This window comes from Engystomops pustulosus, chromosome 5, assembly GCF_040894005.1.
Source record: "Engystomops pustulosus chromosome 5, aEngPut4.maternal, whole genome shotgun sequence".
Taxonomy (NCBI): domain Eukaryota; kingdom Metazoa; phylum Chordata; class Amphibia; order Anura; family Leptodactylidae; genus Engystomops; species Engystomops pustulosus.
Window position 1 is genome coordinate 91,879,296 of NC_092415.1, and position 72,089 is coordinate 91,951,384.

Consider the following 72,089-nt stretch of genomic DNA (forward strand, 5'->3'; position numbering starts at 1 on the left):
TTCTTGAAGTTGCGTTAACAAGCAGCATTTGAATTGAGTTTTGAAATGAAACTCAAAGGCAGGAATTGAGAATTGCTTTGGTCCAAATGTAGTTGCATTTCTCATGAAAAGGTAACAAACACAACATTTTTTGCATTGTTTACCATGAAAACACGTATTGCTTGTTCCCGATCATAAGTGTTTAACTCTAACTGCATCTGTGGATGGAAAAAACACCTCCTCTCTGTGCTTTTAGAAATGCAAAGGGCCGTTTGGGATTCGATTTTTATTTTTATGGGCCTGAGGTATGTGAAAATTGCTATTTATACTAACCTTAGTGCCTAGCTCTGGTCCAGGTCAGCGATTTTTTTTTTACCATAAATCAGATCACATTGACAGCGACTCCCTCTTCAGCTGGTGGCTGTGACCTGTATCGTCAGAGCTCTGTTGATGCAACATCTCCATTAAGCCTCTGCACACAACATAAAGCGCCAGTGACAGGACACACCCCCTTAAAAAGGCTTTCCAGGATTATGTTTTTTTTATACATATATGTAGAAAATACATAGAAGACAATATGTAGAAAATATATGGTTTAGAAAAATAACAGCACATATTCACCCTCTCAGATGCTCCCGTTTAGTGTGGAAGCACTTATTACCACCGCCCTTTGTTTGTTTACAGAGGCCGGTGGTAGATGGCAATGGTGAATGGGTTAATAAAGCACACACCTCTTCATTTAACCCCCTAAAATATATAGATTGTTTGGATTGTTAATCATGTAAAACAGAAAAAAAATATTCTAGTCCTGCAAATTCCTACTTCTTTCACATGAAGTTGCACAGAGCTGCTCCTCCATTTACCACGGTGCCCCTTCACCTGTAAAGTTCCGCCTCTGCAGGAGTCGGGGAAGGGAGGAGCATGGCGGTCCCACATTCGGATTACTGGTGGAGGCCCACCCAATAATCTGTCCCTATTTAATTATCCACTGTACTAAATCAATTATTGGATCACCATGGATATTACACTTTTGATTTTCTTAATGTTGAAGAACTAAATACATTTGGAGATAGTTTACTTTGTTTTCCCCTTAGTTTATGTGGTATGCACATACAGAAATATTGGAAGGCTGCTCAACAATGACACACAAAAATTCTCTTCTTCATGTCTCTATGGACTTCTGAGCATGAGCAGGATCTAGTGCAATACACCACTTTAGGGCAGGACACCTAAAGTAAGAAGTATACATTAGTTTACTAATGACAGATCTCCTGAGATGAGATAGCAGAGGTGTGCCTAAGAAATGACTAACTCTGTGAATAGTGCTGATTAGTGAATTCACATGCATGGGATTCACATGTCTAAAAGTTCATGTGTTGCAATTATGCAATTGCATAATTTTATGTTGAAAGTTTAATTTTTTTTATCTAACAATATGTGGTTTAAAGCAAATGAACAATCTCAACTGATGGAGACAACTACCAAAGAGGATGATTTGCTAAACCATAGTTTCTCGGCTAAGATTCATTGAAATCTACAAGTCAGATAATTGTATTCAGGTCACTACTGCAGTCAGTGTACACAAAAAGCATGTCATTGACTAATGTCAGCAATGACCGTATGGGTCACCGCTAAGACTTTAACAACAAGGAAAATAAGGCTAGTTTTATTTTATTATAGTTTTATCCTGCCTTTATTTTTCCAATTTATGTAGACTACCCTTTATGTTTCACAATTGATTGTCCAAACTGTAGAGGTACTGTTCTACAGATTTGCATTATTTTGCATAAGTTCAAGGGCCTTATTGATTAGTTTGTGCTGTCCAGTGCAAATTGTGGCTAGCTCACAGCTTCCATTGACTTCTATTAGACACAGTCAATGTGCAGTGAGCAGAGCTCCCCCCGCCTATGTCAGTTACAAGCAAAGGCAATTTTTTCACACGGTCTAATGCATGAGGACCTGTCACTCCCCACAAGACCCCCACCAAATATGTCCCCCATGCAACATCCCCCACCAGGGCCTAGCCTTTTCTTGGGGCCTAGAGACAGCCGGGGCCCGGAATACCTGAGTGGCTGGCGGTTGCGGCCTAGGCACGCTAGTGTCACGGTGCTTGGTATGGGGACCAGAGGGCTGTCCTATAGCCTGGCAGGTCTCCAGCAGGTGGTGTTGGCAAAAAATGATGAGGGAGAGACTGTTATAGTGGTTCTCCCTGGGGCAGCCCTTCGGGCTCTGGAGTATGAGTCCCTGTGTGGTGGATAGAGTGCCCGTGATGGTGACAGCCATAGTAGCAGGGACCAGACGGAGGCAGACATTGAACAAAAGTAATTTACAGTTCTTTATTGGAACCGACAGGAACAGTAGGTAACGTGCCTTGACAAAAGGTAGAATGCTGGGGCTGCAGTTGGAGATGGAACCACAGGAAGGGATCTTCAGCCTGGATGAAAGGGCAGGCTGGGAGGTAGCTGTGTCCTAGTAGGATGCTTCAGCTTGTTCTGGGTTGCTTCAGATATCACCCTTGAAGGTAGGATGATATCCCTTTTCTCTCACTAACTAACTCTACAGAGCTGCTCAGGCAGTGAGCTGAGCTCTGGTTGCACTCTGACCAACTGGTCTGATCTGGTCTGTCTTACTGCACTGACTGACTGACTCTAACTTGACTGGATTAACTCCAGTCCTCCTCTGATCTGTTTAGACTCCCTGGTCTGACTGAACTCTAGAACTTTCCTGACCAGGGGTTTTATTACTCCCACTGGTCAGGTGGTGGTTACTCCTCCAATTGCATCCCAGCTTACAGATACAAGATATGAACAACTGTGATTGGTCAACACAGATTACATCACATAAAGAATTAACTCCTGCCTTACCAGGCAGACTCTACCGCTGCAGTGTTCCCCTGTGTTATGTAGTGACCTGCTGTGGGGTTGATCAGACCCTACACAGGCTGCAAGCTACATGGTGGGGCGTATTCGCAACAACCCCTCTGCCTTGCATCGGCAGGGGAGTTGCACCATAATCCTCTCCCCAGCCCCTTTCTATATATGCAAAAATTATTTTCATTTATGTTTAGAAAGTTGTTCGTAACAGATCTGACCTCTTATCAAATAAGAGGTCAGATCCTCGTATCTCCTGCGCTGGCAGTCGGCTTTATTCATGAGGGGGTTGGCCGAAACTCCCCCACCATGCCCCTGGCATCGGGGACCTGTAAGAGAAGCTGACAGCATTACACATATTGCGCAATTGCTGCCGGCTCTGCATGATGCGATAGCGCCAAACTGACACGCTTCGGCCACGCTGTGCTTATTGATGGTGCCAGCTGTGGCGAACTGACAGTGGATACTGCCACGGCGTGCTTACTGACGGTGCCGGCCGTGGCGAACTGACAGCAGCTGCAGCCGCATCTGCTAACAGTTTGGCACGGCTGCATCGTGGAGAGCCGGCAGTGATTGCGCAATATATGCAATGATGTCGGCTTCTCTTACGCTGTCAGGGGGGAGTGTCAGCCGGCCCCCTCATGAATATATATATATAGCGACGCCCCCCCCCCCCCAACCGGGAATATATTGATTAATATACAGACCCCTGTAAAATAATATACTTATTTTTGACCGTCTGAATGGCCCATACTTGGTGAAGGCCCATTTAATGGCATTGGCCCCGCGTGTCCACCCTATAATCCAGCCTTGGAAATAGATTTGTATTGCAGTTTGTAAGGGCTTCAACAAGTGATATGATTTTCTGGGTGATGCCACCACTCTGGGCATGAAAGAAATATGATCTGGAAGGTGTCAAAGGAAATCTACCACCAGGATGAAGGATTGTAAACCAAGCACACTGACATACTGGTGTGTACCCCCTCTAGCAGGATCTGCTTCATTTAGCTTCTCATGCACTTGCTTTTGTAAAAAAAAGGCTTTACAGATTATGCAAATTAACCTGAGGGGCTCCGAGCTCCTTTGACATTTATGTCGCCCAGAGCCCCTTAGACGCTTTTGCATAATTTTGAATGCCTTTTTTGTAAAAAGAAGGTCATAAGAAGCTAATGCTATAGTGGATCTTGCCAGAGGGGGCACACACCTGCATGTAAATGCGCTTGGTTTACAATCCTTCATCCTGATAATTGCAACATACCAGTAGCAATTTATTAGCTGGATTTCTGCTGACAAGTTTTCTTTAAGTACATCATAGAGGAAGATCTAGCAGTCAATAATCTCTCACCAAGCTGTGGACTACCCAAAAGTAGCCTTTGAGTGCCTAGAGAAACACTTTTAAAACTATTTGCTGAAGACCCAGTGCCTAAACAGACCATACTGCTGATTTTTAACATCCTAGCCTGCAACATAACTGCATGCTGAGTTTTTCTATCTGGATGATGTATTTTTTTCAGTGAGTTTATAAATTATGAAAAGAAATGAATACACAGACAATGCATACGTATAGATTTTAAATAAGTCTGACATAATATCAAATAAAAAATCTTCACACTTCTTTCTGCCATTATACACTTATTCACAGGCTGCATGAAAAAGAAATCACTTTGGCATGCTGGGACATAGTAATCTATGCTCTTATAAGGGAGCGGTTGGGGTGTGTCAACATTTCTCCAAGCAAGAAATCTCTATAAACATACACTGCTGTGTTTTCTAGCTCTTAAGCCTAAAACTGTCTGCTCTTAAATTTGTGCAGTGTTTTTCCTTATAAGTTTCTTCATGGAAAAACAAAGATAAAAGAAAAAATGTGGATGTACAGTAGCTTTCCATAGAAGCATTTTTGTGATGATCGGGTGTTTTAAATTCTGTGTTTATTACAGAATTTAGCAATTAAATTAAAAAAGACCAGGGTGTATAGAGCCTCAATAACAGAACAGTAATTCAATAAAAATTAAAAGTCTGAAAAATAACAAACCTGTTAACTACAAACTGGAGGGACGGGTTTACTATAAGGGAGGAAAATAGGTAGATGAGAAGCCTAAACTTTATAAATCTATCTCATGGGGCAAGGGTCACAGAGATCAAGTTTCCCATTGTAGACAAGGAGGAAACTTCAGTTAAAGGAGTTGACCACTAATACCATGGTTAACCAGTGTAAGTACAATCCCATTATAGGCTCAACCATATTGTTCTTACACTGATAAACATTCCCCTTCTGTTACTATGATCTTAGGAGCTTTGGACCTGCTGGCAGCTGCTTTCAGGACTTCTGGTGACATCCTGTGTCTGGCAGCACTTGCATCAAGTCAGAGGGCAGAGCTCTAACCTGCAATCACTAATATATCCATTGGGATGTCCTTGGCTCACTCATCAAACCAGTGTCATCTTTATAGGCAGACACTGGTGTTCAGGGAGGAGACGTGGATATAGCAATGAGTGCAGGTTAGTGCTTGAACCCCTGACTGACCAAAAGTGTTGCAGGTCACCAACAGGTGCGCACTGGCCATTAAGCCCACCGGGGAAATCCCGGTGGGCCGACTGCTCTGGGGCTGGTGCGGGGCCAGACTAAAAAGAATAAACGCTGTACTCATCTTTACAATGCTCCCCCGAAGCTCCGCTAATTTATCCGGTCCGGCCATCAATGACAGCTCCGTGTGCCAGCCGCGCACAGAATGTGACGTCAACAAGCAGCTGACGTTACAGTCTGCGCACCCACCGAAGCACACAGAGCTGTCACTACCGGTCGGACTGGATAAGGTAGCGGAGCTTTGGGGGAGCGTTGTAAAGATGAGTACAGCGTTTATTATTTTTATGTGGTGGGCAGGGGGCAGGCTGTATACAGAGAGGTGGGACAGGCTAGCTGTATACTGAGGGGGAGGGCAGGCTGTATACCGGGAGAATCGGCTGGCTGTATACTGAGGGTGGGGGGGTGGCTGGCTGTATACTGAGGGGGGTGGCCTGCTGTATACTGAGGGGGGGCTGGCTGGCTGTATACTGAGGGGGGGTTGGCTGGCTGTATACTGAGGGGGGGAGCTGGCTGGCTGTATACTGAGGGGGGGCTGGCTGGCTGTATACTGAGGGGGAGCTGGCTGTATATGTGGGGGGCACATTGGATTTATACTGAGGGGGGCTTGCTGTATACAGAGCGGGGCAGGCTGGCTGTATACCAAGGGGGGACTGGCTGTATACTGAGGGGGGGGGGCTGGCTGACTGTATACTGAGGGGGAGCTGGCTGTATACTGTGGGAGGGGCAGGCTGGCTGTATACTGAGGGGGGCAGACTGGCTGTATAACAAGGGGGGCTGGCTGTATTCTGAGGAGGGGAGGCTGGCTGGCTGTATACTGAGGGGGGGGGGGGCTGGCTGGCTGTATGCTGGCTACCCTGTATTTTCAGGGAAACAGGGTAGTAGTTATGAGTATGAGTTATGAGGCAGTATGAGTCTCTTTCTCTGAGCTCTACATTGATATAGACCAGTGGTTCTCAACCTTTGTAATACTGTGACCCCGCAATACAGTTCCTCATGTTGCGGTGACCCCAAACCATGTGATTCTCTGCAAAAATGCAATAAAATTGTGGCCTTTGATGGCTTTAAGTGACCCCCGTGTTTTGGTCATTCGACTCCCGCTGGGGTCGCGACCCACAGGTTGAGAACCGCTGATATAGACCATCTATCAACAGATTGTGTGGAGTTTAGTCCACCCAAATCACATGGCCACGCCTACTTATTTTGACTCTGCCCACAGAATAGGGCCACTTTTAAAGTTTTATTCCAGGGCCACTTTAAATTCCCAGTACTCCCCTGGTCACAAAACATAAACAGTTCCCAAAAGTCACATGACACAAGGAAGAAGTTATTCAGTGTAAGTACAATATGGAGGACCCTTTCATCGCTGAGGGATTCAACATGCTCTTCCTACAACATGTGAGGATGTTAATTTGCAACCTGAAGAGGAGGAGACCTTTAGGGGGTATATGGTATAAGGAGACCTGTTATAACCGCTATCAACGGATATTGGATAGTCTTAACATATGTGGGACCTTATTCCCCTCCCTGCTTCATATTTCCAACACATCTCCCTTACTGTGAGGAAACAATGTTGTAACAGGGCCAGGATCCTGTACCAATGTGGTATTATCTTAAAGGCAGTGTCCTGTGCCCTATTTGCTAATAATAAATAAAAAAAGAGTTATAACACACAAAAACAAAGCAGGATGTATGCGAAACAAATGAAAACTTTATTGAATCAAAAACAATGCATAAAAACAATTAAAAAGCACTGCATGTGCTTAAAGTCCAGCAGCCATCCCTGAGCTCAATGCAACAAAATACATATTCTAGGAAATAAGACCTGTTGTGGCTAGAGCCACCAAAAACTATTATATGCTATCATATTCAAAGTGCAGAGTATACAATATAATGTAAACAGGGTGGTTTAGCCATAAGGATAACAGTAGATATAGTTACCTAAAGTGCATAGTGCAGTCAGGGAGGGAGCTGGAGGAAAGATGCCCCACGCGTATCGCCTGTCTATGCAGGCTTCCTCAGGGGTAAGTGTGGGTAATGCATGGATCTAGTATATATAGGGGGCCCCCTATATATACTAGATCCATGCATTGAAAAAGTTAACAATAACATGTACAATACACATACGATACTTACAAACAATTAGGGAAAACGGAAACAAAAAACTCTTGCTATTGAAATAGTAGTTCTTTGTCCTGAGGACAGGGCATAGACAGCGATCCAGTGTATTTTTGACCGCCACCCCTGTAATGTCACCGAAAGGGGGAGTTTTTCCATCCCCCTCCCATTAGTGAGGTCTTTCTAGGTCTGGGGTTTTATTAAAACCCCATAACTTTTGATTGGAAGATGGACCAATTGTGCCATTGCTTACAATCAACCAGGTACCTTATTCCCATTCACTCCATACCAAACTCGGGGTGTCTTAGCCTAATATGAGGGGTGTTCTGCAATTGGCTGACCTCGCCGGAGCAAAGCTTCCAATTCTCTCTCCAGGAGCATATCTAGACCCCAAAACTGTCCGGTGTAACTGGGGACCCATAATTATGAATTATGCCTCAGTTATGGACTGCTATGATGTTTCACATTGTTTGAGTTTTGGAGGGAAAAAACTATATAGTCTGCTGTTTCTTTCATCCACCTTCCTAAACCACACTCTGGCTCAAGGTGTCAATTTCCCCACTTAGTGAAGAGCATGTTTCTCTATTCATGCAGAGGCTCCCAGGGGTATGGGAGACACACTGCCCAGCTTCTCTTCCTGGCTGGTTGTAAAGCAATGTGCCCTTTCAGCCATTTGCTCTGGCCAAATGGAGCCTCTGGACAGGACATGATTGAAACTACACAAAAGAAAGACAAGAAAGAAAATTAAAACAAAACTGTAGAGTAGTAATATTATCACACCAACACAACAGGAAAAACAGCAGTACCTCAGCCAGAGAGTTAGCATGGTCACAGTGTGGAACACCATGTTCAATTCTCTTTAACCTCCACCAGCATCGAATATGGAACCTAGTTTCAGGATGCAGACAATGGGGCAGATTTACTTACCTGGTCCGTTCGCGATCCAGTGGCGCGTTCTCTGCGCTGGATTCGGGTCCTGCCGGGATTCGTCAAAGCAGTTCCTCCGTCGTCCACCAGGTGGCGCTGCTGCGCTGAAGTCCGCTGGAATGCCTCGAAATACACCGGCCTATCCAGGATGAAGGTGAGTGAAATTTTCGCGACACAATTTTTTTTTTAAATGCGGCGGTTTTTCCGAATACGTCGGGTTTTCGTTCGGCCACGCCCCCCGATTTCCGTTGCGTGCATACCGGCGCCGATGCGCCAAATTCTGATCGCGTGCGCCAAAAACCCGGGGCAATTCAGGTACAATCGGCGCAAATCGGAAATATTCGGGTAACATGTCGGAAAAACACAAATCGGGCCCTTAGTAAATGACCCCCAATCACTCACATAGTGGAAGGATATCTGTCCACATGTCTCCTGGAACTAAAGGATGGGCCCTCTCAGTTCAATTGCTAGGGTGGGAAATTGGACACGTAGCCACAGCTTGCAGGTGCTGTCCTGCAGCATTTGTCAGAGAGCATGTTCAGCACTTTGATGAACTTTGATTCTCTTCCCTTTTTGTTGCAGAGACTGTGCATGCATGGATGAGGCTCCATACAATCTATGGAATAGTTTCAGACTATTGGAATCATAAAGTCACAGAGATCAGAGTTGTATACTATCTCTTGTACTTACCAATATGTTCATGAATTTCTTATCACTTCAGGCCCTGGAGAGACTTGACCCTTGACTTTTGGGCCCACACAAAAGGTAAGAACAAGCATTGTGACAGAGATTTTAATTGAGACAAATTAGGGGAGAGAAAGGATCATAAATTGAGGGGTGTACAAGTTGTGCACATACCCTTGGTCCAGGAGCCTTAGGGGGTTCATAAAGTGGAGATAGAGAGGCATTGGATCATCCAGATCCACCCAAATACACTCCTATGGGTGCAGCCTCTATTGCACCACCCCACCTTCCCCAATACAAGGCCCCGTGTGCCATACCAGATCTATTTGGCTACATTGCACAAAGCAGTTTGTCTTGAAATTGCAGTGCCCGCCAATTACAGCATGCTTTTCCCTGACGCACAGAATCCATACCCGGCGCCCGCTGTGCTAGCCAACTATACCCTATTCAACAGATAAGATCGATGTTTGAAAAAGAGCTGTGATTGGCCGAAACACCTGAGGCTGAAAGAAGGTGGAAACCTGAGTCTGAGAGTAAGGCTACATTCACACGGCCTTACTCGGACGTATATACGGCCGACGTATATGCCATATATACGTCCCACATAGACGGCAATGGGCGCACAGCACCATATGAGGGCAGACCTTTCTTTCCACAGAATATGGCGCCGTGCAGCGCCATACATCTCTGTGGAGAGGGTCAGGTATTCTGACTCAATAACCTGGCTGTAAGCAGGTGTTTATAGATAGTCTTATATCTTTGTTTTAACCAGTACTTACACCAAATCACTTTTCGTCAGATAGTGTCAACTCCATCGAAAGAAGCATGTGGGAAGATTCCAGCTTTATTTAGTGCAGAAATCTTGAAGAAATGCTTGTTACAATGGTGTGAAAAGGATAATTTGCCAGGGTAGCAGAGACATTCAGATATAATACTTTTCCTGACAAAGATGGCTGCATACATGAGGAAGAGGGGAGGAGTTACAATACTGAAGCTAGAGGACAGGAAGACAGGAGGGTCAAAAGGCAAAGCAGTATAACACATATACATGTCAATGAATAGAAATAAGTCCTGGGACATGACACTCCCCGTCTGAAATCTTAAGATTTCATAACATACCAAAATTGAAAGAATGTAGTATGAGTCCAAAGGTAGTTCTTAAGACCTGTAAACAAGAGAAAAAACAACATGCAAACAATAGCAATAAGTCCAAATCTTGAGGTTGAAGATTTGAAATCCTGATGCGAAACTGTGAAGAAGTTCAGGTAAACCCATCTTCGGATTGGGGAAGACGCAATCAGCAAAACTTCCACCAACCCACACTGTAATCCACAGGTGATATCATAGTCTATGGCGCTATGCTCCCCGCCATAAGCTGAGTGGGTATCCAAGTCACTCATGTGGCTTCTTCTTTTGGTAGCAGAAGCACTAGCTCATGGATAGGACGGAAGAAAACTTTTGCGGAACCTCCCTTTGTTACCTTGACTTCCACTTTGCAAATCTTTCCATCATCGCTAGGCATAACTTTAGTGATGAGACCCATGGGCCACTCATTACGATGGGCTTCTTTATCCTTTAAAAGATCAAGATCGCCTTCCTGGAGGTTAGGTTTTGGAGTCTGCCACTTTTGACGGCTTTGAAGCATATGTAGATAGTCTCTCTTCCACCTATGCCAAAACACATTAGACAGATGTTGGACCTGTTTCCACTGGCGTCTGTAGATGTCACTGTGGTCAAAGGTGCCTGGAGGAATATCAGCAGTTCCGATCTTCTGAGTAAGAAGTGTTGCAGGAGTAAGAATGATTGGAGAATCAGGGTCTGAGGAAACTGGAACTAAAGGCCTTGCATTGATTATGGCAGATACTTCAGCAAGAAAAGTGACCAATGTCTCATGAGTAAGCAAGGAAGACTTGTTGTCCATTAGCATTGATTCAAGTATCCTGCGTGCAATTCCAATCATGCGTTCCCAGGATCCTCCCATATGGGATGAATGTGGAGGGTTAAACACCCAAGTACATCTATTGTTGGTCAAGAAGTTTTCCAATTGTAGTTCCTTGCAAGCTCCCACAAAGTTGGAACCACAGTCGGACCTCAACTGTTTGACAGGTCCACGAATGGAGAAGAATCTTCTAAGGGCATTGATGAAGCAAGAGGCATCCATGCATTCAATTACTTCGATGTGTACTGCTCGAATGCTGAGACAAGTAAACAGTACTGCCCATCGCTTGCTATTTGCAGCTCCACCACGGGTTCTACGAGTAACTACTGGCCATGGACCAAAGACATCGACCCCAACATAAGTAAATGGTGGATCAGTACTTAGACGGTCTGCTGGTAGGTTTGCCATTTGCTGCTGTTGCTGTCTTAATCTTAACTTGTGACACTTAACACATTTGTGGAGTACAGAGGAAATACATCTCTTCATGCCCACAATCCTGAAACCAGCTGACCTGATGACACCTTCAGTAAACTGTCTGCCTTGGTGCTGTACTAGCTCATGATGGTGTCTAATCAGCAATGTAGCAATGTAATGTCCACCTGGTATTATGATAGGATTTTGTTCCTTGTTACACAGGTCAGATCTCTCTATCCGGCCGCCCACTCTCAGTAACTGGTGGTGATCGAGCACTGGATTGAGTTTGTAGAGTGCACTACTCTTGGACAAACTGATGTTTTTTGAGATAAACTTTATCTCCTGATGATACACTTCTTGTTGAACACAACAGATGATGACTTGTTCAGCATGTTCAAGGTCTGAAGCAGTAGGGTGTTCCTTACACGTATGCCACCCATGACACTGTGATGGTGTGTCCTTAGCAAAGCAGCGAGAGATGTGAACCAATCTGGCAATAGCTCGCACAATGGATGACCAAGTTGAGAAACGCTCGAAGCGATGTGACTTCAGCCTCAGGATCAATTAGCTCAAAGACATGATTGGATGGAGTCAGACAAGTTTCCTCACACAGAAACTTTGGAGGAGATAACCACATGTGATCTAAAAGGCGTGCAATTGGTGCAGGTCTTGTTCCTCGATCAGCAAGGTTAAGTTCCGTGGAGATATACTGCCACTGTTCAGGCATAGAAAAACTCCTGATGCGTTCTACTCGGTTGCTGGCGTACATGTAAAACTGTTTAGTCTGGTTATGTATATAACCGAGCACGACTTTGCTATCAGTGTAAAATGTAAACGAATCAATTGAAATGTCTATTTCGTCTCGTATTACTTCAGCAATTTCAACTGCTAGCACGGCTGCGCAAAGCTCAAGTCTCGGTACAGAGTGTGCGGGTTTTGGAGTAAGTTTTGCCTTACCTAAGACAAATCCGCAATGTGTCTCATTGCTGGCTCCTGTGGTCTTCAGATAGGCTACTGCAGCTATGGCTTCCACCGATGCATCAGAGAAGATGTGGACTTCCCTCCTGATGGCTGTTGAAAGGGAGCTGGTTGAATAACAACGTGGAACTTGGAGTTGCTCTAACACTTCCAGAGACCTTTTCCATTTTTCCCACCTTAGTTGTTTCTCAATAGGTAGCGGAGAGTCCCAGTGCGTATTTTCAGTGGTAAGTTGTCTTAGCAGTATCTTGCCTTGGATGGTGATGGGCGCAATGAACCCAAGAGGATCATAAATACTGTTCACAACAGATAAAACTCCTCGCTTGGTGAAAGGTTTATCACAAGCAGACACTTGGAAAGTAAAAGTATCTTGTTCAATGTTCCAGAGCAACCCTAGGCTGCGCACAGGATTAGCGTCAGAACCGAGATCAAGACTCTTCAAGTTGATGGCATGATCTTCTGAGGGAAAGGCTTTGATTACCTCATGGTTAGTGGAGATGATCTTGTGAAGTCTGAGATTCGCTGCAGACAGCATCTCTTGTGTTCTGGTAAGAAGATCAACTGCCTCTTCACTTGTGGGTAAAGACTTAAGTCCATCATCAACATAGAAATTCCTCTCAACAAACTGACGAGCATCAGAACCATACTCCTTCTCACCTTGTTGGGCTGTCCTTCTGAGTCCATAGATTGCTACAGCAGGAGATGGGCTGTTGCCGAAGACATGCACCTTCATTCGATAATCTATGACTTCCTTGTTGACGTCATTGTCCTTGTGCCAAAGAAACCGAAGATAGTTTCTGTTGTCTTCTTTAACAATGAAGCAATGGAACATGTGTTGAATGTCGGCCATTATTGCAACAGGTTCTTGTCTGAAGCACATTAGGACCCCTAGAAGACTGTTGTTGAGGTTAGGACCAGTGAGGAGCATGTTGTTGAGAGAAACTCCCTCAAACTGTGTGCTAGAATCAAACACCACTCTGATTTGGTCCGGTTTACGAGGGTGATACACACCAAATGATGGCAGGTACCAACATTCTTCTCCTTCCTTTAGTGGCGGTGCAGGTTCTGCATGGTCTCTGTCAAACACCTTCTGCATAAAGTCTACAAAGTGTTTTTCCATCTCTGGCTTTCTCTTTAAGGTACGCTTTAAAGATGAAAATCTTGAGGCTGCTTGCTGCAGATTGTTTGGTAGTTTTGTTCTTGGAGTACGGAAAGGTAAAGGTGCTACCCAGCTGTTGGAATCATTTTGAGTAAATTCCTTATCCATTACTTTGAGAAATTCTTTATCTTCTCTAGCAGGTGCCAACTTGTTGTCATCACTTGTGGTGTTGAACACTGTAGATCCAAGGCTATCATCCCATGGAAGGCAATGTTCATGTCATCTTGCTGATCATGCTGCCCCTTACAGTTACTCATCTTTTCTTTCACCTGGTAATGACATGGGCATGGCTGAAAATAAGTGCTGCGACCATTTGGCAATATATGAGTCTTAAATGAAGATATCTTGGTAGGCCTTTTCATTCGGTCAATGCAGACGTTGCCTATAATAACCCAGCCTAGGTCAAGGCACTGGGCAAATGGTGCATCATGTGGACCATTGATTTGCTGACGTATTTTGTGCACTCTGAGAATGTCCCTTCCCAGTAAAAGCAGGATCTCTGCATTTTTGTTCAGAGCTGGTATTTCACTGGCTATGGTCCTTAGATGAGGATGATGGAGAGCGGCTTCTGGTGTAGGGATCTCCTGCCTGTTTGATGGTATCTGGTTGCATTCAACGAGTGTGGGCAAAGGTACCTCTAGATTTCCCATTAGAGAAGCTACTACAAGTCCACTGGCTCTTCTCCCTGAAACCTCTGTAATGCCACTACAAGTGCCCAAGGTATATGGGTAAGCATCCCCCTTTAGGTTAAACAGATCAAAAAGTTCTGACCTTGCAAGTGATCGGTTGCTCTGGTCGTCCAGGATGGCATACACCTTTAAAGTCTTTTCTGGCTGACCATTAGGGTACACCTTGACTAGGCATATCCTTGCGCAGGACTTGTCACAAAGATCCTCTCCGCAGACTTCTGTACATGAAGAGGATACTGTAATAGGCCTTGCTGCTTGATCTGTATTCTCCCCGCCATGCTTTGCCGGAGGAGGGAGATCTGTAGATGGTGTAGGGCTGGACTGAGAGGGGTGAAGAGCTTGTACGTGGTTCTCACTGTCACATTCTATGCACTTTATAGTGGTTTTACAGTCCTTAGCAACATGTTCAGTGGAAGCACAACATCGGTAACATATTCCAAACTTCTTTAGCAGCTCCTTGCGCTCTTGAAGTGGCTTCTTTCTGAAGCCAATACACTTCTTGAGAGGATGTGGCTTCTTATGAATAGGGCATAGGCGATTGGGGTTCTCAATCTTTTCACCTTGGTTGATCTTACAGCTGAGCTCCTCAGAAGCTGATGAGGTAGTGGGAAGAACATCAGTCTTTTTTACTGACACTGGACCTCTGTGTTTTCTGTAGTCGGAGCGTGGGCTGTCATATTTAGAAGGTGGTGAACTGAGGCCGCTGGACTCACCGTAGGAAAAGCTTGGGTCATTCTTGGACTCTGCAATGTTCCTGACAAACTGACAGAAGTAGTCAAATGGAGGAAAACAGACTTCATTCTCTCTTTTGTATCTTGACCCAACTGTAGCCCATTTTTCTTGAATGTTAAGTGGCAGTTTGGCAACTATTTGGTTTACCCCACGAGAAGTATCCAGGTAGCTGAGACCAGGTAGGTGAGGGTCTGTCTTGGCTAGTTGGAGCTCTGAAAGTAGGTCACTAAGCTCTTGAAATTTTTGGTTGTCCTTGCCAGATAGCCTTGGGAAACTTTGCAACCGTTTGAAGAGAGCACTCTCAATTGCTTCAGGACTGCCATAGGTTCGCTCTAGTCTCTCCCAGGCAGCTGTAAGACCTGCTGCAGGATTACCAATGTGAACAGACCTGAGTCTCTTAATACGTTCTGTGGACTGTGGGCCTAGCCATCGGATCAACAGATCTAGCTCTTCAGCAGCAGTGATGCCGAGGTCACTAATTGCGGTTCTGAAGGCACATTTCCAGCCTCTGTAGTTCTCAGGCTGGTCATCAAACCTTGTGAGTCCGGTCTTAGTAAGTTCACGGCGTAACATGTATCTTGCAAACTCTGACATGTCTGTTTGTTCTGAGCTTAGACAAGGAAATGCTGGCTGAGTAACGTTGGTCACGTTGTTCTCGGCGTTCTGGCTAAAAAACAGAGGTATAAATGAGGCTGCATAGGCGTTTAGCCCTGGAGGTGGCTTACTGTCCATAGGATTAGATGTGGCTTGGTATGATGCTAGGCCATTGTTAGGGTTTGGCGTTTTAGCTTGTTGAGCGTGCTGGGGTGTAGGGCCGTGGTGATTTATGTAGAGTGAAGAATCAGGATGATGAACAGGCAGAGTGTTGTACTGACCTTGACTTTGGGATATTGCAGGAGGAATTATGTGTTGTCGCTGTGAAGACATATCTGCTATGTCAGGAACGGTAGTAGCAATCTGGGGTTCACTGCTTTGGCTTAACACATATGGGCACATTTACTAAGGGTCCGCAGCCGCAAATCCATCGGGTTTTTCCCGAATATTTCCGCTTTGCGCTGTATTTCACGGGATTGTGGCGCACGCGATCGATTTTTGGCGCAATCGCCTTGACTTTCGCGCGACAGAAATCGGGGGGCGTGGCCACCGGACAACCCGAAGGATTTGGAAAAAACGCAGAATTTAAAAAGCCATTTGTGTCGCAAGATCAAGCACTCACATACACCAGAAAAAAGCAGGTGAACTTTGGCGGACCTCGGCGCAGCAGCGACACCTGGTGAATATCGGCGCACGGACCTTAGTGAATCCCGGCAGAACCCGAATCAGCGTCAGAGAACCCGCCGCTGGATCGCGACTGGACCGGGTAAGTAAATGTGCCCCATAGTCTCTAGTACGCTTTAGAGGATCCTCTGCATCCATTCCGCTCAAGGCAACACTGTCTCTTTCACTCCCACTGGCTGCTTCTTCCAGAACCTTCACCCTTGCCATGGCTGTAGCATGCTCACATTGTTTCTGAAGAGCTTCTATTTCTGCCTTTCTTTTTGCTGCATTTGCCTCCATTTCAGCTTTCTTTTGCGCTGCCTCTGCTTCCATTTCAGCTTTCTTTTGCGCTGCCTCTGCTTCCATTTCAGCTTTCTTCTGCGCAAAGGCGGCCTGAACCTTAGTTGCCTCGGCTTCTGCACGCGCCTTTATAAGATGCTCACTGAGTGTTGAATATTTTGAAGATTGCGACCAAGACGTGCGTTTAGAACGTCTTGTGGACTCAGAAGTACAAGATGTTGTTTCTTGAAGTTGCACAATTCTTGCCCTTGTTTTTGACAAAGTTTCATATATTAAGCCGTCTCGTTCAGCATTAAGATGCTGGAAGTTTTGCAGTTCTTCTAGACTATCTTGTGTATTGATTCTTTTCAGAATGTTTTCATATTCTTGACATTTCAGCATGTAATGCTCATGCATAGTGGACAGTGTCTCTAGGGCTCCCTCTAGAGGCAATACATTATGTTCAGGCAAGGAAATGGTGAAGACATGTGCCTGTAAATTTTTCCACAGTTTCATAATGTCTGATGAAAGTTCATGCTGCAGGCTTTCAAGGTTCTCTCTAACCTTCCATGTAGGCTTAACAGAGCGTTTGTCCTTATCACTGGACAGCAGACTGGGATCCATGCCTCCCTGTACTGAGTGTCCCTCAGCCATGATGATGGAATACACACAGGATGGATTACTCTGAGGAGGGATGGCTGCTATGACTGTAGCTGTAGCTGAGTCTCTGTCCCCACGGCTGGGGCTGGCAGTCTATGATCCTTTTCACTATTCTGACTCAATAACCTGGCTGTAAGCAGGTGTTTATAGATAGTCTTATATCTTTGTTTTAACCAGTACTTACACCAAATCACTTTTCGTCAGATAGTGTCAACTCCATCGAAAGAAGCATGTGGGAAGATTCCAGCTTTATTTAGTGCAGAAATCTTGAAGAAATGCTGGTTACAACGGTGTGAAAAGGATATAATTTGCCAGGGTAGCAGAGACATTCAGATATAATACTTTTCCTGACAAAGATGGCTGCATACATGAGGAAGAGGGGAGGAGTTACAATACTGAAGCTAGAGGACAGGAAGACAGGAGGGTCAAAAGGCAAAGCAGTATAACACATATACATGTCAATGAATAGAAACAAGTCCTGGGACATGACATCAGGGGTAGGCAGCGCTCACCCCCTCCTCCTCTCTCGGACGCCGCCGTGTGCCCGCCGTGCTATGGTACGGTGGGCACACTATCGTGTGAATGTAGCCTTAGACTGACACCTGAGCCTGAGACTGACACTTACTGTCTGCCTAGCAAACATGATGTGTGAGGCTAATATGTTACAGTCTTCAAACCTGACATCTCGGTGTCAGAGTAAAGGTTACAGGATACATTGTATCTCTCTACAAACTGTGGCAGCCAATGATGAGGAGAGCAAAGTAGGGAAAAAATAACCAAGGATCGAGTTGTTTCTCACACTTGAAGAAACTGCTTCTAGAATCATTTTAGCTAAAGGTAGGTAATTAATAATAATTATAGCCACTGTCTGTGTTAATCATATGCACACATCTCTTATCACTAGAAATCCCTGGAAGTTTGTTCTTAGCACATAACAGTTGTAATACCAGTAATGTATATACTATTTCTATGTAATAAAGTACAGATCTGGTTTATAAAGTAGAATTTTTATGTTACATTCTGCACAGTATATACGTGTGTAAATGTTTGTACCCAGAAAGTAATCTATTTAGACACAGCTCATTCTTTATAAAAGCATAATAAACTTATGTTTGTTGTATTGAGCTGTACTATGCAACTTTATAGTGTAGTGTTTCATACAAAATCATGCAATGTATGAGTTATCTTACAGGTAGGTCTGTGGGATATGGATTATGTGGTGATAAGATTTCACTCGTCCAACATTTACCCAGGAAAATATTCCAAGCATTATGGTTACACATGCAGGGTGTCCCTGTGCTGTTGTGCTGCCCATCTTTGCCACTTCTCTGTTAGTATATAGAGGCTGGCACTGCACTGTTGGTCTCTGTTAGTATATGGGGGCACGGTGGCTGAGTTAGTAGCACTTCTGCTTTGCAACGCTGGGGTCCTGGGTTCGAATCCCACCCACCGTTACTCTTTGTTCTCCGTCGCAATTATTTTTGATGCCTGCTTCTTTCTCAAAGCCCAAGGAACAGTGATGGGCGCTGCCTGTGCACAAACATTTGCCAATTCGTTCCTCGGTTGGGGGGAGGAAGAACGGGTATTCTGTGACAATTTAGAGGAATTCACACATAGTATAATCTTGTGGAAAAGATACATCGATGATATATGATATTCATTTGGAAAGGGCCAGAAGAAAATTTGAAAAACTTTATTACTCATCTTAATGATAATTATTGTAACATCAGACTGACTCTCACGTACAGTAAAACTGTGATTCCCTTTTGGACATCAAAATTGAGGTAGAGGGTGATGGCTCGGTTCAAACACAATATATCACAAGAAAACAGCGACAAATAGCCTTTTACATGCAGATAGTGCATAACTTCCATGTATCATCAACAGAATCCCGTAGAGACAGTTTTTAAGGTTACGAAGAAACTGCTCCACTCTCTAAAGGTTTAAAGAGGGAGCAATTGCCCTGAAGGAACATCTCCATCAGAGACATTGGGGCAGATTTGTCAAGTGTCTGAAAGTCAGAATATTTCTAGTTGGCCATGGCAACCAATCACAGCTCCCCTAAATATTCATGAGCACTGGTAAAATGAAAACTGAGCTGTAATTGGTTGCCGTGGGCAACTAGAAATATTCTGACTTTCAGACACTTGATAAATGTGCCCCATTATTCAGGTCACTTGATCAAAAGAGCATATAATGCCACACTCCATACTGATAGAGCATCCTACAGGTGAGACTAAAACTGTTGATTCTCAAATCAAATACATCACAACCCAACACGGCAAATAGGGAGGGATCAATCATATAATGAATCGCTTCCTGGGATCATTTCATTGGACCAAGACTTGGTACATCCTGTAGGTAATTAAGTCTTAAGTATGTATAGAAAGGGTTATTCAATTGGTAATGAGTTGGTGCAAAGCCATTTCTCTAAGAAGAACATACTTCATAAATATGCCTGTTTTTACCTCTGCACAGCATGTCAAGTCCTTGTAAAAATGAAAGCTTTTGAAGACCAGGATGGTCACAGGCATGAGATCAAGGAACATATTGCTTGTTCCTCATCTGGAGTAATTTATGTCCTACAATGTACGTTTGAATTAAGATATGTAGGGAAAACCATAAGTGAAATGATGATTAGAATTAGAGAACACTTGAACTCAATCAAAAACTATGACATAATACAGGCTGAAGACCTGAAACAGAAAAACCCTTTCAGTTAACAACGATTGCAGAACATTTAAAAAAATTAAACAACTGTAATCCCAGAGGCCTTAAAGGATGGACTATAACCCAAATAACTGTAGGGATTAGAGGTGGAGATTTGGATACTTTACTTCTCCAAACTGAGAGTCCATGGATTTACAGGATGGGAAGTTTGAAACCCAATGGCCTAAAGGACAACTTTGGCTTTGACAGTTTCCTGTGACTCTTTCTTGATTATACAACGTACCAGTGTATTACTTTTTCCTTAACGATTGCCTTTATGTTACTTCAACGACTAACATCATACACAGTAGTTAAATGATCGATAAATACCATTTAGTCAGCCCAGATGATTTGAGAAATAAAAAAGATCAATGGTGTTATGTTTTCCTAAATGCCCATTTACATCTTGCTTTCAAAAAGGTGTATATGTATATTAATCCATCACAAATTCATGACACATTAAACAACATTCATGTTATCTATAATATGAGATGGTTTTGGTATTTATAAGCAACTTATAGACTCTTCCTATCACTGGACTGACAGTGAATTGGCTAATGAAGCTGTCACAGATGACCACATAAAAAGTGGCCGAACCCGACTGCCCCCACCCATAGAAAAAGCTGGGGAAACCCGATGGAACAAGTGTTAGGACACTCTTTGTTATCATTATTCACAGCTTAGGCATATCTTTCCGAGGGACAGTGCTAGTAACTAGAGATGAGCGAACATACTCGTCCGAGCTTGATGCTCGTTCGAGCATTAGCGTACTCGAAACTGCTCGTTGCTCGTTGCTCGCTGCTCGTTGCGAATACTTCGCCCGCTCGAGAAAATGGCATCTCCCGCCGTTTTGCTTTTTGGCGGCCAGAAACAGAGCCAATCACAAGCCAGGAGACTCTGCACTCCACCCAGCATGACGAGGTACCCTTACACGTCGATAGCAGTGGTTGGCTGGCCAGATCAGGTGACCCTGGAATAGACTAGCCCCTGCCCGCGCTGCTCGGATCATTCTGTGTCTGGATGCCGCTAGGGAGAGAGCTGCTGCTGGTCAGGGAAAGCGTTAGGGTGTTCTATTAGAATAGTGTTAGGCAGGAGTGATTCTACAAGAACCCAACAGCCCTTCTTAGGGCTACAATAACGTTATACATTTTTTTAAATTTGCTTGTGGCTGGGCTTGCTGGCACTAGTAGTGCAGCTAGTACCATATTGTGAGGAATTTGCAGGGGGACTTGCTACCGTTGTGTTTAGCTCTTAGTGACACACATATCCACCTCAAACACCAAAGTGGGACAATTTATTAGGGGTTTGATTAGAATTAGGCAGAGTCTGCTGATTTTTTTTTTTTTTTACCTTTATTTCATTTTATAGCTCAAATTCATCTTGCAAAGCAGTGCGCTTTCAGTGAAGGCTACAAAATAGCCATAGGAGAACCCCAACGGCTTACTTAGGCCTACAATAGCGTTATATTTTCCTTTTTTTTGTTTGCTTGTGGCTGGGCTTGCTGGCATTAGTAGTGCAGCTAGTACCATATTGTGAGGAATTTGCTGGGAGACCTGCGACCGCTGTGTTTAGCTCTTAGTGACACACATATCCACCTCAAACACCGAAGTGGGACAATTTATTAGGGGTTTGATTAGAATTAGGCAGAGTCTGCTGATTTATTTATTTTTTTACCTTTATTTCATTTTATAGCTCAAACTCATCTTGCAAAGCAGTGTGCTTTCATTGTAGGCTACAAAATAGCCATAGGAAAACCCCAACGGCTTACTTAGGCCAACAATAGCGTTATTTTTTCCTTTTTTTTGTTTGCTTGTGGCTGGCCTTGCTGGCATTAGTAGTGCAGCTAGTACCATATTGTGAGGAATTTGCTGGGAGACCTGCGACCGTTGTGTTTAGCTCTTAGTGACACGCATATCCACCTCAAACACCGAAGTGGGACAATTTATTAGGGGTTTGATTAGAATTAGGCAGAGTCTGCTGATTTATTTTTTTTTTACCTTTATTTCATTTTATAGCTCAAACTCATCAGGCACAGCACAAAATCCAGTTGTGTGCTGTCAGTGTAGGTTAGAAACTAGCCATAGCAATAGGATAGCATCGTTTTGTTAAAAAAAATAAATGAAAAAAAATAAACACAAAAAAAAAATTAAAAGTTTACACTTTAATTTGGAAAATGTTTAACCCGAGGGCTAGGGGTAGAGGACGAGGGCGTGGACGTGGGCGTCCAACTACTGCAGGGGTCAGAGGCCGTGGTCCAGGGCGGGGTGAGACACCACCTGCTGATGAGGGAGCAGGGGAACGCCGCAGAGCTACACTCCCTAGGTTCATCATGTCTCAAGTTACTGGGACTCGTGGTAGAGCACTGTTGAGGCCAGAACAGTGCGAAGAGGTGATGTTGTGGATTGCGGACAATGCTTCTAGCCATTTGTCCACCAGTCAGTCTTCCACGCAGTCCACCCATGTCACCGAAATCAGCACTCCTCCAGCTCCTCCACCTCAGCCTCCTTCCCCCCAGTCTGCCCCCTCCCAGCAAAATTTGGCATTTGAACCGGCATACTCTGAGGAACTGTTTTCTGGACCCTTCCCACAGTCACAAACCACTTGTCCGGTTGCTGCTGAGCAATTTTCCGATGCCCAGGTTTTCCACCAGTCGCAGTCTGTGGGTGATGATGACATTATTGACGTAGTGGAAGAAGTGTGTAAAGAGGTGTCGGACGATGAGGAGACACGGTTGTCAGACAGTGGTGAAGTTGTTGTCAGGGCAGGAAGTCCGAGGGGGGAGCAGACTGAGGGATCGGAGGATGATGAGGTGACAGACCCAAGCTGGGTTGATAGGCCGGGTGAACACAGTGCTTCTGAGACGGAGGCGAGTCCTATAGCAGAACAGGTTGGAAGAGGCAGTGGTGGGGCCAGACGGAGAGGCAGGGCCAGAGCTGGTGCATCAGCGCCAAATGTTGCCCGTAGTCAAACTCCCGTGGCGAGGGCTAGATTTTCAGAAGTCTGGAGGTTCTTTAAAGAAACACCGGATGGCCGACGGACTGTGGGGTGCAACCTTTGCCAAACCAGGATCAGCAGGGGTTCCACCACTACTAGCTTAACTACCACCAGTATGCGCAGGCATATGAATGCTAAACACCCCACTCAATGGCACCAAGCCCGTTCACCTCCAGCCGGGCACACCACTGCTCCTTCCCCTGTGTCATCTGCTAGTCAGCCCCCTGCCCTGGACCACGGCCCAAACACCTCCCGTGTGAAAACCCCATCTTCGCCTCCACGATCCTCCACAGCATCCACCAGCATTCAGCTCTCCATACCCCAGACGCTGGAGCGCAAAAGGAAGTATAGCGCAACCCACCCACACGCCCAAGCCCTCAACGTCCACATCTCCAAGTTGCTTAGCCTGGAGATGCTGCCCTATAGGCTGGTAGAGAGTGAGGCCTTTCGAAACCTCATGGCGGCGGCCGCCCCTCGGTATTCGGTCCCCAGCCGCCACTACTTTTCCCGATGTGCCGTCCCAGCCCTGCACAAGCACGTGTCAGAGAACATCATCCGTGCCCTGACCAACGCCATTTCTGACAAGGTCCACCTGACCACGGACACGTGGACGAGTGCTGCCGGGCAGGGCCACTATATATCGCTGACGCACATTGGGTTAACTTGGTGGAGGCTGGGACCGAGTCTGACCCTGGGGCTGCTCATATACTGCCGACGCCGAGGATTGCGGGGCCTACCTCGGTCCAGGTCTCAAAGGCCTACTATGCCTCCTCCTCCTCCCACCCCTCCTCCACCTCCTCCGAATTACCATCCGTGGGCATGGCGCCATCAGTCGGTAGCTCTAGGCACAGCAGCAGTGCCATCGCTAAGTGACAGCAGGCGGTGCTCAAACTGCTGAGCCTAGGCGATAAAAGGCACACCGCCCAAGAGCTATTACAGGGCATCACAGCGCAGACTGATCTGTGGCTGGCACCGCTGAACCTGAAGCCAGGCATGGTTGTGTGTGACAACGGCCGTAACCTGGTGGCGGCTCTGCAACTCGGCAGACTGACACATGTGCCATGCCTGGCCCATGTGTTAAATCTCATAGTTCAGCGTTTCCTCAAGACATACCCCAATCTGTCTGATTTGCTCACGAAGGTGCGCCGCATCTGTGCGCATTTCAGGAAGTCCAGCACAGATGCTGCCACTCTCAGGGCAGCGCAGCGTCGCCTCCAACTGCCCGCTCACCGACTGTTGTGCGACGTGCCCACAAGGTGGAATTCAACATTAACCATGTTATCCAGAGTTTACCAGCAGCGCAGAGCGATTGTAGACTGCCAGATGTCAACTTCCACCAGAACTGGTAGTCAGGTCAGTCAGCTTCCTCAAGTCTACAATGAGGAGTGGACGTGGATTGTCTGATATCTGTCAGGTGCTGAGTAACTTTGAGGAGTCAACACAGATGGTCAGTGGCGATGCCGCCATCATCAGCCTCACCATCCCGCTGCTTGGCCTGTTGAAAAACTCTCTGGTCAGCATGAAGTCGGAAGCTTTGCGCTCGTCACAAGAGACGGGGGAAGAAGATTCCCTTGTTGATAGCTAAAGCACCCTTAGGTCTGTTTCTCAGCGCATATCGGAGGAGGTGGAGGAGGATGAGGAGGAAGAGGAGGAGAATGTTGGCGAGACAGAAGAGGGGACCATTGTTCAGTCCTTCACTGTTCAGCGTGTATGGGCAGAAGAAGAGGAGTTGGAGGAGTTGGAGGAGGAGGAAATGGGCAGTCAGGCCAGTGAGGGTAGTGAATTCTTGCGCGTTGGGACTCTGGCACATATGGCAGATTTCATGCTAGGCTGCCTATCCCGTGACCCTCGCGTTCAAAGAATTTATTCCAGCACCGATTACTGGGTATTCACTCTCCTGGACCCACGGTACAAGCAAAATCTTTCCACTCTCATCCCTGGAGAGGAAAGGAGTGTGAGAATGCATGAATACCAGCAGGCCCTGGTGCACAAGCTGAAACAGTATTTCCCTTCTGACAGCGCTAGCGGCAGAGGGCGTACTTCTGCGGGACAAGTAGCGAGGGAGAGTAGGCGAGCAGGCAGCTTTTCCAGCACTGGCAGGGGTACGCTTTACAAGGCCTTTGCCAGTTTTATGTCACCCCAGCAAGACACTGTCACATGTCCCCAGTCTCGGCAGAGTAGAGCTGATCTTTACAGAAAGATGGTGAGGGAGTACGTAGCTGACCATACCATTGTCCTAAATGATCACACAGCTCCCTACAACTACTGGGTTTCAAAGCTGGACATGTGGCACGAACTGGCGCTGTACGCCTTGGAGGTTCTTGCCTGCCCTGCCGCTAGCGTGTTGTCCAAGCGGGTTTTCAGTGCAGCTGGTGGCATCATCACCGATAAGTGTACACGCCTGTCGACTGACAGCGCTGACAGGCTGACGCTTATCAAGATGAATAAAGCCTGGATTTCTCCGGATTTTCATTCTCCACCAGGTGAAAGAAGCTCAACCTGAATAATGTATGCACTCCTCCTCCTCATTGTCCTCCTTCTCCTCCTCTTTGTACACTAAAGCATAGGAAACTGGCTATTTTTTGCCAGGGCCAACTAGCTCTAGCTATAGTACTCTATGTATTTAATTTTTCTGGAGGGCCACCTACCCGGTCCTCTGTTTTAAGCAATTTTTGGGAGTGCCACATACAGGCACTCAATTTATTTAATTTTTCTGGAGGACCACCTACCTGCTCCTCTGGTTTGAAAACTTTTTTGGACTGCCACATACAGGCACTATCCAAATTAAATTGTCTCCATAGCAGCCTCCACATTTCGTCTTTTTAGCTGGCTCCACACGTTGTCTCCATTGCTACCTCCACACATCATCGCCATAGCTGCCTCCAAAAGTCGTCCATATAACTGCCTCCATACATTGTCTCCTTATCAAACGAACTGTGTCAGGCAGAATTTTGGGTTGTTTTCATGGATTCCACATCAAACTTGTTAACTTTGTCGCCACCCTGCTGTGTAATCCACAAAATATACTGGCAAACTTTTATCATTTACCGATATTATTTCAGCGCTTCTTGCGCATCTGTTTACATTCCCCTCACCCGCCATATCCCAAACTTATAAGAACGCTACTACACTTGATCTTATACAAAAGGTTCTTAGAAGTGCTGTTTGGGGAGTAGCCTAGAGACAGGGGCTTGGATTGGCGAAAGCTCGCCTGGCAGCGGAGCGCCAGCTCCATCTCAAGATCCAACTAACATAGTTTTAACTGCAGCACCTTTAATCTACTACTAGTTCACTGCCTCCATACATCGTCCCCTTATCAAACGAGCTGTGTCAGGCAGAATTTTCAGGTGTTTCACCAGATACATAGTGGAACTCGGCCCATCTGTTGCCGCCATGCTGGAGACCTGAAGTTGCAATCATAGCAGCGCAATATGGATGCCCCATACTGTCGCTCTTAATCATGGAACCATTTCCGTAAAAACAATTAAAAATAGAACCACTATGCTATTCCATTATTCCTAGGTGAAATATTCAAACGACCCGGCCTGCTTTGAAAATTATAATTTTTTCAAAGTAAACGCTTCTGGCCCCCAGGCCCATTTTGGGTGGGGAGGAGCCGAGAGACAGGGGCTTGGACAGGCGAAATCTCGCCTGGCAGCGGACCGCCAGCTCCATCCCAAGATTAGGCAGCCTCAGAGGCATCCATGCATGCTGCCCCTGCTGTTTCCTGTCCATTTTGCCTCCACGATCCTCCACAGCGTCCACCAATGTCTCATTTAAACTCTCTATACCCCAGACGCTGGAGCATGAGAGGATATGCAGCACATCATCCCCTTATCAAACGAGCTGTGTCAGGCAGAATTTTCAGGTGTTTCACCAGATACATAGTGGAACTCGGCCCATCTGTCTCCGCCATGCTGGAGACCTGAAGTTGCAATCATAGCAGCGCAATATGAATGCCCCATACTGTCGCTCTTAATCATGGAAGTCGTCTCCATGGCTGCCTCCACATGTCGTCCCCTTATCAAAAGAGCTGTGTCAGGCTCATTTTTCGGGTGTTTCACCAGATATGTTATGGAACTTGGTCACTATGTCGCCACCATGCTGTGTTATCGACTAAATATACCGTTCACTGTTCACATAGGAAATCATTTCACCTCCTTTGGTGAAACCTGAGTCCATTTAGGGTATGTTGCCATGAGACTCTCTAGCCTGCCACTGCTGCCGCTGCCTCTGCATGCCGTCCCCTATAGTGTCAGGGTCAATTATTGGATGTTTTAGATGCTATCTAGCCTCATTCGGTCACTCTGTTATGGCCATGCTGTTGCCCATAATTTTGGCATAATGGTGCGATTAAGCAGCCTCAGAGGCATCCATGCATGCTGCCCCTGCTGTTTCCTGTCCATTTCCGTGGTGTTTCCAACCTTTTCTGAGGTTCCCAGGTGTTTGGTCAAGCTTCCCTGTGCAGAGCCTTGGTCCCCTTGAAAAATGCTCGAGTCTCCCATTGACTTCAATGGGGCTCGTTATTCGAGACGAGCACTCGAGCATCGGGAAAAGTTCGTCTCGAATAACGAGTACCCGAGCATTTTAGTGCTCGCTCATCTCTACTAGTAACTATACCTGTAATCAAGAACGATCGTAAGCACTTCATTATAACATCATAGCCAGCAGACTAGGTCACGCAGAAGAGCACTTTCTTAGAAGGTGAAATAGCGCTGTCATAGTGTGCACGTACACCGCACCTCGCCATTCTGTCTATCTAGTATAAACCAGGTCAAGTCTGGTACTACGCCGTGGTATATGGGGAGATACCGTTTTCTCCAATGGTTGTCTGACCGCTGTTGATTTGTTGGAGGCCTGGTGTTATACAGCCTGTCTCCACTACATCCCTAACTATTTACATTCAGGGGGACATATTTTAACATGAAGGATAAAACAACTAATAAGGGGACTCTTTCCTATAAACATACCCCAGGTTGCCATTCTACAACCTTTGTGACTAAGAATAAGTATGGCAATATAAATAATGCCATATTAGTTTTTCACTGATTAGTTTTAGATTTTCTGATAATTTTACATTAACCGATAAAGGTTATATTTTATTACCAAGACTCCCAACTTTCCCTTTATCTTTTTACCTTATGTCATAGTAAGTATGTTTTAGTGGTGTACATAGTAAGTGTTCCTCTTTTTTTGTTGAACACTTTTTCTCTAGATATAGTCTCAGCCTCAGGTGTCAGCCTTGGGTATCAAATATTCCATGATATGACCATACATACAAATTGCATTATTTGCGTAAACATTACTGAACATTGCAGATAAACAAGTAAAGTGCATCTGTACATACAGGTGTGGACATGAAACTCAGAGGCGGTCTAGGAGAGGAGGAAGACAACATCATAAATTTAGAAAAAGCAAGGACTCTGAGAAACAAAAATACAGGAAGAACACAAGGAAGAAACCCTTGTGGTAAATATTTTCTCTAAAACATTGACTACTGCTGAACTCTGAGTTTTGTGCAAAGGCCTGTACTTCAGTCCATGCACAAAACCTGTCTGGTTTCAGCTACAGATTGATATGCATAGATTTTCTCAGAACATTTAACTAAAACATTGATTTTGCAAGGATATTGTTGTGCAAAACAGGGCCCAGGGCATAGACCCTAAGGGATTGGACCCCAAGGACCAAGCACATTAAAAGTGCTTTTACTCCTACTATTATGACTCAGCAATTAATACTTTTGTGTCTGTTGTGGAAAGGGATTTGTTTTCTCTGAGACAGGGATATAATGGTTAATTCAAGCATGCTAACATGACAGTGGAGGAGATTTCCACCATGGATCGGTTGGCCCGTGACAGCAACATCACGATAAAAGCCACTGACAAGGTTGGTGCTGTCATCGTCATGGACACGTCTGATTACATGGCTGAAATCCAGAAACAACGAAGTGTACAAAAGGATTTCTATGGGTCCAAAGTTTGAACTTGATAGATGCTTAAGGATTATGCTCTACTTGAGGAGTAGTTACTGAAAATATAATGAGGTATCTACTGGTTGAGGACCCAAAAACACCAGTAATTAATTTGTTGCCTAAAATCCACAAGTCATCCCCAGGAAGACCAACAGTCTCTGGGACTGCATCATGTCCCACATAGCCATTCATCATACATCAAAGAGACATTAAATTTCTTAAGAAATACAATAAGTGCATGGGTCAGAGGTGAGACTAGTGTCGTTTGATGTGGTCTCCCTCTACACATCCATAGATCAAGCACATGGACTAAGGGCGGATGAAAGAAAATAAAAAGCTTCAGACTATCAACCCAAGGAATGCTTGTTGGCATTAGATTTGTTAATGCTAGTTTTGTATAACAGCTATTGCCTGCTTCCTCATTTGGATAGGTACACTTGAACAGCTGGAATCTTTTCACAATTATCTAGATACTATAGATGACAATATAAAATTGTCAAGAGAGATACAATTATTAGATGCTGCTGTGAAACTTAGGCAACATTTTGTCTACTGACATTTACATCAAGTCAACTGACAAAAATAATTAAGATATGAGAGCAATCACCCAAAATCAGTTACTTTCTCTACCTTTAAGTCAAGAAGATAACTAGTGAACCCTTGAATCTGGATAAGAACATGAAAACTATGGAATTAGTTATCCCAAAAAAAAGACTATTGGCAGACAACAAAAATAAGGAGGAACTATTAACAAAAAGGAAAACCATCTTACAATGATCTGAGACCAGAAGTTTGTAAAATTATTAGAAGACAGTGGCCCATCTACCCCAAATCCTGTATTTTTTTTATCTGCGGTTCCTATATGGATAGATATCTCCTTCTTTAGGCTGGTGGAATAGCTACTCAACAAACTAATTTGGGGGAGGAAAAGAGTTAGAATTAAGTTGGAATATCTGTATGGGCCTATTGAGGAGGGGGGAGACTGGGACTACCAATTTTTTTCAGGGCTATTACTTAGCAGCACAGATGGGTCGATTGGCAAATTGGAAGGAGAATGATCTCTGTATAAAACTGATGCAGCTTACAGGAGGGAAATGGGAGTCTATACTTGAGCTATTGGAAAACTCTCTACTGGGAAAGATAAGATCTGGGAAGTGGGCTCTCGGCAATACACTGGCGAAAGTCTGGAAAGGCTTTAAGAAAATCCTACAGTTGCAGGGATACCTACTAGAAACGCCATTATGGAACAATAGCAATTTGGTTGAATTAATGAAAGTTCCGGACATAGGGGGTCATTTACTAAGGGCCCGATTCGCGTTTTCCCGACGTGTTACCCGAATATTTCCGATTTGCGCCGCTTGTACATGAATTGCCCCGGGTTTTTGGCGCACGCGATCGGATTGTGGCGCATCGGGGCCGGCATGCGCGCGACAGAAATCGGGGGGGCGTGGCCAAACGAAAACCCGACGTATTCGGAAAAACCGCCGCATTTAAAAACCGAAAATGTGTCGCTTGGGGAGCGCTCACCTTCACCTTCTATGGGATGGTGCATTCCGGGGCGTTAAGATTATTTTCGGCGCTGCAGCGCCACCTGGTGGACGGCGGAGGAACTACCATCTTAAATCCCAGCCGGACCCGAATCCTGTGCAGAGAACGCGCCGCTGGATCGCGAATGGGCCGGGTAAGTAAATGTGCCCCATAATGTTTTGGCAGAAATTAGGGATTAAATATCACAAGTAATAGTAGGACCAAATACTGTCCTCCTCTGCACTACAAGACAGGTATGGGTTGAAGAAAGGGGACTGTAATTGGTTCACTGTATAAATGTAATGGAGTATTGTTTAAGAAATGTATTTTTTTGTATTATGTGTACATTTTTGCAAAATAAAGAAAATTTATTAAAAAAAAAAAAAAAGGCAGTGGCCCATCTTGAGCAGAGACCCAGAAGGAGTACATAAATTTAGCTAACGCTCCGCCATTATTTTCATACAAAAGAGCTAAGAACATTAGACATAGAATTGTGAGAGCAGATGTGGGACCATTGAAAACACAAACTGGTCTTTGGGGATGTGAGGGATATCATATTTCTCTCACAGACGACATCTTGTTCACTGTCAGCCATCCGACATAGTATTTGTCCATGACCATTATCTTTCTCTGCCGAAAGATCATATTTTGAGCCTTCACAAGTACATTTAGTTATAAGACCCAGTTTTCCTCGAGTCTAGTAAATTTCCAGGAGATACGATACATAGAGTTCATCAACATTATTGGATTACATAGGAGAGACTACCCTTGATTTTAAAACTAGGTTCACCCACCACAGATACACTATTGGGAAGAATAGTATGGACCTGTCTGTTTCTCTGCATTTTTTTAAAAAGGTCACACTGAGGGACAACCAAAATTCCCTTTAATATATCAAGTCCCTCCACTTAGATGGGGAGGCAATCATGAGAAACAATGGAATAAATGTAGATTACAATTTAGGTTCAGTATTGTAGGAATGGTGTAATTCATTATATATACACTCACCGGCCACTTTATTAGGTACACCATGCTAATAACGGGTTGGACCCCCTTTTGCCTTCAGAACTGCCTCAATTCTTCGTGGCATAGATTCAACAAGGTGTTGGAAGCATTCCTCAGAGATTTTGGTACATATTGAAATGATGGCATCACACAATTGCCGCAGATTTGTCGGCTGCACATCCATGATGCGAATCTCCCGTTCCACCACATCCCAAAGATGCTCTATTGGATTGAGATCTGGTGACTGTGGAGGCCATTTGAGTACAGTGAACTCATTGTCATGTTCAAGAAACCAGTCTGAGATGATTCCAGCTTTTTGACATGGCGCATTATCCTGCTGAAAGTAGCCATCAGATGTTGGGTACATTGTGGTCATAAAGGGATGGACATGGTCAGCAACAATACTCAGGTAGGCTGTGGCGTTGCAACGATGCTCAATTGGTACCAAGGGGCACAAAGAGTGCCAAGAAAATATTCCCCATACCATGACACCACCACCACCAGCCTGAAACGTTGATACAAGGCAGGATGGATCCATGCTTTCATGTTGTTGACGCCAAATTCTGACCCTACCTGAATGTCGCAGCAGAAATCGAGACTCATCAGACCAGGCAACATTTTTCCAATCTTCTACTGTCCAATTTCGATGAGCTTGTGCAAATTGTAGCCTCAGTTTCCTGTTCTTAGCTGAAAGGAGTGGCACCCGGTGTGGTCTTCTGCTGCTGTAGCCCATCTGCCTCAAAGTTTGACGTACTGTGCGTTCAGAGATGCTCTTCTGCCTACCTTGGTTGTAATGGGTGGTGATTTGAGACACTGTTGCCTTTCTATCAGCTCGAACCAGTCTGCCCATTCTCCTCTGACATCAACAAGGTATTTCCGCCCACAGAACTGCCGCTCACTGGATATTTTTTCTTTTTCGGACCATTCTCTGTAAACCCTAGAGATGGTTGTGCGTGAAAATCCCAGTAGATCAGCAGTTTCTGAAATACTCAGACCAGCCCTTCTGGCACCAACAACCATGCCACGTTCAAAGGCACTCAAATCACCTTTCTTCCCCATACTGATGCTCGGTTTGAACTGCAGGAGATTGTCTTGACCATGTCTACATGCCTAAATGCACTGAGTTGCCGCCATGTGATTGGCTGATTAGAAATTAAGTGTTAACGAGCAGTTGGACAGGTGTACCTAATAAAATGGCCGGTGTGTGTATATCTGAGTAGGGAGAGGAGTGGCAAAGGATGGTTTGCCTCTTAATGCAGATGGGTGCAGATGGGTATAATAAGTGTAAAAAAAACATTGTCCAAGATATTTCATTTTGTCTGCACATGTATTTATGAAGAGTTTATGCTGTGGACCTAAAGGGACTTGGTAGTATTTTATTCTGTTCCCTATGGATTGACCATTATAAAAGCTCTTATACCTCTTGTATCACCCCCTCATCCTCATAGACTGTAAGCTCTTGCGAGCAGGGCCCTCACTCCTATTGTTCTATATGACTGTTTGTACTCTGTAATGTAATGTTGTATTTGTATATGTCCCTATGATTTGTAAAGTGCTATGGAATATGATGCCACTATATAAAGATTATCCTAATCATCTTGTTAGCAAAGGGGAGAGGTGTTCCAATGTCAGAATGATATTCATATCATATGGAAGGGAGGAACATAAAAGGAGCCCAATTAAGTGGAGAAAGGAATACATTTCTCTGATAAGAGATAATTAAACATGTAGCCCAGTTTCCAATAATTTCCAACAGCTAATATATGATCAGATCTGTTTACCTTCTACATGGGTTAATTTCATACTACATAATGTATGCTCTAAAATATTTAACATCACTTTGAGAGATAAACTAGAAATCAATAATGGCACTACTTTTTTGAAATATCCACTTTAATACTATTTAAAAGTGAGGAAAGCAAAAGTGGAACCATAAACGTAATAACCAAGTGTGATGCAACAGTAGTTTCTAAGTAGCCAACGGAATATAAAGTATATTATGGGTTAGAAACTTAGTTTACATTTACATTATACTCAAATTACTTATTTGACTGCAGACTCCATAAGTAATACAAACTTTTCCATATCACAACCGTTTATCACAAAGACCTTATTTTTTTTCTTAAGTTCGTCAATTAAATCCAGCACCATCATTCCTCGAGTAAATTTTCCTGAGAGCTCCACAGTTACTGCACATTCAATGACTTTGGTAACTATACTGCCATCAATTGCTGCAGCCATTGCATACGAGTCACAGGAGACAAAGCCAGGTCCATCCACTATAGCCTTCTCTTCTTTCTCACTCCTGGAGTACTGCAAGCTGTGGGCATAGATCTTCTTTATAAAGTCAGATTTCTCAGTCCCCATATTGATCCATTTATCATACCAATCCTGTGCAATCAAAACATCAAATATTATGTATTTTAAAAATTTATATCTGTGGGCTTCAAAACCTAATAGATAAAGAATCATATAATATAAAAGTGGGACCAGTTGTAAGGTTATATTACATTTACAAACACTGACATATACACTACCTACCCATGATAGCTTGTGACGACATGAAAACTCCCAAGTGGCAATGTAAGTTGTACACAAGTAGTCATTGAGGACAATGTAGGCAGCTTCTGGGTCTGCAAGGAAGTTGAATTCGCCAACAGCCGTAGTGTTTCCTCGTGCTAAAAAGGCAATGTCAATGCTAAAATTATTTTATATAAACATGGTGATCCTTAGGGGGATTGGTTTGGTAATAAAAAAAATATTTGATCCACTGTCATACTATATTTTACATTAAAATACCTGAACAGGGGATGGTGTAAATTGGTGCAAGGAGTGAAAGCCGTAAATACGTAGCCAGTAAGAAAATATTGCAACAGTGTTTTTTTTTTTTTGTCTATTCCACATCATTTGGATTGTTTTCCAACTTCCCAGTTCATTACATGGAATATTAAATACTTACACTAGATAATACAGTTTGTCCTGCAAACCTTCATACAGCGTTGTAAATGAAAATATAAAAACTTAATGGAAAGTGACAAAACTGGAAAACAAAAAGCAAAAAGGGTCAGGTTATTAACCCCTTACTGACACGTGAGGTAGTAGTACATCACGTGTCGGCTGCGGGTGAATCGAGAGGGCTCACGGGCTGAGCCCTCTCCATAGCTAGTATGCCTTTGCTGCATAATGCAGCAAACACTTACTGGTAAAACCCGCGATGGGCGCCACCAACTTGATTAAGATAGTCGCTCCCTGTGACGTTATCGGGGACAGCGATAGGCTGCCATGGCAGACTCGGGTCTTCCTGAAGACCCGATACTGTCTTGTTTTAACCCATTAATTACAATGTGTGATTAGCTTTAGTATGGCAGTATATGGTAGGATCAATCAGGGTTAAAGTACCTTTGGGGGTTTCTCTAAAAGTCATATAAATAAACAGCAAAAATCATAAACAAATGCCTGATCAAAATATAATAACGGCTTTTCACTGCGTTTACCAAGTAATGGAAAATAGCGCCCAAAGACGAAAATACCACTTTTTTTGCCATTTTGAAAAATAAAAAAAAAAAAAAAAAAAAATCAAAAACGCTATACAGTCCTAAAAATAGAAGAATTGAAAGCATCAAAAGTCGCAAAAATTACATTACCCACAACTTTGTACACCGCAGCACGAAAAAGTTATTAGCACCAGAAGATGGCAAAATAAAAAAAAAAAATTTCTGAACAGGTTTTATTTTTTGTACATGTACGAAAACATTATAAAAACAGATATAAATTTAGTATCCCCGTGATTGTAGACATGTCATTTGGACTGTTCAGTGAAAGCCGTAAAATCCAAGCCCACAAGATAACGGCTCAAATGCGTTTTTTCATCATTTTCACTGCATTTGGAATTTCTTAATAATAATAATTCTTTATTTATATAGCGCACACAGATTACGCAGCGCTGCACAAAGCATGTCAAATCGGTCCCTGTCCCCAATGGGGCTCACAATCTAAACAGCCTAACAGTATGTTTTTGGAGTGTGGGAGGAAACCGGAGTACCCGGAGGAAACCCACGCAAACACGGAGAGAACATACAAACTCTTTGCAGATGTTGACCTGGGTGAGATTCGAACCCAGGACTCCAGTGCTGCAAGGCAGAAGTGCTACTCACTCTGCCACCGTGCCGCTTTCCAGCTTCCCAGTACACGGCATGGAATATTAAATACTGTCAGTATGAAGTGCAATTTGTTACGCAGAAAAAAAAACATCACACAGCTCTTTGCCGGTGCGGAAGGTGGGGAATGAAAAATTAAAACGCAAAAGGGCCTCTGTGTTTAGGAGTTAAGACATGCATAACACTGTATCCAACTTGCGTGTGCAGGCAATACATTGTGACTTACATTCCATATTTCCTCCCATTATGTACAAGCTGTTAAGTTTATGGGGAAAGGTGGGGTCCATTCTCACTGCGAGAGCCAAGTTGGTCAATGGGCCTGTAGCCACTAAAGAAATCTGCAATTAAAAACAAGCTGAATAAATACAATGGCAAAACTATGTATATTGTTTGCACTGTAATTATCATCACTGCTGTATGTCATTCTCTGTACACTAAAAAGACATGCAAAAGTTCATTACCTAGCTACATGACATGACTGGGCAAACATTTGGGATTTCTTGACATTTTGCAACCTACTTGCCACTTTTGAAAGGAGCATATGTAGTGGGCAAAGACTTTCTACTTTCATTTGGAATACATTATAGCTGACCCAGAGGACCCAGCCCTGGGGCATGAGACAAACCTATTAATAATTCTGACACATTTTAAAGGGGTTGGGCACTTTACCTCTTGTTTTTGGAATTTATGTGTGGTGGTGGGGGGGTGAGTGGCAGGATATTAGGTCATCATTTGACGTCATCAGCTCGAAATTTAATGGACACAGATGGAGGGTCATGTGATCTCTTACTATCCAGTGTTTTATAAAATACCAAGTGCAGAAGTACAGTTTTCCACTGTTTAATTCCTTTGACCACACAGATGCTTTTTTAAGATCGCCAATTATTCTTTTTCTCAGTAGCGTATTCAGTGGCTAGTATTCTGTAACTCCTGCATGATGAAATAGTGGGCAGCCAGTCACATATTATCATACCCAAGCCTTTTTACCCACCTGGCCAGGATACTCAGATGCAAATCTTTTCATAGCATCAACAGCATGTTCCTTCTGAATTAATTCCAAACCAGGAGCACTGGCATCAGGTACATCCCCTAGACCATCTTTACCATGAAAATATGATGCATGGATATTTTGCCCTAGGATAGCTGTTTCTGCACCTTTAAAGACAGGGATCTGCAAAACCAAGGAGAAAAATGTATGTATTAACAATAACAGCAACACTATTTTACTGTATATGAACACTTCCTAGGAGCATTGACTCCACCCACTGATAGAAAAGCAGTAGTCAGTATCAATGAAATGTTATAGTAAACTGCAATCAGGTTAAGATTTTTCTCATCCTAAAGAAATCACATAAAGTGTGCAAGAAAAAAAACAACAGAAGATTAATTGATTCAGAAAATGTTTTGAGAAAGCACAAATGAAACAGTTTAGTACACAATAAGGCTACATTCACACTACTGTATGGGGGACATATGTATGGCCACAAGCTTGCGGCCGTACATACGTCCTCCATAGACGGCAATGGCGGCATTTCGGCACCGTGCCACTTTGCACACGAAGAAAAGATGTGACATGTCCTATTTTTCCCTCTTGTTACGACCCGTACCCAATGCTTTTCTATGGAAAGGGGAGGGTCCCCCCTCAGCCTGAAAGATACATTGGGATACATTTGGATTCTATATATAAATAGACAGAAACACAGGCCATTTTCCTGTTAAATAACACATTTTGATAGAATAACGTCAAATTTAGCAAGTGCATACTTAAACATATGACAAATAGTATACACCAAATGATCCTCTATAGGTGTCAAAAGACTTTAAGTATATAAAATACAGGATGTGACTGCACCCAGAACATGAATCAAGCCAAATCAACAAGGCTATACTCTCCCTAGTCAGCCATGTTTAACCTCCCAACCATCCTAAATATTTTGGGTCTATCCGTGCTTTTGTAACTTAAACCCCAAATAAAAATAACATTTGTCAAAAAAATGGCTCAAACAACTCCAAAAATAAGTTATGGTCCTTAAAATACTATATCCATGAAATCGCTAAAAATGTCCGGTCATTAAGATTTTTTGAGACCTCGTCATTAACCCTTTAGGGGTTCCTTCCTTCCATAGACCATTTCTTTTTGATCTTTTTTTTATTTATTTTTTTTTACAAAAATATATAGAGGCTTATTATTGTCAAGATATTGTTAGGTCCCTGGAACTATATTGGCAACTGTGGGGGCATAATAGTTACCTCTACGGGAGAGGACAGTATTGTTTGTTTTAAAAATGTACTAATATTTTTTGTGTTGCTAAATCTGTGGCTAGAAGAAGCTGACAAGGTAGCCAGCTTGAAGAAAAACAAACAATGTTTTCTCCAATCAAAGAAGTCATCTGTGTGTCACCAGACTTACAGCAAGTGCTGGCATTAACCATGAGCTCACAATTCTGCACTGTGTTATCTTCTCCTAGGACAGTGATGGCGAACCTTTTAGAGCCTGAGTGCCCAAACTTCAACCAAAAGCCACCTATTTATTGCAAAGTGCCAGCGCAACAATTTAAGCAGTAATTTATTTCTCCTTGTTCATTGACAACTTTCAATCCTTCAGCCTCCCAAGGACACCAACCCAGTTGAAAGGAGGAGGGCAAATTCATCTATCATTATAGGAAGGTTCTGCAGGAAGATTCTTGGAGTTTTGTCTGGTGAACTTCATTCTGGGGTGATGGCCTGGGTGCCCACAGAGAGGGCTTCGAGTGCCGCCTCTGGCACCAGTGCCATAGGTTCGCCACCACTGTCCTAGGATGTCAGCCTTTATGGAGACGGTCTTATAGTACGTCACATTTATCATCCAACACCAGTTACTCTGCTTCAACATAAGGATGTCTGTCTGCTTGGTTCTCGTCCTGTAATCATGTAGCTTGGTATTGGTCCTCCAGGATTTGTATTGAATACTGTCCCATTGTATTAAATGGTCTTTTTCTGATATTCATTTTCTTTTAAAAGGCATGTAAAATTGCCCTGTAGAAGTCTATGGGAATGCATCAAAACACATTGAACTCCGAGATAATAAAAACAAACTAAAACTCTGAAACTGATTGAATTTGATGGAATTGTCACTCTGAGGAAACTCATGCAAAACGAGCCTTACTAATGAAAATCTACTCTAATTGCACAGAAGCAGATTGAGGCTCTTTGAGCAACAGGAAACAAATGTTTTTAATAATTCTTTATTACGCAGCGCTTCACAGAGCTTGCCAAATCGGACCCTGTCCCCAATGGGGCTTACAAATCTAATCAATCTACCAGTATGTTTTGGAGTGTGGGAGGCAACCTGAAGACCCAGAGGAAAACCACGCAAACACAGTGAGAACATACAAAGTATTTGCAGATGTTGACCCTGGGATTTGAACCCAGGACCCCAGCACTGCAGGGCTGTAGTGCTAACCACTAAGCCACTGTGTTTGTCATAGTGCAGGAATCTTCACTAATTCTCACCACAATGTCCAGGTTATTTGTGCATTGGGAATAGTTTATACATGAATGTATACATAAATATAAACTGTATGTGTTGACATATGCAGAAATTATTACATTACTTACATCTAAGCGAGCACATAATTTAAGGACACGCAGCACATTTGTGCAGACATTGTCCAAATCAGTGTTTCCTCCAACACATGTGATTCCTAAAATGGTAACATTTGGAGATGCAATTGCCATCATAATGGCCTGGGCATCATCAGTACCACAGTCCACATCTATTAAAAGCTTCTTCTCCGATTTTTCTGAAAAAAAAAAAAACACAGAACATTAGTCTTAAAACATAAGAAAAAAGGGGTAAATCCACACACAAATGTCCACTTATACTGTACTTTTGCAGAAATAATGCCACAATAAAATTTGCACCTGAACTATATAAAAACTATTGCAACGAACAATCAACATAAAAGAAACACTAAAATGCTTTTATTCAGCTCAGAACACCTTTAAATAATTTGTTTCATCCATTACATCCCTAGAGCTCTTATTACTTGTCCACATGTGAGCATGCAAAACGCATGTATGAAAAAGGCCATTGAATGTAATGGTTCAGCGTGGTTCAAGCCCTGCACGTCACAAGGTTTTGCAAAACTAGGGCACAATTAAAATACTAGCATTGGTAGTAACTAGGAAAGACAGTAACCCATAGCATAATTGTGAAGATCACAGGCTGAAATGGACAAGAATTAGCACTGCCAGGCTGTACATGACATTGAACTAATCCTTAACAGTAAAAAAATAAAAAAAAGTTTTAAATAATATTAAATTAAAATATATAATAAAGAATATATAATATATAATAAAAATAAAGTAAAAATTCCAAAGCACACTTTCCTTGTACTCATATATAAATGGACAAATAAAATAAACATTTTAGGCATTTCTGCTTCCCAAAATGTCCAGTCTATGAAAATATATTTTGAATGTATTTCTTGATGTCAATCTCCTAGTATAGTATAGTTTCATTTGGCTTAATTTACCTGTTTGTATAATACAGGTATAGTGTGTGTATATGTAATTTAATTTATACACACTGTAGCTTTAGGTAAAATATGTATATATAAATTGTCCAGTGCTGCCATCTAGTGCCTTAGTTCCCTCTCACAACTGCTTTTTAATATGTATTATATATTTGTAGTTATTGTATATGAACATTATATTTTGTCATATCTCTCCCGAGTATAACAATCCCCCACAGGTAACCTGCTGTATAGCCGCATGCCAGAGCATTGAAGGGGAGCTGCGCCATTAAGAGCAGATAATGCATTGTACCTTTTTATTGGCCATACAATCTTTATTTTTTGGCAATTTGGACATACGAGGACTTATACTTTGCGTGATTAAATGCATTTTACAAATACATAATTTTGGTGGGTCTTAAGCTTATTGATGAGATTTTATTAACTATTTATTAACTGACACACTGCCTGTAAGGTTCCGTATGTTATAGGAGCTTACAATAGACAACCCGGAGGTCTTATCTCAGACTCTGTGGTTGCCATAGCAACAATGGGTACCCCACCAAAAACCGCTGGGGGGTGGGAGGGCCAATTGAGCAGGGAATCTCCCTGCAGCCCTTTAAATGCTGCAGTTGCCCTGACTGAGGCATTTAAAAGGTTAACACCCTAAATCGGAGCTCGCTCTGACCTTGGGTGTAACACGGGGATATTAGCCGTAGATTACCGCTAACACCTACTGATTTCCAATGCCAGCTCAGCACTGGGGCAGGGGTTAAAGAAAGCAGTGTGTTTCTGCTATCTTCCCTGCCTGAGGACACCAAGGGAGATATATATTCCATTCACATCTTACCATATACAGTTTTTATACATTTTCATTCATACAAAGTGCAGGTGCATAAAAACTAACTACACATGTGGTGCAAAGAGGACTTTATCTTTAGCTACATTTTAGAAGGAGATAACAAGAACTTATATTAATGTGATTAACCCTCTCTTACCCAGCACAATCTGAGTGCACTCTGTGACATATTGGGGGTCATTTACTAAGGGCCCGATTCGCGTTTTCCCGACGTGTTACCCGAATATTTCCGATTTGCGCCGCTTGTACATGAATTGCCCCGGGTTTTTGGCGCACGCGATCGGATTGTGGCGCATCGGGGCCGGCATGCGCGCGACAGAAATCGGGGGGGCGTGGCCGAACGAAAACCCGACGTATTCGGAAAAACCGCCGCATTTAAAAACCGAACATGTGTCGCTTGGGGAGCGCTCACCTTCACCTTCTATGGGATGGTGCATTCCGGGGCGTTAAGATTATTTTCGGCGCTGCAGCGCCACCTGGTGGACGGCGGAGGAACTACCATCTTAAATCCCAGCCGGACCCGAATCCTGTGCAGAGAACGCGCCGCTGGATCGCGAATGGGCCGGGTAAGTAAATGTGCCCCATTGAGTGATCTTTTTTAAGTAATGGAGTGAGAGAAAGGCTGTAACTACAGGGGTAGCTGCCATAGCAGCTGCTATCGGGCCCACAGTGTTAGGAGGCCCCGCCATCTGGGCTATTGGGTTTATATGGTATATGGCAGTGATGGCAAACCTTTTGGGGACTGAGTGCCGAAACTACAATCAAAAGCCACATAGTTTTCACAAAGTGCCAAAACGTATTAGCTTCCTGAGGACACCAATACAGTAGAAAGAAGAAGAAATTCTGTTTATTATTGTAGTTTCCTCTAAGGTCCCTTAACAGGATCAATCACAGGTCTGGAGAAGGGTCTAAAATGATAATCCAGCTCTGTCAGCACCTCATTGCTCCTCCTGCACTTCTAGTCACTTTAAAATAGCGCTGAACATGGCACGTACTGGGCTGCCTGTGACTGCAGGAGAAGGTATTGAGTCCTAAATGGTGACCTGGGTGATGGCCTGGGTGCCCACAGAGAGGGCTCCGAGTGCCACCTCTGGCACCCGTGCCATAGGTTCGCCACCACTGGTATATGGTATATGTATGTGTGTATATGCTGTAAGTATGTGTATATACTGGGGCACATTTACTTACCCATGCGCTCGAGTTCCCCGAAATTGTCCGACGATAATGCACTGTGCCTTTGATTCACTAAGATCGTGCTTCCTTTCAGTTGCGCCGGAGTTTACCTTCTGTCTTGCAACACAATTTGAAAGTTAAATCCCGCGCTCAGTCTGAATCAGTCAGATCATTCAATGGCCCGCCCCCCCCAAAATTTCTGCCGCATGAAAGCCAACGCAGCTGCAATAAAAAAAACTACCCCAGTTAAATACCCGTCCAAGCCGTGCAAATCCCGAAAACATTGCAAAGTCCGATAAAAGTATGCAGCACAATTCTTAGTAAAGGAAGCAAGGAAGTGACCGCACCGAAGTCGATAATGTGATCGGTGAATCATACTCACAGTGTCCACCAGGTATGATCACCCACAAGCCGACTCTGTTCAGGCGGACCTCTAGGTACCATCTGAGCCGTCCTCCTCAGGTGAGATACCTCCAGTAGTGTCTGTAACACCAAAACTAGTACTCACATCTGTAGCAAAATGGCATGCAAAAATATTTTTTTTTTTAGAAAAAGGGGGCCAAAAAAAAAGAAAATCGGGAATACTATACAAAATAAGAAAGATATTATACATGGAGAAGGGTATTTCATATTTGAAAGGGGCGTATCGGTATGAGTGTCTCTTGACAAGGTGAGGCACATGATCTGTGTAGAAAAAGAGAAAAAACGATCATATTTAAGTACAGAAAAAGATTGTTCATGGGTGTTTTTATTTGTATGTTACAAAACAATGAAGTATGTAGGTGGCGCATAGATGGTTAGTAACTAGAGGCAAACTCATAGAAGATTGTTCAAACATAGTTTCACGCTGTTTCAAGACCCTTTGTCTGTCACCTCCTCTCCTTAGGGGTGGGACATGGTCTATAATGCAAAATTTTAACTGGTGTAAGCGGTGTACAGTCTCGGAGAAATGTCGGGGAACAGGTAAGTCAATTTTAGACGTATTTATAGTTGATTGGATGATTGTTCAATGTAAATCTACATTCGGTGGTGGTTTCCCCAACGTCGATTTTATGGCAAGGAGAAGTTAAAATGCAGATAACATGATCAGATCTATGCGTTACATGGTGTGTAATGTTGTAGTTTTTGCCGGTAAAAAAACATGGAAAACAACCCAGTTTTAGCAGCGTTGGGAGGTTTGGTCTAGTCACAATGAGGCCAATGTCACGTCTCACCAGGTGGTCTCTAAGATTCTTAGATCTACTGTGTGAGAATAAGAGGGGCAATTGTAATTCACTGAGCCATAATGATATTTTGACAACGTGGACTAGTGTTTTCGTATCACTTGGGAGACAATCCAACTGTGTGACCCATATGTTGTCCCACAGGGTATATGGTTCGGTTTGGCCCGTTGTTGGTTGGTCTGTAATAAATCAATCTTATTGAGCCCCTGGAGGTGAATTTGTCAGACATTTCGTTAAGTCTTATGTCGACCCGTTCTGGGTCATTTACTATCCTGCGTACTCTGACCATTTGACTGTAAGGAAGCCTTGCCATTGCCAAGGCTTGCTTTTCCCTGCATGTGATTTTATGCTTCTTCACCTGAATAAAGTATATTACACTTTTCTAACAAGTGGGTGAGTGCCGTTACTTTCTTCTACGTGTTGCTTATTGACTGTAAGGAAGAGATTGCATAGCTTGTGTCGGTTGGGCACTGTCATACCGTAATAGGTTATTACGATCCATGAGCTTTATAGATAGATTGGATTTATTTATAAAGCCCACGGGCCGTAATAACCTATTAAGGTATGACAGTACTAGGATAGTAGATGACCCAGCACGGGTCGACAAAAGACAAATTTACCTCCGGGGGTTATCCCATAAAGCTGGTGTCTCAACATAAAGAAAGAGTCAAAAAACGATAAGATTGATTTATTACAGACCAACCAACGACGGGCCAAAACAAACCGTATTATCCGTGTGACAACATACAGGTAAATATTGAACGTGGATGTTGTGTGACTGGGTCCATACACGAGCATTAATTATTCACAAAAAAGGTCCCTGGGGACCTCACTGAGACCCATTGGTCTAAAACTTAACTTTTAATGTGTTTAAACAATAAGAATGGTCTTGGTTGGATTATTTCAACCTATTTGGAAACACACAATTAAAATTTCTACAGATCCATGGTGTGGGATTTATTATTGTTTTTAAATGAGTCCAGTTAGAGTGAAATTGTCTATCGTCCGAATCAGTATAGGGAGGACCACTAGGTGTCGCCAGGGAGTAGATTTTCCTGAATCAATGATATTATCGTTAGTTTTGCAACATAGTTGCTATGAATATGGTCACTAATGTAGCAGGATGCTACTATTGGCTGACATCCAAGTCATCATTAGTTAGTATATCCACTAGATCTTTCCCTATCTGTATATTTTGTATCTCACTACCTAACAATTATAGGACAATTTCAACTGATCCCAACACACCACTTCAATGCTATCTAAAAAGAGTACAATAGCCCCCCCGACATGTTTCGCCAAAACGATGGCGTCCTCAGGGGTGCCGGGCTATATATAGCCCGGCACCATGACAAACGGGAGACTCCGGGTCATGGTGGTGAATGTTCCCTTGTTATTTTTTTCACATTGCTATATTAATACACAATTCCCGTGTTATGTCTATGATCTGGTATGTATGTAATATGTATATTTATGAATCTATATACACTGTTAAACATCATTACTGATGTCACATCCTGCGGGGGATTTAAATCCGCTGTGTAACACTGTTAACACTGAAACATTGCTTTGTACCCACATGTGAATAAAATCCTTGAATTGGAAACAGAGTGCTGCTATTTCCTCTATCGTTGATGTACCGTTCGTGTCTTGGGCCAGACCCTCACTAGTTTGCACCCACTGGATTGGATCCTGTTCTCACTGAGCCGCCCTTCGTTGTTGTTTTGATAATACACACCTGAGATGCTGCAGAGCCTCGTAATGTACACCTTGCATACTGCAAAACTTCATAATGCATACCTAAACTAAATTCCGAGGCTGTGTTCAGACATTTTCCTCAAATACTGGTTTGAAACACTATATAAGCACAGAAGGAGTTGCTTTCTAACACATTTGTGTTTAGACCTCTCCTCCCCTATTTGTGAACTGCTAAGCCCCCAAGATCCATGTTTAATAAGGCTCCCTCCCTGTGCTGCATAAAACTCAACTGTTTCAGTGTCTCCATGCCGATACAGTTGATCATATGGAAGAGGTCAGTGCATACCTTTTAATCCAGCTCTGCTTAGGTGTATTACTCCCTGCTCTGCCATAGCATAAGCCAAAAGGGGCCTGGAGCACCCTGGCAGCTCCTTAGCTGCAGCAGCGCAAGAGACCATGGATTTACCTCCTTCACACTGGAGGCCTCGCGACTGTCACAGGAAGAAAGCTCAAATACCAAACCTTGACAGCCGCGGACCCCTCCAATCCAATGGGCCCAGTCGCAGACGCATACCCTGCAAGCGCGATCCTTACGGCCCTGCAGGTGTTCAATAATGACTCCGTGACTTCTGTTGCTTGAAACATTACATGACTTGGGTCCCAGAAGCTGAATAGAGATGAGTACCTTTTCTAAATGTGATTTCTCAAAAATAATCTTGGACAAATACATGTTTTGCTGTGTATAATGGGACATGCAGCAGCTGCCATTTATCAGGTAACTGAAATCCTGCTGACAGGTTCCCTTTAAGGTTATGCAGTACCATTTTACGTACTACGTACAGGGATTTAGGGGTTATGCAGTACCATATCATGTATAGGGATTTAGAAGACTAGTAACTTAATGTATATCTTTTTAATAAATGTAGGTACCATGGTTTATATCATGTTTAAGGGGAAGAGGGCCTCATTCAGAAGTCTGCTTTGGGGCCCTGCTTTTCCTAGTTATGCCTCTATTAACCAGTGCCGTATCTGTATTCATCCCAGTTCCCTAAGATGTTGCTGGTTAATGCAGCCTGTTCTTTGTTTTGCTTGTGCTTTTCTAGATCTTTGTTAATCTGTTTCCAACCTCAGCAACATTTATTCAACCATCCTCTCACTCTGCATCCTGTTACTCCCAGTGTGACCCTGCCTTACATTACTCAGACTAGTGTTTGGTTGTTAGCTTGATTATCATGTACTAGTGTGAACACTGGTCTGCTCCACCATCAAGCAGCTGCTAGATGAAATATGTGTGTGAAGCTAATTTTCAGTTTGGGGCTCATTTTTTTGCCATCAAAACACATCTTTATAAATTTTTTATAATATATTACAGTTTTAATCAGTATTGCATTAAGATTCCCATTTCTATAAACTCTTTGAAAGCAACCTACCATAAGGAATCTACCAGCAAAAGTAGATCTGATGGTAGATTCCTCCTGCCTGCCTATGCCTCAATCTGTAATTTAATAATCCTGGAACTTAACCTAACTTGTTAAAGGAAACCTACCATTTCAAATGGTAGGTTTAAGCTGTAAACACCGAGCACCAGCTCAGGGTGAGCTGGTGCCGGTGCTTAGTTTCGTTAGTGTTAAAACCGCGGTATCGCGGTTTTAACACTTTTTAAACTTTATAGCATAAACTGCTTCGGCGCTGCGTGAGCACGATCGTGCGCGCGCCTACATAGGAAATGCCGCAGGCGTTGCGCGCGCACGGTCGCGCGCAGCGCCGAAGCGGCTTCTGCTATAAAAGTTTAAAAACGAAACTAAGCACCGGCACCAGCTCACCCTGAGCTGGTGCTCGGTGTTTACAGCTTAAACCTACCATTTGAAATGGTAGGTTTCCTTTATTATTTTATTTTAGTAATATATAAATAAACTGCAGAGGCTACTCGGGTGGGTACTAGCCTTAGTTCCTAGCGCCTGGCCAGGCTACTACACACCCCAGTAGCTTCTGGAGTTAATTTAAATATTGCTAAAATAAAGGATAATTAAATAAGTGTCAAGGGTGCTCCCGCGATCCCTGTCTCGGATCGCGGGCGCATCCGTGCTCCTCAGTGTGCCCCCGTTGCTGGCCGGTCTCCTCACTCACCTCTCCCGGCTCCTGCTCTTCCCCGGACTGCCGTGCGCACGTCCCCGCCTCCTAGGGCGCGCGCGCGGCTCCTGACGAAAATTTAAAGGGCCAGAGCACCGCTAATTGGTGCACTTGGCTGAACACCTCACCTTTAAGAATCCTGCCTCTTCCTGTGTCCCCTGCCAGATCTTTGTGCCTCATGGCCTTAGAGAAAGCTTCCAAGCGAGTATTCCTGTGTTCCGGTGTATTCCTGCGTTCCTGTGTATTCCTGTGAGTCCCCGCTCCTAAATCCTGTGTTGCCGTGTTACCCAAGTTCCTCCGTGTTGCTGTGTTCCGTGTGCCTTTGTTCCCGTTCCCACCTGCCTGGACCTCCTGTTGCTGACCCCGGACTTGGACTTGACGTTGCATCTCTGCCGCCTGGCTTGACCCTGTGCCTGGACCTGACTACGAGATTGTCATCCACTAAGGTACCTCGACCTCGGCTGTCACGGCGGGCTAGTCGCACCTGGGAGCGACCTGGTGGTATCCTGCCGCAGCAAGTCCAACCCGCTTTGCAGCGGGCTCTGGTGAATACCAGGTGCCGCTAGACTCCAGTCCCAGGTGTTGGCTAGTTCCACCTCCCGCGGTGGTCCAGAGGATCCACTGATCCTAACAATAAGGTTAGATTCCAGGGTTAATAACCCTTTCAGGCCCATGCCATTTTAGGGATTTAGAACAAATCCAGATTTTTTTTTTATTAGCCCTGGGGGTTATACATTTGTAACGCTTTAACATATCCAGGATATTTTGAGAATGTTTTCTGTTTTTATTTTCAAAGTTCTTAATTTTTTGGGTCACAGCACTCAAGTTACTATATAACTAACATTTTCCAAATGTCTGCTTTAGATCGGCATGGTTTTTTATGCATCATCTCTCTTTTCTAGGTTGTTTGGAGGTTCAGAATTTAAGATAAAATTTCTCATTTTTATGTCCACAGGCATCGCAGGACACCAGAGTGTTTTTACCCTATTTAACTGGTAAGGGCTAGTTAGACAGCATACAATCTATACTATCGGTTATAACACTTGTCCCTATCTGGCGCGAGCGTTTTCTACATATAACATATGTCACTTTTGCTCCTGAGTTTGCCGGGGTGCCGGTGTTTAGTCTGCATCACTACTGTAACCCCATATGAATTTAATGTTTTTTAATCTTGTACTTATGCTATATATATATATGTGTCAATTAAATTTGCATTTTATCTCATTACACTTTTTTGTGTCCGTGTTATGCCCCATTCCCCAGGTACTCCTGGGATAAAATAGCTTGTATAGTTAATATAAGTCCGGGACACTGGACGTTGTACCTATGCGTAAATATACACAGGGACGTACATTAAGATACAAACAGGCCTTTGCCTTCCATGTCTCCCTGATTTCTTGGTCTCTACTTTTCTGTATTACTTCATGTAACTGGCGTACTTGGATTTCTTCCACTTATTATATGTACTCTGCTTCTCCATGTGATGGAAGTTGCCAGGCTGGTCACCCTATACATCCTGTATGTACACTGCACAGTGTTCAGTGGATTTATTTGTGGGAAACTAAATGGATTTAATGCTAAATTACTTTAAAAGAGAACACAAGGCATCATGGGATATATGGGAAAGCTAAATGGCCTCAGCTTGAGGCCATAGACTGACAAACATAAGTGTCTTTGTATATGAAATGTCCAGGGGTTACTACATGTCCCACATCCGCCCTGTGGTAATGATTGCTGAATCCTGGTGGCCAGGCAGGACTCTATAGCACATGTATGGCCACCGCTGCCAAAATGTGAGGTGGTGGTATCCGAGCGAGCTATCTCATTTCTAATGGTAGGGGTCAAATTACAGATTAGGGCAGAGACAAGCAGGAAAAATATACTAACAGATCTACTTCTGATAGTAGATTCATCATGGTAGGTTTCCTTTATTGCAAATTTGAAAATGTGACAAGAGTCTGCTTCTAAAATTAAAGGTTTTATACGGTTTAGTACAGTTCTTTATGCTGTCATTTAAGTTTTATTTGTACATGTAAAAATTACTCTGGCCAACAAAATTTCCATAAAAGGCTGTCAGGGAAAGGATTAAAGAGGTTGTCGGTTTTCAGCAAATAATTTAAATTGTTAGTGTAATAAAAAGTTCAACAAATTTCCAATATACTTTCTGTATCAACTCCTTTCTGAGTGAAGTAGCTGTGATACCATATGATCATGGACAGATTTCCCAGGTCATGTAGTGGTGCCCATGCCATATTGTGGGGTATGACGGTTACAATAGTCTCCCTTTATGTTGCATCTTTTCAATTCAACCAAACATTAGATACTAATAACATTTTGAACAGATTTTATTTATGGAATGAACTTGAACAGTTTTACCTAATGTCAGGAAAATCCCTACAGCGTCACACACACATAAGCCACAATTACACTCTGTTTACACCTACTGCTCACGTGACTATGGATGCAACTGCAAAGAGCCATCCTACTCACCAATATAGTCGCACTTCCCTACACTTATTATTACAGCCCACGGGATGCCTATGCAACACCTCTGCAGATGCAAAGGGTTAGGTAGGTGTTGCAAAAGTGGCCCTCTGCATGTCAGAAGCTGTAACGTTTAAAACTTCGTAATTGCAGCTTGTAGCCACTGCCGGGAAGGCAAGAGTTAAAACTGTGGAATGTTCTTGTCCAATGATGTTTCTTGTGATACTGTGAGGCAAGCTGGAAGCTGATTGGAGAGTGCTACCAGCTGACCAAGGGAGTATATAAACCCCTAGTGGGCTGGAGCACATGATCTTGGAATCCAGTCAGTAGATAACTAAGCATGTCCGGTGTGCAGCTTCCTGCAGAGCTGCCCTCTAGACCAGTGATGGCGAACCTTTTAGAGACCGAGTGCCCATACTACAACCAAGACCCACTTTTTTATCGCAAAGTGATTTATACTCCCTGCTCTGTCACAGCTCCCTGGGGACACTGATAAAGCAGAAAATAGAAGAAATTTGTATGATCATTGTAGCTTCCCTTCAGGGTCCCATAGTCGGAGCTACAATGATAATCTAGATCTGCCCACACCTTCCCACTCCCTCCAGTAGTCCCAGGTAGAACTGTCACTTTATTATAGCTCTGTGCACAGCAACTTCTGGGCTGTCTGGGACTGCAGGAAGATACCTGGAGTCCTCTCTAGTGATGGCCTGAGTGCCCACAGAAAGGGCTCGGAGTGCCACCCCTGGCACCAGTGCCATAGGTTAGCCACCACTGCTCTAGACCCACCACCAGGAAGAAGAGGTACCTCAGGCTGCTGGTCAAGTCAGGAGACTTAAGCCCCAGAACTGAGGTCCCCATCTGGCCTCAGCTCCATCCCTACCAGCCCAGCCTGCAGTTACCACCAGGCTGAGAGTAACCTTCCTGCAGACCAGCTATCTCCCACCAGCTCACCAGCTCTACTGCTATTGTTTGGCATTTGCTTGCTGTTTAATAAATAACTAAGTTGATTTACACATTGCTGCCTCCATCTAACAGTTGGATCCAGGCTGCCTGTCACCACGGGGTCCCCATCCATCATCCAGGGATTCATCGTACAGACTCCTCAGGGCTTGCCCCAGGGAGAAACCATTGCATCAGCCTCTCCCTCCATATTTCTTGCACACACCACATGCTGGAGACCTACCAGGCTGTAGTTCAGCCCTCCGGTCACCATACCACGCACGATCACCACAGTGTGCCCAAGGCCGCACTAGCCAGCCACTCTGGTATTCTGGGCCCCGGCTGCCTCCAGGCCACAGGAAAAGGCTAGGGCCTGGTGGTGGATGTTACAAAAACTTTGATTTCCGCACTGGCAGATGAAGGGTCATGTGAGCTTCTCTGTCCATGAACAATCGCGCTTCCAGGACCTTATGATAGTATTCTGAATATAAGATCAAGGTCAGGGAATTTGCTTATGGACAGTTACAGATCACATGACCCTCCATCTGCAGCCATTTTATGGTAAGGAATGTCTGGCTGATAAGGTAAAAGACAGGAGGCTTATATTTACATCTCAGGAAAGTAGTTTAACGACATGTACATTTTAGCGATCACCAGACTCAGAAGCAGAGTCCGTGTGATCACTGCGGGAGCCTGGCCGTGTTTGGCTCTTTAACTCTATAGACAAAGCAATCATGATTACCTTGCCCTATAGGGCAGTTCTGGGGACTCACCTGGCCGGTTGACCTCTGAGGCTGTATTTCACGTTATCTCGTGCAGTTTTAAGATGAAAAACAGGTTTAGATCATAATGGATGAGGATATTTACGGAGTTTTCACAATGGCATTGTTTTTCACATCCATGGTTTAGTGATTTTTTTTTTTATGGATGCCTTACTGAGCAATTGTTTTCAATGGGCGTTTTCACAATGTTTTCTTTTTTAAGGAGCCGTTGTTCACGCAAAACATTTTGAAGCATGTCCATTGTTTTTGACTGATCATGGAATGCAATAGAAGTCTATGGGTCCACAAAAAAAAACTGATGACAGGTCCTTTTTATACGCTGATGAGGATGGGAAACTTTGTTATGTTTTCTCAAGCAATGTTAAAACATCAGGGCTTTTTTTTGCAGTCACAGATCATAAACATGGCGCACTTGCTTGTGTCATTTGTTAACTAAGTGTAAAGGCAATTCAATTGTGTTTATACAATGTAAACATCATGTTATTGTTTTTACATAAGTTTGATGTTAATGCAAATGCATTGTGGATGCAATGTAAATGCCTGTGAACACACCCATAACTCTACCTGCACATAATGAGAAATAGACGTTTGTGAGCTGTATTTTCTACAGCTATCACACAATCTCAATCAGATGGCTGTCGATTTCACAGCCCCATGCATGAACCAACTTCCCAAGACCTAGATAGAGGTCCAATTCCTGCTCATTTTTCTGTCCCTGGCAATCATTTTCAATGGCCATCAAATGGCACAGACAATTGTTTGCACCCCATTTACCTATACACATCGCATGCATGTATCCTTAAAGGGGTTGTCCACTTGCAGCAAATAATCCATATGGTTTGTGTTAGGAAAAGTTATACAATTTCCAATCTTTCTGTATCAATTCCTTGTAGTTTTCTAGATCTCTTCTTGCTGTTCTGCTAAAGACAGCTTACTTCAAGGAGATAGAAATCAGTTCATGGTCACCTGATGGACACGCAGTTGCATGAGCCATTAGGCTGGTGCAAATATATTAACAGTTGTTGCTGGGAAGCAACACAAGAGGTCCTTTTGACCTATAAAATGTAACTTTTATTTCATTGTTTACTAAAAGACAAATAGTGAGTCTATAACATGTATGAGCCTTGACATGAAAAGACAGATTTAAAAGCCTGTGGTGATTGTGGGGATGCAATATAGATTGGTTCAATATTGATACAGCGAGCTGGTGGGGCGGTGCGACTTAGTGATAGAGATATCACACTGTGGTACTGCACGGCCAGTAAACTATGGAAGAGTCCACATTTTGCGGCTTGTAGAAGCGTCTGTGTCTGTAAATAGAGACCCACAAGGGTCTATCTGCAGCCGTATATGCAGCGTTTGCCTCCGTGAGATGTAGCTATTTGCCTCTAGAGATCTTTGGTAAGTTCACAAGATACATTTGGCAGCATACTTTGATTTTAAACTAAGTCACATCATTCACACATCACATTCTCGCACTGATCGTTGTAGTCACAATAGTATGGACCAGTAGTCTGCAGAACGACACTAGATCCTGAGTAGCCCTCACACTTGAACACCACTAATTAAAAATAGAAAGGCTCAGACAGTCCCCCCCCCCCCCCCCCGACATGTTTCACCATTAGCATGGCGTCCTCAGGGGGTATCGGGGCTGAAATGGTGAGCTATACTGATCCATTCCACTCTTATCACTTCATACCGTGATGTCATCAGGGGTGTGTATCTTCCCTGCCTATTAGTGTAAAGTATGTAATTGAATGTAGAGGGGAAGTGTCCAGCCTATCAGTGTAGAGTACGTCATTAGATGGGGAGGGGAGAAAGGAGGCGGAATGTCCAGCCCTCCGCTCTTTATTTCTGGTTGGTCGATCTACATGTCAAACTTTGGCAGCTCTTATGACTCCATAGGCTTAAAGGGAACCTGTCACTAAGAGACCCATTTTTAGCACTCCCCCAGTCCCCACAGAGCATAGTACATACACTGCCAAAGTGTTTTTGTATAAAAAATTAGTTTTACAGAAAAAAAGATATGTTATATTGTACCTTTCATTAGCATCTGCTGTGTGACTAGGCAGTTGCCAAATGGGAGGGGCTGGAAAGGAGCAGTTACCCCCCACCCTTGGGGAACAGCTACTCCATGTGACCTTTTTGAAATATATGAAAACACCCATCACTGGGCTTAGCGACGCCCCCTGCTCCTCTACAGCCAATCCCGAGTGTGGGGAGTTATTCATATTTGAAGAGGTAACATGTTTCCCAAGGGTGGGGGGGGACTGCTCCTTTCCAGCCCCTCCTATTGGGCAACTGCCTAGTCACACAGCAGATGCTCATGAAAGGTACAATATAACATCAGGCCGTGGCCTGATTGCATCAGCGTTTCTATGGAAACACATGCGATGGGGATCGAGCTACCGTTGTTTTGCATTAAATTAACGCAAAACACATTCCCGATCGCAGGCGTTTCCATAGAAACACTGATGCGTTCGGGCCGTGGCCCGCCCCGGTGGGTGCGGCTTAGTCTGCATTTGCAAACGCAGACAAAGCCCTACTGTGGCACCAGCCTCATTATCACACAGCTCTGATTACTCTCTGTGATAATAACAGCGCATGCATCTGTGTATCCTTCACAAGACCAGGGACTGAATTCTATCCCCTATTGTAGTAAATGAGATGCAAATGCAATCTTGCTTCAAAAGGTGATTGCAGGAGGAGTCTATGCATTGCATTTGGATACACAAAACAAATGCCATGCGTGAAAATGGCCTCAGGGCGCACTCACATGTTGCGTTGCGTTTTATGATGCACTCCAAAGGCTTCATCCTTGAACACATGCTTAAGTAACATTGCGTTTTAGCATATGCAATAGAGACACAATGTTACCTCAGCATGTGATCCAGGCTGAAGATTTTGGAATGTGTCAAAAACACATTAAAAAACACAACACATTAGTGTGAACAGGCCCTCACTGAGAGATGCTGCTACTCTTTGTTTCCTCCACTCCTGGTTTAGATATTGAAATGTGTGTATATATACAGCCTCAATTACATGTTCTCACCCTTTATGATCCAGACCTGTTACTGGCTTCACAAACTGCACCAGAAAACCTGAATGTAGGAATGCAGTCTGACTGCATCGTAAAGTCATACCTGCTGCATGTTTCTGCAGGCACAACTGACCCAAACCCTGTGCAGCAGTGGAGTAACTAGAAATCACTAGGCCCCAAGGCAAGATTCTTAAAAGGGCTCCCCCTCCACCCTAGATGTGACCAGCGCCATTACTACTACTATCCAATAATTAAATACAGATTTTTATCGTGCAAAGGAGGCAGGTGTAACATACTAGCATGTTACATGTCTGTTACAGGAATATGGAGGGGGCTCAATAAAAAGTGATCAAATGGTCATACAGCAAAGAAAACAGGAATGTATCCCATATAACGTATAAAGCAAGTATAAAAAAGTTATTCGCGTCAGAAGATGGTAAAATTAAGATTTTTTTTCCCTACAGAAGGCTCAAAAACACAATATCCTATATAAATTTGGTATCTACATGACTGTACAAACTGAAAGAATAAAGGAAACATGTTATTTGGAGAGCAAAGTGAAAACCGAATCTACAAGACAATGGTGCAAATGCCTTTTTCACCACTTTGATATTTTTTTCCCAGTATATGGCATGGAATATTATTCTAGAAAGTAGAATTTGAAGTGGAATTTGTTACACAGAAAACAAAACCTCAAACGGCCTGTATTGAAAATAAAAAAATGGTATAGATTTTTAAAGGTGAGGAGTAAAAAAAAAAAAAAAAATCAAAACACACAAACAAAAAAAGGCCAAGTCATTAAGGGGTTAAATACACATGTATCCTCTATACACATGTGTAATACATACTGGCATACACATACATAGTATATCTAGACCCACATACTAGTACAATAACAATTACACACATCTATTACACAGAATTCCTCACAAATGCAGTACATATGTATACAGCCATAAATTACTGACCATACCGTACATACATTACATTTGGAAAGATGCTTTGTGCACAGCAGTAAGGTGCAAGTGTCGGGCAGAGGGGCCCCCAGCTGCCACAGCTCCTCCACCTGTGCGCTGCACTTTCTTGTGCTGGTGCAGCGGAGGTCCGCTCGCAGTCACACCCTCGCATGTCATTTCAGTTCAGTTAGTAAATGTTGGGGCTGATCCATACCTCCTAGATTTTTCATGTTAAGGTGCGGTCAAACATTGCGTTTTGAAATGCATTAAACCAGCTCAGATGAGGTAATTTGCCTAATTACATTACTGTTAACATTTGCATTTACACAATGCAGTGTAAACGTGATGTTAACAATGCATTTACATTTGTGCTTTGACACATGTGTTAACGTCACGTTTATACTGCGTTTTTTGATAGTAAGGTAATCAGGCAAGTCACCTCATCTCAGCTGTAATGCGTTTCAAAACGCAACCAAAACACACCATGTGACCGTGCATGCCTTTCAGGCAGAAACCCCCCCCCCCACTTGCGTTTTGGATGCATTTAAAAAAAAATGTTACTTGGGGAGACGCCCTGAGAAAGATGGACAAGAGTGGCATGTGAAGCGCCCCACATTTTCTTTTCCTATTAAACCATGCCCTTGCCCCACCCATATATTACCTACATTAATGGCTCTTACATTGACATGTCAGAGTGCTGGAGAGGAGCGCAGGGCCGACGCCGTAATACAGCAAAATATAGGACATGTCCTATATTTCGCCACTCATGGTGCGACAACGTGTGCTCATTGCACCATGCCTGGGCGCTATAGGCGTCAATGGGGATGGATATCCAACCGCAAAAAGTGCGGCCAGATATTGGTCCCCATTACATTTGTATGAATGAGCCCTTACACTGTACAATGCCCCCTTTTCTATGGCACACACACAATTTAGAATGGTTCCACACTTTACAATATCCAATTCCCCCTTCCTTTTTTGCTACACTTTCATTCTGCTCCCCCTATCCTCTTATAATAGCCCCCCAGTGTGCAGCCTTCTCTGCTCCCCCACTTATTGTGGCCCCCTCTTTTTTTGTGCCCATCACAGCAATGTTATTAGGAAAATCTCCTCAGTGTGAATGCACTTGTGAAAGCATTTGAAGAAATTGTATACTAAACTCCACACTGTAGAAGAGTGTAAGGCCGCATCACACATTGCGCTAGCGTTGCACTTACAATTAATGTGAAATTAATCCCATTACAAGATATAAAAGACTTTAGATATCTGCAACTAATAAATGATTAACTATGTCAAAAATGTACAAGAATCAGCTCTTTCCAAAACCCCAAATACATAAAACATGTGAAAATATTTGGCATATTTTTGTATCTCAAATCTCTAAATTTGTTAAGAATACAAGGCATAATTTAAGAAAAAAATGGATAATTAAAACATACCTTGTGTGCACTCCATGAGAAACAAGTCAACCAAAGCTGCCGTCTTGATGTGTCTCTACAGAGAGGGATCTGTGAGTATAGGAATGTCCTTCTTTAAATAAAGCCTCTAGTGATTTCTTTGTTTTCCTTGTGAATGTGAACACTCTGTCTAGGCAAACTAAGAAAAACTTCAGTTCTTTCTTGTCTTTTAGTGAGAGGCTGTATAGAGGAGGAGTTCAAAGTCAAACCCACTCCCCATGAACTAAGCAATGTCCTGAGCTGAGAATTGCTGGGCACCTCCTACCCCATTGATTACTGCAGAAAAATAGCTCCAATCTATTGCGTAAACAAAACCATAAAAATAATTCACCAATATCAAAGCAAACTGATAACTTTACAACAAAATGTAGAAAATAAGCATTTCTTCCTGGTGACTGCTACCCACTTCTCTATCCACTGTTGACTGCAAGTTCTACTGGGCAGAGTCCCATCTTGTTTTGTTTAAAAGCTTGTAAATGATTCAACAATATTTGGCTGTAATTCTCCCATGTATAGATTTTAAGGACATTCTAAAACATTTAGGAATATATTGTTACTATAAATCACAATCTGTAGGTTGGGAGTATATAGTGCAAATGCACTGCAGAATACCTGTCCGGGTGCATCTGTGTTTTTGCCTGTACTAGAAATGTATCTTTGTGTCTGCTAATCTTTCTGGATGTGATTTTCCATATGCTGTTTTTTCTTTGCTTTTCCCTGTGATACATGCCTTTTAAAACACATGGTCATTAATTGACTGTAAAATGCGGGGGGGGGGGGGGGTTCATGTGTTTAGCTCTGTTTTTTTTTTTTTTTTTTTTTTTTTGGAGCGTTTTGGCTGAAAGCAGGTGTGTAACTACAGTGGTAGCAGCCACTGGTAGGGGCCCTGGGGTATGATGTATGTGTTTGTATATGGTATTGTATATAGTACTGTATGTATTTATGTATGTATATGTGGTGTTTGAATACTGTATGTATGGTTATACTGTATGGGTGTATATGCTGTATGACTATAAACTGTAAATATAAGTATACTAATATATGTTTATATGAGTGGATAATATTTATGTGGACGGAGCGTTGGAAGGCTGCTGCTGCTGCTTCGTGGTTGCGTTGGGATGCTGCATAACCAGGACAGAGGATGGCAACCTATCATCAGATATCACTGGATGTGTCCCATATTATTTTTTTTTTGTGAAATGAGTTTTTTTTTGTAAGGCTGTGGGCCTGGACCTGTTGTAGAGCTAGTTTGACTTTTCACACTATCTCCTTCAGAGCACAGACTCTGTCCTGCACTCATTCTCTCCATGTTGGCCTAACAAGCTTAAAGGATCCAAATTAAATGGAGTAATGTCCAGTAATTACATGCTGCATGACAGAAGATGGTTTACACGGATGTTGTGCTTAGCTATGTAGCAAAGCTGGATGTGTGACAGGATGTTTACAGTTGAGCTGTGTATTTGTGTGATAGGATGGATGTAACTCCTCTTGGACCTCCCGTTGACTTTAGACATCAGTTTTCTACTGCCCAAGGGGGTAGGACCAGGTCTCTGGCAACCGGAGACCCTAAGGAGAGGGGAGATGCAGTTTATTTCCGCTTCTCCACTCCTCACTGCATTGCGCTGAAGTAGTGCAAAACATAGAGGAGGAGAGCCAGCACTGACGCCGTCTCTATAGACTCGGTGGTAACGTGACTGCCAGGTCTAAAGGGGTTAATCTGACCCAGTACAGTTCTGACCAACATCAACAGTGACATGGCGTTGTTTCCCCCGTAACTTGGGCTATTATAAATGCCCCAGTTACAGGGGAAAACTTGTAAAAGAAAAAAAAATGTGAAAATGTCCCCCAAGGGTCTTTTATTTCTTAATGGAGGATATATAAAGTAAAACACATACACAAAAAATATGAATAAATATTCAAATATAATTTTAAAAAAATCCTCTACACTACAAAAAAAACATCGCCATAGTGACCTCCTTTGCCCAGGACTATACATATTATATATTAAAATGACTGAAACAAAATAATGATTTCATTAATAATTTTTCATTTTGAGTTAATTTGAAAATTTAAAAATTATGTTCTATAATTATAAAAAATCCTTTTTTCCATTTTTAATCTAAAATAAAACAAATTTAAAAATATCTTTAAATTTTATTACGTTATAACTAGCTCTGTGTTCTGAAAAATTCCCTACAAAAATTTTAAGGTAGCATGCAAAAAAAATAAGTTATTGCCCTTAAACTGCCACGTACAAAAATTAGCTACAAATGTCCTGGTCATTAGAGTCTTTTCAGGCCGCGTCACTAAAGGGCGAACAGAGATTGTGAGGCAGATTAATCAAGCTGTACAGTCATGGCCAAAGGTTTTGAGAATAACACAAGTATTATATTTTCACGTGATCTATTGCCCTCTGTATTTCTGTATGTGATAAAAACATCTGACAAACACATAAAAACCAAATGCAAACATATTATGAGTAACAAAAGCTTTTATTGACAGTTAGAATGAGTTAATGCAGCAAGTCGATATTTGCAGTCTTGACCCTTCTTCTTTAGGACCTCTGCAATTCTCCCTGGCAGCTCTCAATCAACTTCTGGACCAAATCCTGACTGATAGCCGTCCATTCTTGCACAATCAATGCTTGCATTTTGTCACAATTTGTTGTTTTTTGTTTGTCCACCCGTCTCTTGATGATTGACCACAAGTTCTCAATGGGATGAAGATCTTGGGAGTTTCCAGGCCATGGACCCAAAATCTCTGTTTTGTTCCCTGAGCCATTTAGTTATCACCTTAGCTTTATGGCAAGGTGCTCCATCATGCTGGAAAAGGCATTGTTGATCACCAAACTCCTCTTGGAGGGTTGGGAGAAGTTGTTTTTGGAGGACATTCTGGTACCATTCTTTATTCATGGATGTGTTTTTAGGCAAGACTGTGAGAGAGCCGATTCACTTGGCTGAGAAGCAACCCCACACATGAATGGTTGCAGGATGCTTTACAGTTGGCATGAGACAAGACTGGTGGTATCGCTCACCTTGTCTTCTCCGAACAAGCAGGGGGATTCATCAGAGAATAAGACTTTACCCCAGTTCTCAGCAGTCCACTCCCTGTACCTTTTGCAGAATATCAGTCTGTCCCTGATGTTTTTTTCTGGAGAGAAGTGGCTTCTTTGCTGCCCTCCTTGACACCAGGTCTTGCTCCAAGTGTCTCCGCCTCACAGTGCATGCAGATGCACTCACACCTGCCTGCTGCCATTCCTGAGCAAGCTCTGCACTGCTGGTAGCCCGATCCCAAACATGAAACACTTTTAAGAGACGGTCCTGGTGCTTGCTGGTCCTTCTTGGGTGCCATGGAGCCTTTTTGGCAACAATGGAAACCTCTCTCCTTGAATTCCTTGATGATGCGATAGATTGTTGACTGAGATGCAATCTTTCTAGCGGCGATTCTCTTCCGTTAGTACAGTTTTGTGCAGTGCAATGATGACTGCACGTGTATCTTTAGAGATAACCATGGTTAGCAGAAAAGAAACAATGATGCCAAGCACCAGCCTCCTTCTAAAGTGTCCAGTGTTGTGATTCTTACTTAATCATGACAGATTTATCTCCAGCCCTGTCCTCATCAACATCCACACCTGTGTTAATGGAGCAATCACTGAAAGGATGTTAGCTGCTCCTTTTAAGGCAGGCCTACAATGAAGTTGAAATGTGTTTTTGGGGAAAAAGTTCATTTTCTAGGCAAATATTGACTTTGCAATTAATTGCTGTTAAGCTGATCACTCTTTATAACATTCTGGAGTATATGGAAATTGCCATTATAAAACCTGATGCAGTAGACTTTGTAAAAATTAACATTTGTATCATTCTCAACTTTTGGCCATGACTGTATAAAAGTAAAAAATGTTCTTTGTTGCCCATGGCAACCAATTACAGCTCCCCTTTAAAATATTCATGAGCACTGGTAAAAAGTTGAGCTGTAATTTGTTGCCATGGGCATCTAAGAACATTCTGACTTTTTGACAGCTTGATAAAGCTCCTGTGTGTGTATATGCAGCATTGTTGTTCTTTTGTGTACATGTGAACCCTAATTTTTTTTATTATGTCCATTTCTTTTTTTTTTTTTTTTTGCAGGCATCATAATAATAATAATTCCTATATTTATGTAGCACACACAGATTACACAGCGCTGCACAGCTTGCCAAATCAGTCCCTGTCCCCAATGGGGCTCACAATCTAATCAACCTACCAGTATGTTTTGGAGTGTGGGAGGAAACCCACGCAAACACGGAGAGAACATAGAAACTCTTTGCAGATGTTGACCCTGGGACTTGAACCCAGGTCCCCACCACTGCAAGGCTGTAATGCTAACCACTTAACCACCGTGTAGCCCTCATCATGTATTCTCATGATATTTTGACTTTAGGGAGTCACCTACAGTATTTTTTGGACTATAAGGTGCACCGGAGTATAAGGCGCACCATCAATAAATGCCTGCTAAAATGTCTAGGTTCATATATAAGGCGCACTGGACTATAAGGCGCACCTGATTATAAGGATGAGTGACCAGCAGGTGGCAGACCTGTGCACAGTTCAAGGCAGCTGTTGTCTGTAAGTAAGGTTTGTATATAAGGTGTACTGGACTATAAGGCGCACCTTTGATTTCTGAGAAAATCAAAGGATTTTTGTGTGCCTTATAGGCCGATAAATACTGCAAATGGGTTTACTAGGATTGAATAAATAAAATATTCTATATATGGCTGGTGGCCTTTCAAAATCAAAATGCATTTATAATAACCTCTACCCGCTCCTGCTCAATGCTGCAGCCTGCTTTTGCTTGATTTTCAGTTTAGTAGCTGGCAAGTGGCTGTGAAATTGTATTACTGACAGACTTTGCATATAATGAGAAGCTGTATACGTGTATCGACGTCAACCTCTGTATACTAACAGAAGCTGGAAGTCGAAGGGGGCGTCACAGGAGAACAGGAGCAGGGAGAGAGGTAAGTATGTGTGTATTTTTCTTTTGAAAAGCCTCCAGCTAAACATAATCTTTCTTTGGAATCCTGAACAACCACTTAATATATGTATTTCCAGTCACAGTTTTTTCAAAAGGATGTTTAATTTTTTTAAAAATTACATATTTTTTCAGATCCAATCTTAGGATTAAGAAAGGCCTTTGCACCAGGATCATTCAGACAATTAGAAGTATGATGATGCATGGAAAGACGTCTGCCAGTTGTTGCTCCCAAAGTGGAGCTTTTTAAGTCCTAGAGAGCAGTGGCGAATTGGTAATTTTTCTGGTGGCCATTTTTTATTGAATGTATGTCAGCTTAGGCCAAAAATATAATGCTTTGTGCGAATTTTGCAGAAGAACATGTAAAGATACACTGGCACTCCTGCAGGGACAAATCTGCAAAATCTTGGCACAAAGTGGTTCTTCTCCTTGAAAAGGCAAAAGCTACCAACATTTTCATGAACTAATGTTTTTGGCTCCCATATGTGCAGTTAGACGGTGATTGTTGTTTTGGTACCTCAACTTTTCAGCTTCACTTGTGTGTTTAGGGCAGTAGGCCAAGGACAAAGGCTGCTCAAAGGTAGCCATGCCAAATAACCATAAGCCATGCCAAATAAGCCATGATAACCAAGCATTGTTTTAGGATTCAGGGCACCTAGGCATCTAAGGGATACTAATGGTTAGCATAATTTAGCTGCTTCCCCACAAACCTAATATTTTTAATTATGTTTTTAACTGCTTTAAATAGCAGAGGCAACGTAGGCCAGCGATGAGCCCCCACAATTTCTGGCAGCTCATTGCTCAAAAATTATGTCATGGGGGGTGGAGCACCAATCCTCCACAAATTGTCTGTGTTCTGTGCTGCCGGTAGGTTTGTGCCAACAACAATTACTGCTGTAAATGATCCAAGCACCCAAAAATCATAGTTTTCCAGAAACCAGAACTTTGACGTTCAGATCCACTCATCACTACTTCTGACACCGTAACCATTCCTTGTGAGTTCTGTTGTAGAGCTGTCCAACATCTGTTCCAGGTCAGCACTGCATCCATCAATGGCCTCACTAGGGATATGCTGTACTTGTGGAGGTCAGCACTAAGGCCACTGCTTGGTTCCACAGATACCTGTCAAGAGAGAGTGCACAGCTCCATGATGCAAATAATGTGCATGTGCCTTGTTCCTCAAAAACACAATCTTTAATTTGTCAAGATGTACCCTTGCAAACAACATATTGCTACATGTCGTCAGTTTATGGAACACAGTAGATGATTGTTTTTAGTTTTTCATGGCCATGCTCTGTCATTTTGAAATTCTGACTGGGCACATTTTCATCACTACTTTTAAAGTACAACCAGGGGCGCACCTGCCATGAGGCGAGTTGAGAATCTCGTCTCAGGCGGTGCGCCACCTGCTGGATGAGGGGGCGGCATAGTGTGCCCGTCCATCCATGCTGCCACCCGCCAGTCCGCCTATGCTGCCGCTGGCCTGCCCGTGCTGCCATCCGCCCATGCTGCCATCAGCCCGACTGCCCATGCTGCCGCCCAGACCGGCACATCCCCTTGCATGCCGGCTGGCACATCCTTTTTCCTGCTGGCCACCACATCCCCTTACCCAAAGTGCAGCCCCGCCTGTTCGCTCCAGGCTCCCACCCTGCATCCAAATCCCCCCCCCCACCCCTTTCCCGGTGCCGCCCCCCCCCCCTTTCCCGGTGCCGCCCCCCCCCCACCCCTTTCCCGGTGCCGCCCCCACCCCTTTCCCGGTGCCGCCCCCCCACCCCTTTCTCGGTGCCGCCAGAAGTTTAGTTCTGTCACCCCCTCTCTGAAAAGAAGAGAACTGGAGTGGATTCATAGATTAAATACATTAAAACCAAATGGCTTGAATGTTGATTTCAAGACCAGTGGAATCTTCTAAACACCTGCTTGCCCATCATGTCCCTTAACTTACCTGCCATCTACTCCCCGTTAGGTTTTGGTGTTCTTCGGATACCATGATATTAATTCTTTTTTCTTTTTTTCAGATCACTCATTGTCACTCTAACAGCACTGCACGCACAGATTAAGAAGAATGCCGAAATCATCTTTTTTGTGTGTATTCCCCCGCTTATATTTTTTTGTATATATGTCTGTTGCTTTCTTTGATGTTTTTCTGTATGGACCATGAGGTCTGGAAACAGCGGCTGTCACTGCCCATTTTTACGTTTTGTTGTCTCTATAATTTACATATAAAGCGTCACAGTATCAGTTTGATCCGAGGCATACACGTCACTAGGACATCCCTATAGTCCACTAGAGGTGGGTCGTCCCCATTATGTGGAAGTGCGACACACTAAAGGTGTCACTCGACCTCCATGGGGTACACCCCTACATTGATACCTTGATCACCTGATCTAGGCGGCATAGGTATGCTTTGACCCTCAATATTTGTGGACCACTTCAATTTGGGCAACAAAAATTTTTGTCCCAGCAGCTTATCATTTTGTCCAATTTTCTGTGATGTGGTTTGCCTCTTTCTGACCATTTTTATTCTGGTCCGAGTATTTCTCCCTTAGAGGGGCTGTGTAGGGATCGTTTCCCTCTTTCAAGATGGCGCTTGTTTAAACATGATATGATGCGCACATGCGCCAGAAAGTTTTTTCTACTTACCTTTTGTAATATAGCAAAGCCCAATACCTTTCCTCTACACACATGCGTGACTTGCGCAGTGACATTACACTGTTTCCTTTCCCTAGTCCGGTCATGCGCATTACCTTACTGGAGACGCTGTGCGCGTCCTGCGCGACGTGGGGATAGAATCACACAGGTGATTTTATGCATTAATTTTATGTTTTTTTAAAAAATATCACATTTTTGATGCACTGTAAGATTTTTCATGCATTGTATGCTCTATATGTATTAAAATCTGATGAGAAACACAATAATCCCGTGTTGATTTAATTATCACTGGGATTGTTAACTTTGTATACATTTGTTGATGATCTGTAAACATTACTTTGCCTTTAAGGGGCGTATGTGAAACATCACTGTGTTGTAACTATTTAACCGGTTAAGGACCGGGCCCTTTCCTGTTTTTTCATGTCCATTTTTCACTCCCCACCTTCAAAAATCTATAACTTTTTTATTTTTACACGTAAAGAGCTGTGTGACGGCTTGTTTTCTGCGTAACAAATTGCACTTCATAATGATGGTATTAAATATTCCATGCCGTGTACTCGGAAGCGGGAAAAAAATTCCAAATGCAATGAAAATGGTGAAAAAACGCATTTGCGCCATTTTCTTGTGGGCTTGGATATTACGTCTTTCACTGAGCGCCCCAAATGACATGTCTACTTTATTCTTTGGGTCGGTACGATTAAGGGGATACCAAATTTGTATAGGTTTTATAATGTTTTCATACATTTACAAAAATTAAAACCTCCTGTACAAAAATAATTTTTTTAATTTTGCCAACTTCTGGCGCTAATAACTTTTTTATGCTTTGGTGTACGGAGCAGTGGGTGGTGTCATTTTTTGCGAAATTTGATAATATTTTCAATGATATCATTTTTAGGACTGTACGACCTTTTGATCACTTTTTATAGATTTTTTTAGATTTTTCAAAATGGCAAAAAAGTGCCATTTTCGACTTTGGGCGCTATTTTCCGTTACGGGGTTAAACGCATTGAAAAACCGTTATCATATTTTGATAGATCGGGCATTTTCGGACGCGTTGATACCTGATGTGTTTATGATTTTTACTGTTTATTTATATTTATGTCAGTTCTAGGGAAAGGGGGGTGATTTGAAATTTTAGGTTTTTTTATTATAATTTTTTTTTTTTAAACTTTTTTTTATTTTTATTTATACTATTTTTCAGACTCCCTAGGGTACTTTAACCCTAGGTTGTCTGATTGATCCTATCATATACTGCCATACTACAGTATGGCAGTATATGGGGATTTTCTTCCTCATTCATTACAATGTGCTATCAGCACATTGTAATGAAGGGGTTAAAACGAAATAGCCTCGGGTCTTCGGAAGACCCGAGGCTATCATGGAGACGGATCGCCGCCCCCCGATGACGTCACGGGGAGCGGCGATCCCAGGTAAGATGGCGGCGCCCATGCGCCGCTATCTGTTTGAGGCTGCCGGCAGCTTTGCCGGCAGCCCACGCTGCAAAAACACCCGCGATCGGTGCTAGCACCGATCGCGGATGTTACCGGTAAGCCTTTGCTGCAATATGCAGCAAAGACTTACCGGCTATGGAGAGGGCTCAGCCCGTGAGCCCTCTCCATGCAGCGCGACGCGACCGCCGCCGTGAATACACGGCGGGCGGTCGCGAACCGGTTAAACACTTGCTGAACACCTGTTACATTGCTTGACAAAGGCTGATTAACAGCTGAAACGTTGCTAGAGATGGAATAAACCTCACACTTTTTTCCACGATTCCTTGGAGTGCTGCCACTTTTTTGCTTCTATAACCACCTATAGTGACAAGTGTCAGGAAGGTGAAAAGTGGCTTCGGCGTTAAGGGGTTAAAGTTTGGTATTAATGCATGCTATTTTTTAAGCAAGTCGTTTTATGTTTTTATATTTTTTTCATCATAAATACAGTGAGATGTTACATGGGTCCCACAATTACTATAATGTTATACTGAAGCGAGCTGGATATACATCCATTAATAAAACATTACTTTTTTTAATAAAAATCTTTGTCATTTACTTGGAGGTATGAAATATGTCCAGCGAAACCAAAATTCCATTCCATTTAAAAAGTTTTCCATTTCCCCCGATATGAAACCAAGAAAAAGTACGGCTTGTCCCACAAAAAATAAACTCTAAAACAGCTCTGTAAACAAAAAAGTTAAAATGTTATGCCCAATAATACATGGTGATGCAAAAACAAGCTAATTACTGATAAAATGCGTTCTATATTCTACAAAACAAATAAACCATAAAACAAGCTATATATATAAATAGGGTATCGCTGTAGTCAGGATGACCCATAAAATAAAAATAACACATTATTTTGATGGTATAGTAAACGTCCGGGAAAAAAAAGGCTAAAAACGATAAACAAGAATTTTTTATTTTTTAATCAACCACCATCAAGAAAGTGTTAAAAAAAAATCTGATTATTAGCTATTGAACCCCCCTAAATTATATACGTGAAAAGTGGATCTCATCCGCAAAAAAAATAATCCCCCATATGTCCAAATTAAAACAAAATAAACATTTTTTAAAACCTGTAAAATGTGACAATGCAAATCTGCTCTGAATGGCACTCCTTCCATTCTGTGCCCGACTGGGTGCCCATCTAGCAGTTTACCAACACATATGGGGGATTCTCATACTCGGGATAAATTGGGTATCAAACTTTTGAAAATAAACTTTTGGCCAAAATTAATGTATAGTCTAAAAAGAATTGCAGTTTGTAAATTACACCTCATTTTGTTTTAACCAATTTGAAAAATCTAAAGGATTAACACACTTCTTAAAGTAGATTTTTCACACATCGAGGGGTGTAGTTTCTAAAATGTCATAATTTACAGGGTTTTACTGTTATTTAGGCCTCTCAAAGTCACTTAAAGCTGAACAGTTGCCTCTAAATAAGGGTGTTTTTTCATAAAAATGGGCCATTTTCATAAAAATGAGAAAACAATGCACCCAAATTTCTAAACCTCCTAGAAAAGACAGAGGATGCATAAAAAGTCATGCCGATATAAAGCAGACATTTGGGAAATGTTACTTATAAAGTTACTTGGGTGCTATGACTTTCTGCCTGAAAAGCAAAAAATTTAGAGCTTTGAAATTGAATAATTTTTAGAAATTTTTGCCAGATTTCCATTTTTAATGTATTGATCTTTTTTTTTTTCCAGTGATCAGGAGAGTTTTTTCCTTCCAAAGTACAATGCGTTTACTAGCACCCTCTAGTGATCAAACCAGAAAAGTGTCACTAGGTTTTTTTTTTCACCAGTTCATCCTAAACACCTTAACTTATGTAAACAATACCTAGGTGCTGCAGGGGCATAGCGACCACACTATCACTGCAGGTGGTGCAGGTCTCCGACACCAGGCAGACCTGCGGAGTGAGGTGCGACCACCACCCGCTCACCATATATAACCCACAATGACCCGCGTAACTGGGGGCATTTAATACTTACTTAATGCATCCACTCAATTTTTTACCCTCTGAAGAATCCGATGCCAGGAAGAAAGGCGTCAGAGTGGAGGGGTGAAGGGTTTGAATAGGTGTCAGTACTGGTTACTGCCCTTGTAAGGGCGGGAGTCATATAAAGAAGGGCAATAGGGACAGCTATCCAGACTCTTGGAAGGATGAATTGGACCCTCATCTGCTGTATACCTGTATCCCTGTGAGTAACAAACCGACTACCCACCCATCTGCATATACTGTCGCCAGGAGTGGTAAGACACAACCTTTTTTTACTGTACTACATTGTGGATGGCGTTACTCCTGTTTAACAATAAGTCTAATCTTGTTTATTTACTTGTTGGGGCAAAAACGTGCCCAAGGCCCGGGTTTTCTCTGCAATATAGTTTTTAAGGCATATCTAATAAAAGATTGTATTTTAACTTATCTATTTTTTTCATAAACTCTTCTATATCCTGCTATTGTTATTACATTTGTGGGACAGTACAGCCTTTTGATCACTTTTTATTTAAATTTTTATGAGTAGCAAAATGACAAAGTGGTATTTTGGTCATTTGGGTCCTATTCTCCATTACAGGGTTCATCGGCAGGAATTTCTGTTTTTTTTTTTTTGTTTAACTGAATTTTTATTATTTTTTACAGATAAGGTACAAATTCTTTTTGAATACAAAACATTTACCGGATCTCCGGTCTGCAGACATTGTCAATATTAAAATCCTCAAAAATACATATTGATATAGAAAGTACGTGTTCTGTAAGACATATAGATTTAATCCCTTCCAACCGGGATATATGGCAAGAACAGCAACCATAAACATTATACCAACATTGGTAACCCCGATTCACGACAATAGACAGACATCAGGGAGGGGACGGAAGGTAAAGGGGGAGGGGCTCCCAATATCCGATCCATATACCTCCCTACGGAGATAGTGCCCAGTATTCGTCCCATGGATTCCACACTTTTGTGAAAAGGTCTGATTGGTTATTCATGGAAGCTGTCATTGTCTCCATGCTTTGGACTTCTCTCACCCTGTCCAGTAACTGTCTGTGACTTGGAGAAGCCCGTCTTTTCCAGTGTTGTGCAATCAAACAGCGAGCTGCGGTAAGGATGTGAAGGCTAAGCTTCCTAATCGTTTTTGCCATGGGTAAGGAAACATTCAATAGGTAGAATAAAGGATTCAAGGGAATATCCACTTTAAGCAATTTCCTCACATCCTCCCAGAACGGCTGTATAAGAGTGCATGTCCAGAAAATATGCTGTAAGGAGCCTCTCTCCAACCCACACCTCCAACACCTGTCTGACACATTTGGAAATATGCGATGCAAGAAGGCAGGGGTATGGTACCAATGGAGAAGCAATTTGTATTGATTTTCCTTATAGGCCGTGCACATGGAAGTCTGGGCTGCATATTGCCATACGCACTGCCGCGTCTCTCGAGCTATCAGGGCCCCAACAATCTCCCCCCCATGTACGGGTGGGAAGGGGTAGCTTCCGGATCAGGATGCAGCAGGAATAGGTACATCACAGAAATCAGGCCTGCAGTATGGGTTGTCATTTTACATATGTACTCGAATTCTGTGGGTTTGGAAACCCTATCTGATTTACTGACTGTCTGTAAAAAGTGACATTGGGAGGATGATGGGATGCCAAATTTCTCTTGGAGTGTTTCAAAAGGTAGAATTTTCAAAGTCATGTGGTCCACTATATCTGCGAAGCGGAACAGGCCTTTTTCATGCCATGGTTTCACGTCTCTCCCTGTCATAAAGTCTTCTGTCTCTGGGTTGTAAAGGAAGGATTGCACCACCGGGGGGGGTTCGGTGATGCTAATGGGAACTTACAGGTGTTCCATATGCACAATGGAAAGGTAATAGGACCTAGCACCAGAGTGAAAGGTGAGAGGGGTCTCTGAGACCACAGTTAAGAGTTAGGATAGTATGGGGCCAGTCATAACTTTTCAATCTCCATCCACTTCGAGTAGGCCCAAAGTTGCGACCAAGCTGGGATGCGCCTTAAATGTGCTGCCCAGTAATACTTAATTAAATCAGGTATTGAGAGTCCACCCTTCGACTTATGTGAAAGCATGATGGACTTAGCTACTCGGTGTCGCTTTTGAGAACACACAAAGTGAAGGAGGGAAGCTTGCAGTGATTTGAGCACTTTCATGGGAACAGGGATCGGGAGTGTTTCAAACAGGTACATCAATTTGGGGAGTATTGTCATTTTCACAGAGGCTATTCTTCCAAATAGGGATAACGGCAAACCATTCCACTTATCTAGTAGAGATAGGATTTCTCAGATTATCTTTGGGAAATTATGTTCGTAAAGAGTTTTGTAGGAAGGGGTGAGGTTTATCCCGAAAGTATTTTAGCATATCTGTTTTCTAGGATTATTTATAATTAGACCTTAACAATGCTACCGTTTTATCCGGGATATTAATGGGCAAAGCCTCCGTTTTAGCTGAGTTGACTTTGTACCCTGACAGAATACCAAATTGTCGCAGTCTGGCTAGTAAGTCAGGGGACTGGTTAATGTCAACAGTATATCGTCTGCAAATAGCGACAATTTGAATTCTTTATTTCTGATGTGGATGCCCTGTATGTTTGGGTCCTGGCGAATTATAGCTGCAAGCGGCTCTATACACAAGACAAAAAGGAGGGGGGACAGGGGACATCCCTGTCGTGTGCCATTCTTAATTGGCATAGGTGTGGATGATGCATGTGGAAATTTTATAGGTGCTGTTGGGGATACGTATGGCCTGTAAAAACGACCCATGTATTCCTACATGCTTAAGGACCTGAAACATAAAAGACCAATTCAGCCTGTCAAAGGCCTTTTCTGCATCAAGACTAAGCAATAAGGCCTGCTCATCCGTTTATGAGGTCTATTGTCCTCATCGTGTTGTCTCCTCCTTGGCGACTGGGGATAAACCCAACTTGATCCTTGTGGATCAGTTGCTGAAGCCATCGTATTAGTCTATTGGCTAGAATTTTGGTGTAGATCTTAAGGTCAGCATTAACCCCTTCCCGACGCCCGCCGTACTAGTATGGCGCGCGCCGGGTCCGGGTGCATGGAGAGGGCTCGCGGGCCGAGCCCTCTCCATAGCCGGTAAGTCTTTGCTGCATATTGCAGCAAAGGCTTACCGGTAACACCCACGATCGGTGCTAGCACCCATCGCGGGTGCTTTCACTGCGATCGCCGCCGGCAATGCTGCCGGAGGCTTCAGAAAGATGGCGCCGCATGGGCGCCGCCATCTTGCCGCGGATCATCGCTCCCCGATGACGTCACGGGGAGCGGTGATCCGTTGCCATGACAGCTTCGGGTCTCACGGAGGCCCGAAGATGTCTTGTTTTAACACATTCATTACAATGTGCTATCAGCACATTGTAATGAATGAGGAGTAAAATCCCCATATACTGCCATATTGCAGTATGGCAGTATATGGTAGGATCGATCAGACATCCTAGGGTTAAAGTACCCTAGGGAGTCTGAAAAATAGTAGAAGTAAAAGTTAAAAAAAGTTAAAAAAAAAAAAAATTATAATAAAAAAACCTAAAAATTCAAATCACCCCCCTTTCCCTAGAACTGATATTAATATTAATAAACAGTAAAAATCATAAACACATTAGGTATCGCCGTGTCCGAAAATGTCCGATCTATCAAAATATAATAACGGTTTTTCGCTGCGTTTAACCCCGTAACGGAAAATAGCGTCCAAAGTCAAATTTTTTTTGCCATTTTGGAAAATATAAAAAAATTTATAAAAAGTGATCAAAAGGTCGCACAGTCCTAAAAATGATAGCAATGAAAACGCCATCAGAAGTCGCAAAAAATGACACCCACAGCTCCGTACACCAAAGTATGAAAAAGTTATTGCCGCCAGAAGATGACAAAATAAAAAAAAAATTTTTGTACAGGAGGTTTTAATTTTTTTAAATGTATGAAAACCTATACAAATTTGGTATCCACATAATCGTACCGACCCAAAGAATAAAATAGACATGTCATTTGGGGCGCACAGTGAAAGCTGTAAAATCCAAGCCCACAAGAAAACGTTGCAAATGTGTTTTT

General features: G+C 43.1%; 1 protein-coding gene across 1 annotated transcript; it reads right to left on the reverse strand.

Annotated features, from left to right (window-relative positions):
* Positions 1-33,372: 33,372 nt before the first annotated feature.
* LOC140134084 (pyrimidine-specific ribonucleoside hydrolase RihA-like) lies at positions 33,373-57,072 on the reverse strand. Its single transcript, XM_072154727.1, has 6 exons — positions 56,849-57,072; positions 39,227-39,411; positions 36,621-36,800; positions 35,856-35,967; positions 34,014-34,150; positions 33,373-33,863 (listed from the first exon to the last, which is right to left on the reverse strand). The coding sequence occupies exons 1-6, from the start codon at positions 56,862-56,864 to the stop codon at positions 33,516-33,518; spliced, it is 978 nt and encodes a 325-aa protein (XP_072010828.1). The 5' UTR covers positions 56,865-57,072; the 3' UTR covers positions 33,373-33,515.
* Positions 57,073-72,089: the final 15,017 nt, after the last annotated feature.

Excerpts from the sequence above, each read along its gene's own strand:
- LOC140134084 (XM_072154727.1), bottom strand. Across the intron at positions 35,968-36,620 it reads CATCTGAGTATCCTGGCCAG|ATTTCTTTAGTGGCTACAGG; the intron begins GTGGGTAAAAAG and ends TTTTAATTGCAG. Across the intron at positions 34,151-35,855 it reads AATGGGAGGAAATATGGAAT|CACGAGGAAACACTACGGCT; the intron begins GTAAGTCACAAT and ends TTGCCTTTTTAG.